Source organism: Kogia breviceps, chromosome 14, assembly GCF_026419965.1.
Source record: "Kogia breviceps isolate mKogBre1 chromosome 14, mKogBre1 haplotype 1, whole genome shotgun sequence".
Taxonomy (NCBI): domain Eukaryota; kingdom Metazoa; phylum Chordata; class Mammalia; order Artiodactyla; family Physeteridae; genus Kogia; species Kogia breviceps.
This window is the reverse complement of record NC_081323.1, coordinates 51735990-51796937: the sequence shown is the minus strand read 5'-3', so window position 1 is coordinate 51796937 and position 60948 is coordinate 51735990. Positions and strand designations below refer to the sequence as shown.

Sequence of the window (60948 nt, the reverse complement as noted above, 5' to 3'; positions counted from 1 at the left end):
CAGGAGCTTTGGGGGGCAGATAGGCCTTACCACTTACCAGCTGTGTGACCTGGGCTTCAGGGTTTGGCACTGTACAATGGGACCGTTGTGAGGCACTGAAATACTTCCAATGGTTGCTGTCATTCCACAACTTCTTCAAAGCAACCCATTAGAAAGTACAAAACGCCACTGTCCTCATTCTGGTCAAGGTGAGAATAATCTAGTTTCTCCAGACCAGCATTTAGTTTCATATTTACCTCCAACTGTTGGCAGATGCTGCAGTCCCAGCAGCCTCCTGTCACTTTGGGATCAGAAGCATCAAGCCAAGCCCCTTTCTCAGGTTGGATCCCCAAGGCCTCCCCCACTCTGGGTAGAAGTAGTGTTGGCTCTTGGCTCATTGCAGGGGGTGAAACAGAAGAGAAGGTGATTGGTGATGACTGCCTGGAAAGAGTACTGAGGCACGTTATGATTCAAACCCAGAAAATTCTGAGTCAGCGTTGATTCTAAGTCTGTGGCTCATTTAATAGGGGGTGGAAAGGCTTCCATCCAAGACCCCAGTGATCCTCCTCTCTCAAACTTGCACACTTAAAAAAAGGGAAGGGTCTTGTCCTGGCTGGGGCTACTGCCCAAGTTGGTGCAAGTCAGAACTCAGCAGGCAGAGAACAGCGGAGTGAAGCCTGCACACCAAAGCCATCTTTGTTACTCACCCTAACTTCAGTCAGCAGAAGCCTCCTGCAAACGCTAACACAGTACAAGGAGCTCATTGCACAGGGAACCCACCACTTCTTCAGCATGTGATTTGCCATGCGTCATCAGTGCTCAGTGGTATTTTGATTGTTTCTCTTTCAGACCAAGATACCCTGACTCTGAATTCATCTGGGTTGTCACAAGCTGTGTCCCAGTAAAAAGATACCCTATCTACCTCCTAGGTACAGATTTCTGCATGTGGAGTAAATAAAGCAATGACAGAGCAGCCTGGATGATGAGGGAGGAAAGCGCTGAAGCAGGAGGTGTAGTTAGAATCTCAGCTGGCCAAGGCCTAGGAAGTGTAAACTTCCCAGGGTTTGAGTGAAAGGAGCACAGGGGTTGTGTGTCTCTGGATCTGACCTCATGCTTCAGGGGACTCTTGTTGCTGCCCAGTTTTATCCAGGCAAGAGACCTGTTCTTGTGGAAGTGAGTGGCTGCAAAAGCCTTTTTCTGTAAGCTCCCCCCACTCCCTTCCCTACACAGGGGAAAGCCTCCACTAGTCATCCTGGGGGCAGTGGGGGGACACACTAGTGGGTGGGTGTTGTGTGCCACATGCAATTTTTACGCAGAGGGGATGGAAAACTCGTCCCCACACACCTTAGACATAAATATGATTTTACGATAATCAAATCTTGCCTCAGCGGGAGAGGTTCTGTATAACATGCTGGTGATATTCCTTCCATTTTTTTGGTTGTTTTTATTTTTTTCTTTAAAGTCCATTGATCGTCACAAAAACCCAGGAAATGCAACTAAGGAGAAAACAAATGTCCAACTGAGATCTAAGAACGCAGAGCTATGGAGATGTGGCACTGGACTGCTGGGTGTGTGGGAGGGGGTGGAGGGGTGGTCTCCACGGGGCAGCTGGAGGTGGGGGACACAGGAAGATGAGGCTGCTGGCTGGGCCAGGCAGTTATGTTAACCGCTGCACGATGACGGCATTGAGCAGGTTGGCTTCCTTTAGGGTCTGGCTCTCGTCAGCCAGCTCCTTGTTTGGGAAGGTGGTCATGAGGACAAAGCTGGTGGCAGCCATGGCCGGCCGGGCGTCCACGATGAAGAGTCGGATGTCGCTGATCCTGGTGGAGTGGGGGGAGTGGGGAGGTGGGTGAGCAGTGTTCTTCTCTGCCGTCCCCACCCCCTGCTTCGGGAGGCTGTATCACATCCCCAGGTCCCCTCCCCTGCCCAATCCTTCTTCAGAGTGTCCAAAGCTCTCATTTGGAACATGAGCTCATGTCACTCCTCTAAAACCCTTCAGTTGCTCCCACTTTCCTTGGTATAAACACCAATCTCCTGACTGTGGTCCTGAGGCCTGCCTAATTTTACACCTCCCTCCTTCCCCCTGTTCTCCTAACTCCCCATTTCAGTTCTTCATCATGCTGTGCTCCCTGCCCACATTTGGGTCCCTCTTCCTAGAGGCTTCTCTGCCTGATCCCTTTTCTGCAATCCTAATCTAACTTGTTTTACAACTAACCTCATGTGAAGCCTGTCAACACTCAAGGATTGGCAAGCCATTCCCTGGGCCCCACATGTGGGTTCTGGTTTATACGGCCTATGATTGATGAAATTTAGACACTGCTATTCTAGAAAAAGGAGTTGCCAAATATCTTTACTGGCAACAGTCCTCCCCTACTAATCCCTTCATCACTTTGTGCCTCAGTTTCCCCATCTTTATTTTTTTTTAAATTTTTATTTATTTTTTTTGTGGTACGTGGGCCTCTCACTGTCGTGGCCTCTCCCATTGCGGAGCACAGGCTCCAGACGCGCAGGCTCAGCGGCCATGGCTCATGGGCCCAGCTGCTCCGCGGCATGTGGGATCTTCCCGGACCGGGGCACAAACCCGTGTCCCCTGCATCGGCAGGCCGACTCTCAACCACTGCGCCACCATGGAGGCCCATTCCCCATCTTTAAATTGGGGAGGCACAGCTGCTTTGATCCCAGATGATCTGAGATGGAACAGGTATTCCAGAATTCTCAAAGTCCAGATCTAGAAGAGCCCTTAGTAGCCTAGTGGTTTTCAGAGGCTGCTTGCGGGCAGGAAGGTAGAGGAAGCCAGGTGGGTGGGAGGGTGCACTGCATCCCCTCTCCCCTCCATCAACCACAGCAGTTCAAATTTTATCTGTTCTACACTTGGGCTTTAGCATGAAACTTCCTTTGAACAAATTGTTTGGTGGCTAAAAAAACCCCTCTGAGGAATCCGACCCCCTAATTTTAGACATGAGGAATGAGACCCACACAGGGGAGGGAGCAAGTCACTGGCCACACTTAATGGAAGAGTGGGGACCAAACCAAAGGCTTCAGACTTGCATACCTTCCTATCCCACTGCCTCCTCTGGGGAAAGCACGGAGTGCCTGCTGGCGTTTAGGAGGAAGAACTGCTCCCTGCTTCTCACCTGTCTGTGGGAGTTTCCGGGACCCTCTTAAATAAGCCAGGCCACATAATGCAAGGTACCTGTGGCTGTGGTTAAATTTCTGCACCAGCCTGCCGCCATCAGCAAGCCGTATTTGGATGTTTGTGGTAGGCTGCGACTCATCGACTGAGATGGAAGAGCTGGCTTTGGCCTCATTTTCTGCCTGTTGGGCTGGAGAGCTGGTATTCAACACCGGGGGGGCAGTGCTGAGGAGAGAGGATCGCGTCAGGACACAAAGAGAAACAAGGCCCCACACAAGAGGGGAATCCTGTCTCAGATTTTTACTGAGCATTTGCTATGTCTGGTGCTGTTTGTTGCTACTGATATAAGGAGTGTCCGAGACAGAATCCCTGTCCTGATGGAACTTAGAGGTCCAGTGGAATTCACCTCAACCCCCAAATTACTGCTAGCTCCCTCAGTCCTGGAGTTGGGCAAGTTACCAACCCCCTTCTTCCTTGGTGTCCACAAGTGAACAAGGGCTTGAAGTTCAGGAGGAAAGCAGTATGTACGACAGCCTGGTCCAGGAGAAACTGGGACCTGATGCTGGAAGACCCAACAGACCAGGATGAGTTTTCGCCTCAGTGAGAGGCTGAGGGCAGAATGGGAAGGGGGCACTCCAAGTCTGCAGCTGAGGCAGGCATGACACAGCTTGGCAGGTGACTGCTGGATGTAAGGGACAAGTCCAGACTCTTTTCCTCTGATGGAGTTTTCAGGCCTGCCTGCCCCAGTGCAACCTCACTCATGTGAGTATCTCATACTCAGGTGTCAACTATCAGGAGTGTGTTCCCTGGGACCCTAGTCCCTTGAGTTATCTCCAAGAAGGTTTTGGAAATGGCACATATTATACCGACAGCATCACAGGCCACTAACCTATTAAAGAAGGTCATGAGAGATCGTGAGGTTAAGGCAAACTTATGTGACCACCATGTCCTTTCTTTCATGTTACACTTGTTAACCTCCTGCAGATTGTTTCATCTAACACAGTGAAATGTTGCCCAGGGCACATAATTAGCAAGGAAGAACTGAAAACTGAACTTACTCTTTTCTGTGAACATGAAAAATAGTGGCTCAGAGAATTACAAAGTGGAGCTCAAAAGAGAAACCTGGCCACACTTATTTGCTATGAGAGGAGCTTCTATGGATCAGGCTCACAGCACGTGGGACTCAAATGTGGGCTGAGACACAGATCAATTACACCATCACGGGCCTGAAGAGATGCTTGGAAATAGTGGAAAGTTAAATGTTGAACCTGTAAATGCCTAAGATCTACCCTGTTCTGTTCATTAGTTTTAAGGGCATTAGGTCAACTCTCTAATTAGACTCTAGGCAGCCTGTCCCTCAACTGTTTGTAACAATTCCAAGTACACAATAGGTACTCAATGATGCTACTGCCTGCCAGAAAGGCCTGAATGAGAGAGAAGCTGAATCACCTGACTGCTCATTTCCTTTGTAGTGGGAATAAATTGGGCACTAAGGTGCCACAATGCTAGCTCAGGAGACCCTGCCACCTGCTTCACAAAGATGACCACTACAGAAAACATGATGAGGGGGCAAAGCTCATCCTGGCAGCAGTGTCACCCTTCACCCCCATCCCAAGTGCACTCTTGGTGTTTGGTATTCAAAATCAAGTAAATGCAGGCTTCCCAAATCTTCAGATGTTCCCATCCAAACAAACAAATGCAAAGCCTAAAATAAAAAAAGTTTCATGCAACCGAACGAACTTTTTCAAATTTCTGAACTGAGAAAAATCTATTCATTCACTTTAGTTTTCTAGGTAATTGGAGAAAAAACAAGCATTGGCTGATTTTTGAGGCAAACCTAAGAAAAATTTCTTAAACTTTTGGCTTCCTGATTTTAGTTAACAAGAAGACAATGGAAAGCATAGTAAAATTTATTGGAAAAACTAAAAGAGCTGTCCATCTAGTTTAGACTGAAAAGCTAACGTTCCATCTCTCTTAGCTGTATAAAACATTTTTTTAGTTCATTTTTCATTAAAAGCTAGAACTGAAATAAAATCAAAGTGGAACTGGCAATGAACATTTATTTAGCCGACAAGCAACACATCTGATTATCAAGCTCTGTCTCGACTTGTTGATTCATCACCTGCACTAAGTATTCCCATCCAGCTAAAACAGACTCCTTAAAAACATCTTAATTTTTTGAGATGTGGAGTCTTCACACATAAGAGTTAGACTTTCCAATAGCAGAAGTATTTTCTGTTAGTATCATGAAACCAGACAAACCCAAACTGCACGGTGCTCTGGACCCTTCCTTAAAACTACTGGTGGGTGAAAAACAGATACAACCTTTTTGGAGGGCAATTTGACAAAATCTTAAAAATATGAACATCTTCTGAGCTAGCAATTTTATTTGTAGTACAACATTAAGGGGTATATAAAGATTTAATTAGAGATATTCATTGTAATGTTGTTCATAATACTGGCAGCCACCTAAATGTTTAACATCAGGGACTGGTTAAATTATGGCACATACATAAGATAGAAAATTATGTTAGCATTAAAATTAATATTGTAGAAATACACTTACTGATCTGGAATGACAGCCATACTATATTGATTAGGCAAAATAACAGGAGATAGAACATTTTTACACACACACACACACACACACACACACACACACACACATACAGACTGGAAGGATACTTCCCAGATACTAACTGGACATATCTGGGTGTTAGGTTTAGGGATAGTTTTTATTCTTTATCTGTATTTTTTATGTTTTTTTTTTTTTTTTTTTTTTTTTTTTGCAGTATGCAGGCCTCTCACTGTTGTGGCCTCTCCTGTTGCAGAGCACAGGCTCCGGACTCGCAGGCTCAGCGGCCATAGCTCACGGGCCCAGCCGCTCCGCGGCATGTGGGATCTTCCCGGACCGGGGCACGAACCCGTGTCCCCTGCATTGGCAGGTGGACTCTCAACCACTGCACCACCAGGGAAGCCCAACACATTTTATTTTAATAATATAAGGAAAAAAATTATCTGGTGCTCCACAAAGCTTACCATAGTTGACAGGTAAGTCACAGATGGATCAGAGAACAGCTGTCCTGGACTAACCCACAGGCCTCAATGTGGTAGATGAAATGATGAGCAGGGTGGACTTAACTATTTTGGTCCTGGTAAACCACAATCTATTGGTCTCTAATGTCGTGAGCTATGACCCTTGCTTCTGATGAGGCATGAATGGCCAGCAGGGAGGCAGGGGATTCTAGGAGAGGGCCAGCCAGAAGCTCAAAGAGCACAGCTGTTGGCAGACCACACTCTGATTCCTGCAGATGGTGGTGAGGTGAGCAAGGGCAGTGCCTAGTTCAAGAGCTGCCAGAGCTAGGTCAGAAACGGTATCTTGCTGTGTAGGAGTGTCGGGAGAAATGCCAATCAGAAGGCCTGACTCCAGTCCCGGCTCTACCATAGGGAGCACCTAAGGGTATCCCTTAAAGTCCAAGAGCCTCAGCGTTCCCTTTGTAAAATAAGGATGGTACTGGCGGGGAGTGTCACCATGCTGAGTGCCTCTCGTGTGCAAAGCTCCCAATGAAGGATACTGATGAAGTGACCCCATGCATGGCCAAAGATGAGTGGGTCCCTGAGAGAAAGCTGCCTGTCTGTGGGATGGTCAAGGATCTGGTGTGAGAACCCTGCCTATCAGAGGTAATAGGGACTATCAACCAGTCAGATCCTATCCTATTAGGGGTTTGAATGCAAGATGGAGATAGTGGCTGAGGACACGTGGCAAAAATGTCACAGGAAATGACAAACTGAGTCTCAGACAGGACCAAAGAAGTAGAGATAAGAGCTGCCATTAACAATGGAGCAGCAGGCTACAAAGGGGCAACAATGTCTCTGAGCTTCCCTGGATCCTAAACGATGCCGCTGCAGGCTGGCTGGCAAGAGTCCAGAATTCCTTTTTCCTCTGAATCCCCATTTCAAGTGACCCAAATACATGTGTCTGTTTCAGCCTTAAAGCCATGCAGAAGGTTATCCCTGCCCTGGACACCCTAGATTACCGAGTCAAAGGAGCAATGTGTTACCTTTACTGATTACACTGACTGCTCACTGTGGGGCAGTGCTCTACGTGTTCCTCCCAACAGTAATCGAGGAGGTAAGGATGCTTATTAGTCCCGCTTTATAGTTGAGCAAACTGAGCCTGTATAGTCCAAGGCCATATGGCTAGAAAGTGAAGAATAGATTTAAACTCAGGTTTGTTAATGCCAAAGCCTATGTTCTCCATACTCTTCCTCCCATAAAAATAAAATCTGAAGTACTCTGTAATCAACAATAAAGAGCTATACAAAGTAAGCCTTACACAGGGCCTGCTGGGCGCGACAGGAGTAACCCACACAGTCCCACTCCCACCTGTGCTGCTCCTTACCTGCCCAGTTTCTGACCCTCACCAGTGAAGGCTTTGAAGGCTCCCTTGGGCTTCACGAAGTCCTCGTCCCGATGGTCCTCCATGTCCAAGTTCACTTGCCCACCATGAGCTAACCTCCGCAGTTCTGCTGGCACCTCTCTGTGGGAGAAAAGGCAGTGCTGGGGCCCACAAAGAGCAGGATGGGAATGACAGTGATGGGTACAAAGGGAGGAGAAACTTCTCAGTTGCAACTGTGAAGCTGGGCTTCACAGGGAGTCGACTGCTCCAGTGGCTACCTGTCCGCCTCCCCCTTCTCTCATGCCTGCTCAGAGTCAAGAGTGGAGATCTGTATCTTATTTGGTGACTTGGCTTTGTCCTAGGCCCAAAGGGGAAATGTAGATACACAGGATTTTGGGAGCAGATCTGTGAATCTGTATCTCAACTGTGCCAAATCTGCTTAAAAATAAGCAGATTTAAACTTCTTAAATAATAAATATTTGAATCAGCTTCTTCTTTCCCATCTGCCATCTCACTCACTGATATGGAATCAGAAGGAGGGCTTTTCTGCTCACCCTCTGCGGATTGACTCCAGAAACTGGGCATTGGATGGGTCTTGGTAGCTTCTGAGTTCACCATTGTCCAAGCTGAATCCACTCTTCCAGAGCTTCAACACTACATGAACCTGTGACAACAGGAGGTAAGCAGTCCATACATTGTCAGGAACCTGGCAAGCACACCAGCATGAACTTGCAAATTAACGAGTTTTTACTATTTTACTGTGTCATTATTAAAACACACAGACAGATAAACATATACGCATGCACAAGGAGATCAATCAACAACCAATGAAATAAGTATTAACCTAAAATAAGAAGGTGATATGGCACTAGTTAAGAGAATGGGCTTTGATTTAAGCAGACCTGGGTCTGCATCTTGATTTTGCCACTCACTAGCTAAGTGGCACTGAGCAGATGACTCAGCTGAAGCTGTGGCTTCCTTATCTATAGGGTTGCCACTGTGCTTGGCACAAAGCTTGTGCTCAACTAAAGTAGCATGGCAAATCTTACGTGGACTATTTTGAGCTATTAAAAATGATACCTACAATTTCTGTTAATGACTCCCTATATATATATATATATATATATATATATATATATATATATATATATATATATACACAGAAAAGGGTCTAGAGAACTAAAGATCAGCATATTAGCAGCTGCTACCTCAGGTGGATAGGATTTTTATTTCCTCCTTGCTTGACTACTTTACTTTGTAAAAAAAACCCAAAATAATTGAAAACAAGTACATTATGGAGACTAATGGTCACAAGGTCACATGAAAATGTTTATGGCACTGAAAAAAAATATATATGTATAGCTGAGTCACTTTGCTGTACAAAAGAAATTAATACAACATTGTATATCAACTATACTTCAATAAAATTTAAAAAAAACTGACTCTAAACTGACTCAAAACTGACTCTACAGTATTACACTTATTAGAGAGGGGGGATCCCTACGCACAGGGAAAAAAGGACTGGAATATAATATGGAAAAAGTTCAAAAAGTACGTTTCAGGCCTCTTTGTGAGGGGGGAGTCTAAAGACCAAGTTCTTTAGGCACATTCACACCACCAGAGAACCCTGGAATCACTATCCCTCTGCCTGAGATCCATGGAATGCTCAGAAAACTCCTTTATTTGTCCATCTGCTCTGCCTGTCCCCACTCATGAGCCACCCCCCTCCCCCCGCACCCAGCCAGATAAAAGCTGTCTTTGATTCTCAGGTAATCCTTTCCATTCATGGATGACAGCAAACCTGCTGCCTCTTCCCTTTCAGAGGCTGCTGATTCACGTGTAACATGGGACTAATTTCTCCCCCAAAATGATAAAACAGTCCACAAGCTTCCCTAGAGAAGGTAGGTGCACACTCACATCTTGGCCGGAATGCCGCCTCCTTTCTCCTGCCACGTAGGCAGACTCTTCCTCTGGTGCTGCTCCAAGGCGGTAGCCACCTCCTGCAAATGGCTATAAAAGACAAGTTCATAAACACCGGAGGAGTGGGTCAACAGTTATCAGGTTATTCAGATATAATGATGTTATCTCAAGCTTGTTAACTACTAGGTATACTTTCTCTGAGTAGGAAACTCAGAGACAGGGGTAAAAACTGGAATGGTGGGGGGTACTGCTTGGTTAAAGGGAATGGCTGCTACTAAGCTCTAGTTAATCATGACCATTTCAGAATCCAGGTGTAGGATAACACTAAAGACTTTTTGATTTTCACAAAGAAAACAGAAATCCTGACTGTATGTAAAACAGGTGGCCACCGATTCAATTAAAACAAAAATAAAGCAAGACACTGAGTAAGTCAGGTTGGTTAGGCCAAACAAAACATGTTTGCAGAACCTGATCCAGACCACAGGCCACAGGTTTGAAAACTTTGCCCCATATCTTGATTTCATGTTAAAAGGTAAGAGAAACTGCACTGCTCTTCTGCATATGAGAGGAAGTGAGCAAATGAAAAACAAATTCAGTCACTACTGGGGTGAGGAAGGCCTCCTTTCCTCTGCTCTGGAACCTCAGTCCTGTGGACACAGACAATGACCCCAACCCCTTATGCTCACTCTTGGTTTACTGGTCTCTCCAGGGCTCTTGGTCACTCGCTCCACAGCTACGGCTCCATGTTCTTTGGCACCTTTAAAGAGATCATCCACCAGCTCGTTGGGACTTTTCTTCCTGGGAGGGCCAACAATCTGCTGTCCACTTCTCTCTGAGCCCCCGGCATAAAACCTGTGCAGAAAATACACATCTAACACCAAATATACTTAGAAAACATGAATAGAGCATGTGCCAGGCTCTGGGCTAGGAGTTGGGCACAATGAGGCAAAGGGTACAAATGCCCATCTTTAAGGAACATACTGTCTAGGTGGAGACAGATTTAAGAGGCAGGCAGCCATATTGCAGTGTGAGCCACAGTACAAGTCAGTAAGGGGTGCTCTGGGAACACAGAGCTGGGGAGTACAGTCAAGGGTTCCTAGAAGGGTGTCTTCTTGAGGATGAGTTTATCAGGTAAAGAACAAGGGAAGGGTATTCTAGGCATGCATGACAGCACGTTAGCTCTGGGAATTCACCATCCGGTGGTCAGCACCTTTCCAGCAGATGATCACTATGGTCAGCTAGAAGCAGCTACCACTAGCAGCCCTGGATTAATGGTGGCAGTGGCGTGGTTAGTACAAGCAGCTAGGTTCCACTGTTGGCTCTGCCACTGAGTGACCTGGGCAAGCCAATGCACTGAGCTAACCTCACTTTCCTTCTTTGAAATGGAAGGGAAGGACCACATGCCCTACCTACCTGTTCCTTAAGTCAGGGCCATCAGGTTCAAATCAGCGGAAGTATGCAAAAGAACAAGCACAGAGTAATGCACACATGTAAGGTGTGATACAGCACCGAGAGCTCCCAAGCCTCACCTAGCCTTGCAAATTCTTGTGACATACACCAGGTGGATGTGGAAGAGTGGGTACTGGAGGAGGTCAGGGAACCTCAAATACAAGCCCCAAGATACCTATACCTGCTTTGCAATGGGCCAAGCATGGCTTGAGATGAAGTTAGCACTTTTTTTTTTACCTGCATCCGAAAACCTTCAGTCATGTAGCCTTGGCTAGCTGCCTCCTTATCACTCCTATTCACAGCTAAGTCAACAGCACATCTCAGTGAGGAGAACTGAGAACCTATAAAACTGAGTCTCAGCCTTCCATTTCCTGACATTCCCCAGAGAATGCAAGGCAAAACCCTAGACCTTGGCATGGACAACAGCACCAGCGTCATTAGGTCTGAAATGCTGAGGGACCAGAGATGTAACCGGGATGTGAAGTAAAAGAAGGTCACCACCTGGAGGATGTGACAGGACAGGAGAAGTAGGAGGAGGTCATTTAGGAGTTCGGCATTCATTTACTTGATGACACTGCCTTTCATTCAAGGAGTATTAAAATACTGAAATTAACATTTATTCCTGAACTTTGAGTTCTAAATAGAAGGCTCTGAGGTAGTGTAAAGGTCACTACATGGATGAAGACAGAGAACAGAACACACATAATTTCTCAGCCCACTTCCCAAAGAGTGACCACGATGAGATAACTGCATTTCCATAATGGTTATACAATGTTCCTTAGGAATGTTTGACAGACCAAGACAGATTCCATGGAGAACCAAAACCCATGAAGTGAGGCTGCTGCCAGTTCATCCTTGTTCATTCCAGGTAGACAAAAGTTCTGTTCAGTGGACTGTAAGATCCTTATTAAGGGATCTCAAAGCCCTCGCTTACAAACTAGGAATCTGTGATCAAATGTCTTAAAAATATTCATGCCCTTAACCCGGTATTTTCATTTCTATAAACTATCCAAAATAATCTGAAATGTAGTCAAAGATTAATACACAGAGATGTTCACAGCATTGATATTTAAGGTGGCAAAAAACTGGAAATGATTTAAATGTCAAGCATTCCATATGATGGACCATTATAGTCACTGAAAACACTTATGAAGAATCTTAATGACCTGGAGAAGTATTCAAGACGTAGCATTAATCCTACAAAAGCAAGAAACAAACATCTGACTTTCACCATGTAAAATACAATATAAACAAACTATATTTACACACAGAACCAACACTTAGTGGAAATATGCCAAAATATTAACCGTAGTTACCAAAGGGTGGATGAGTGTTATATTTTTTTCATTATGATATTCTACATTTTTCACAATGGACACTAATTTTATTATAACATTCCTAAAGGTTAAAAACAAACCAACAAAAAACAGTACTGTGTCTGTATATTGGAGAAATATATATTTGTAAGCCCCCTTTTTTCTCTTTATTATGTAATATATTGCTTTTTCAATTAAGGAAAAGCTGGAAGGAAATACACCAAAAATACTACTGATACATGGTTACCTCTGGGTTGTGGTATTACGAATGGCTTTTTTCCCTATAGATTTTTTTCCCTTCCCCTAATATTCTTCAATAAATACATATTATCTTAATAATTAAAAATGAAACAGAACAAAAACAAATCCAGAATACCCCAAAAGAAAAAAAAAAATAGTAAGAGGACAGGGATCACTTCTAAGCACAGGGAGTAGAAAACTGTTTCTAGTATGCGTATGACTAGCCCACAGTAGTAACGGCTAATGATAACCGAGCATGTTTATCCTTCTAGGCTGTTCTAGGTGATTTATACATTACCATGGACTTTCCTGTGGACTGTGCCCCCGATAGAGACTCACCTCTGACCCTCCTCATCCTCCTCGTCCTCGTCTTGGTCATGAATGAGGTCTCTGAAGGATGTCACCCTATTATCGCTGGAGACACAGAAAGGAGCAAAATGATCTCAAAGGGAGTTTAAGAAAGGTGATCCGCATCATCAGCTGCTAACAGTTGAGGTTAGGTATTTTGGTGGGGCAGGAAGAGGATCTATGGGAAGAGGGTTAACCTCTCAAGTTTATATGCAAACTATTTATTTATTCAAGGTCACACATGACTAAGAATAAATTAGAAAGTGTATCAAGAAGTAAAATGAAATCCAATTTCAGCTCTCCTAGAGGGGGAGGAGGGAACCAGATAGGGTCTGTACTACTTTAAAAACATACTACTGGATAGCTATTTTCATCATATAATTTTTAAATATTGGGGGAATGCCTGTGTGCCAGACACTGAACTGGATGCTAGGTCTATAAGATGATCAGGCACAGTTCTTACCCTTTAGTTGCTTATAGGCTAGTGGCTCTTTGGCCAGGAAACCATCCATTAAATACTGTGCAACAGGGGCTGTGACAGAGGGAAGCACATGGGATGTGAGAGCAGTCTCCTGTTCTAGGTGGGGGTGGGGGAACATCAAGAAAAGCGTCCCAGAAAAATGCAACATTTGGACTGAGTGCTGACAAACTAGGGGACCATCAGTCAATTGGATAAAGGATGGTGGGGCTGGTGGGGAAAGGGGACCAACAGGGCATTACAGGAAAGCAGCACAGGCACATACACAGAGACTAGTGAAAGTAGCACATTAGAGGAAGGATAAATCATCAAGAAGTAAAAATGAAATGAATATATGGCTGAAAAGGCCTCTGTCTGCTTCTGCTTTAGGTTAGTCAAGTATTTATTAGTGTTTAGGAAAAAAGCAGAGTTGTGTGGGATGCGGTAGAGAGGGCACACAAAACATGGTATGAGAAGGGTTAACTCCCTCCTCTGACACTGTCTTACACTGCCATTTTTTTCCTAGTTTAGATCTGTCCTTAAGGAACAACCTTAGTTTTTCAAGGATCATGAGACACACAATTTATAAAAACATTTTCTGTATTCCTTACGGGGAAAAAAGTTGTTTCCCTTTAATATGGGGGGAGAGGGTAATGGAGATTTAGTGAGGCTAGAGAAGGAGTTGTTTACTCCAGTTCGCCTTGAAGAAAGATTTATTTCAGGGAGACAATGAGAGGACAGAATAGGCTCTGAGGCTCCACCAACTAGAAAAAAGAGGACAAGGATCAACCGATGTAGCAAATACATTCCTGCCTAAGTGAGCTGAGAGCAACCTCCGGGGCATTCCTTCATGCTCTACACAACATGGTTTAAAAGGATGCAAGTGATAAGATCCATGGTAGTGCCCTAAAAGGCTAATTCCACTCATTACTCTTCCCAGGGGAGTTTTCCACAGATGCTTAGCTTAGCATCTATGGAAAAAAAAAATCCTCTGTCTCTCCATCGTTAAACACCTTCAAATACACATGTGTATACCTGCTTGAGCAAACCACTTGCTCTGGCTATAGGTCTAACTCTTTCCCCAAAAATTCTTACACCTAGACTCTGACAGTATCTAACACAGATTCTGGTGTCCATTTACTTGGTTCTAATCCCAACTTAGCCTCCAACCCTGGGATCTTGGCATGCTAATGAAATTCCCTAAGCCTTCATTTTCTCACATAAAAATGGAGACAGGCAGCACCAACCTTGTGGGCGTGCTGTGAACAGTCGGGGTGCTGATGCACGGTGTAGCATGTTTCAAGTACTACTCTTGAGCAGCAATTCTCAAAGTGTTGGTCCTTGGACCAGGAGCATCAGTATTACCCTCAAAGCTGTGAAAGATGCAAATCCTCAGCCCCTACCCTAGACCTCCTCAATCAGAAATCATGAAAGGAGTGTCTACCAATCTGGTTTTAAGGAGTCCTCCAAGTAATTATTATGCATGCTCAAGTCTGAGAACAAGTGCTCTGGAGTAATGCTCTGAGAGTTACCTTACAGTATGGATGTCCTGGGGGCATTACCAATTTCAGAATACTCTGTCTTGTATCTTCCACAAATTGGCAAAATGTCTCAGAAATTTCAATTTTTCAGCATCAGAACTCTATCTCCCAGGCACCCTGAAGTGGCACAAAAGTGCTTTGTCAGATCACATTTTCTACAGTGACAGAAATGCTGTACCTGCACCGTCCAATAATGAAGCCACTAGTCACATGTGGCTATTGAGCATTTAAAATTTGGTAAGTGCAAATGAATAACTGAATGTTTTATTTTAATTAGTTTAAATAGCCACATGAGGCTAGTGGCTACCATACTGGACAGTATAGTTTTAGAGAATCAGACAACGGTGGTCCCTAGAATTCTAAGAAAGTACAGTTTGGTTGAATGAAAGAAGAAAAAAAAGGAATAACAGCCTACCTCTTGCTCGACCCTGTGCTTGGTGCAGGGGTGGGAGGTACTTGCACAGAGAGGTAGCTAGCACATGACAGAAGCAGCAGCTTTGGATTTAGACAAATTTGGGTTTGAATCCACTATAACAGCAAATGTGTTACTCAACCTTTCCTAAGACTGAGCATCCTGACCTGTGAAATGGTGAGCACCTGACCTACTTCCATGGTTATAGAGGTGTAAGAAGAGAACGTATGTGAGAATATCTGACAGAGCCAGACAGAGGGTGGGTGCTCCTGGAATACTAGCCCTCCCACCTCCAGGAACTTACAACTTACTTAGGGAGAAAAGTATTAAGGTAATTATCAGGAGAAGAATGCAAGACAACACAGGAAAGATGTCATACAGTAGTACGTGGATATGGGTTGTGACTGGAGTTCGTGCTGCCTGTGGGTTGGGGGATAACATGCTCAGAAGAGAAGGTGGGGAGGGAGCTAAACCTGGAAGGACACAGAGGATTTGCACAGGTAGAAAGGAAGCAAGAGAGTGGGCATGTCCAGTCAGATGAGAGGCTCAAACAAAAGCAGAAGAACCCCAAACAAGGCAGAACTGAGACACCAAACAAATCAGTTTGGTTGAAATAAAGATTTAAGAAAGGAGGAAAAGGGGGATAAGATGAGGATGGCAGGTTCACAGCAAATTCTGGAGGACAGTGAATGTCCACAGGGAGAGGCAGTACATCATTCTGGCTGAGAGTTGAATGCTGGAAGCAGAAACAGATCTGTATTTAAATCCTTGTTTTACTAGCTGTGTGATCTTGGGAAGATGCCCAGCTTCAGTGTCTTCATCTGTAAAATGGGAAGAATAACAGTACCCACCTCACAGGGTTGTAGTAGGATTAAAAAGATGTATATATATCAATAAAAGCTTAACCCAGTGCCTGGCAGCTGGTTAAGTGCTCAATAAATGACAGCTGTTATAATTGAGGAGTTTAGACTTTCTCCTATACCTATGACTAACCTTTCTATGTCCCACAGCCCTTTGAGAATCTAATAAAAGTAATGAATTTTCTTGCCAGAAAAGGTACTACACATATATGAATTTTTACCTACAATTTCAGGTAATTTATGGACCTTCTGACATCCATTCCACAGATTCCTCCTAGGGGGTTCAGGGCCTCCATGTGAAGAACCGCTGTTCTAGAGTCAGAGGAGGAACTCACTAATTGAGTGCTGTGCCAGAGAGGCAGTGATGACATGAAAGGGTATGTGAGAAGATGACAGTGGGGTCGGGGAGAGCTCAGCAGCAGGCTCAGTGTCCTGCAACAGTCAGGTCAAACGGGGGAAAGGCAGGCCCCACAAAGGATTCCTCTGAGGTGCTAGCATAAGCCTGCCTTTTCCCAAGAATGCAGTCAGCATTTACCACCTGGACAAAGACAACGATGTAACAAACAGTGCCTTCCCTCTCCCTTTTCCTTGGCTTCACCTATGCCCAGTACCAAATCTGAGGCTTAATCAAAGCAAAAAAGTAAGACCTTTAGGCCTGCATGTGTGCTCAGTGTTTTACTCCCTGCAGTCTTAATGTTAAACTCTATTCCCTTGACTCTTTTACCTTTAAGTCTACTTTCTAACATATAGACTTGCTGTGGAATGAGACAGGGAACAAATAAGAAAAGAATGGGGAAGATGAGAATGGATGCTAATAATGGTAATAATAAAATGACAATAATAGCAGTTAACATGTTCTGTGTTCTAGGTGCTATGTAAGTATTAACCCATTTAATCTCCCATGTGGTAGGCACTATCATCACTCCCATTTGACAGGTGATGAAAACTGAGGGACTGGAGATGTTAAGTAACCTGCCCAAGGTCACAAAGCTCTAAAGTAGCAGTGCTGGGATTTGAACGTGAGCAGTCAGGCTCCTAGCCCAGGTTCTACTAAACCATTGTCTTTTTTTTTTTTTTTTTTTTTTTTTTTTAAAGATTTTCTTGATGTGGACCATTTTTTAAGTCTCTATTGAATTTGTTACAGTATTGCTTCTGTTCTATGTTTTGGTTTTTTGGCTGTGAGGCATGTGGGATTTTAGCTCCCCAACCAGGGATAGCATCTGCATCCCCTGCATTGGACGGTGAAGTCTTAACTACTGGACCACCACAGAAGTCCCATAAACCACTGTCTTGACAGGACTTTGGGTCTACCAGAGAAGACAGATGTGAACATGTGACTGACATCAGAGGCTAAGTTTCAATTTCTCCTCCTCTGTATTTTTGTGCCAACACCCCAACAGTAATGTGGGGTGCCTGTGAAAGACACACCCCAGGAAATCAGCTGCCTCTATCAGCAGCTACAAGAAAAGCCCTTACCTTATCAATCAGGTTCCAGGCAGTAACATCTTGATGTGCCATCACTGACATCTCACAGGTGGGCATCTATGAATAACTAAAAGATGTCCTGCCTATTACCTCTTTCCTCTGGAAATGTAGGTAGGGGAAGAAGTTAAGGAAGCAATGAGAACTGGGGTTAGTGTTCCTTCTAGAAAGGGAGGAAATGTAATTTAAATCTCAGATGCCCTTAGAGAGAAACACAATTTATCACTTCACCGGCAAAGAAACACTATATCTGTATTCTGGGGTTGAATTCAAACTCAAATAGAGAACATACACCAGAGAGTAGAAACAAATCAGGCTACAGCAGAGAGGGGAGATGTAATTCAGACACCTTTAAAGGAAGAGGCCCTGCCTGTCTCCCAGAAGACCTGCATTATCCCACTCTGTAGATCACAGCAGTGACTGGCTGTGAGAAACTTGGAGCCAGGGTGGCCAGGACAGGGGATGCAAATGGGATAGCAAAGGTTAACACTGCTTCACAAAATAAGACAAGGTCTCCCTAATCAATTTGGGAAAGGGTGGGTTAAACAGGTTTGTTTTCTCTAAGTCTTCTTAATAGGGTAATGGGCATCCTAAAATATTGAAAGAGCCTTTTTAATCTTTTACATCTACAGCATCCCTGAAAGGAAGTACTTCGGTTTCTACTTAAAAACTTCCAGAAATGGAGAGGCCACTCCTCATATTTTATAAATAAGAGACCCACCCCCCCAAACATCTTAAAAGTTGGTTCTGTGGTTTCCTCCAGGATTGGATCATATACCACACTCAGTTAAGAATCCCAAATCTCTATAGGAAAAGAATAAGTCTTGCAAGAAACTACTACCCACCAGTCAGTCTATCTTCCTCCCTCAAACCCACTGGTCCACATCCCCCGGCCTGAACCCTCTGTCGAGTCAGAAAATAGCTCACCATTGCTGGAAGCACACCAATGTAGCAATAACTGAAGCTGGCCCTTACCTGGGGGCTGTGCCTCTGGATACTGAACTGGGGGTTGCCTGCGAAATGGTCACAATGTCTTCGTCCCCTCCATCCTCATAAAAGCTTGCTAGGGCGATCTGAAATAGAGAGGTAGTAACTTGGGATCCTTAAACAAGCCTTCATCTAACACATCTCCCTTCATCTCCTTTGAACACAAAGGAGCAAAGACATAAAAATATGGCCCACACTTACAAGTCAGTCTGCATTTGGGGGGGGGGCGCATAGAAAATAAGACCAAAAGGTAATGACCCAACTATTTGTTTTGATATTACCTGAAAAAAATTCCATCTACTAAGGGGAAAAGAAGGCAAGAAGGAAAGTTGGGATGGAGACACTCCTTATTCTCATTTTTATTAGGAAATGTGATCTAGTAAAAGCAGTGTACATTTATTGAGCACTTATTTATGAGCCACGTTGTTCTGAGTACAACTCTACCTGTGTTAACTCATTTAATCCTTAAAGAACCCTACGTAGTTAGTGCTATTATCATCTCATTTTATAGCTGATAGAGAAGCACCGAGAAGTTAAGAAAGCTGTCTGAGGTTACACAGTTGGTAAGGAGTAGAGCCAGGCTCGATCCCAGGCAGTCTGCTTGGGCCCTTACTCTCAGCATTTAGGTGATAGCCAGGAGTTGGGAACTGTGAGGTCAGTCCAGATTGCTACTTTTACTTTCTCTGAGGCTGTTTCCTAATCTGTGCAATGGGGACACCCATCCCACCAACCCTGCAAAACGGATGAGAGGATCTATTAACATTTATGCAGTCATGTCTTAGCTCTATATATACGGAAGGAATATGGGCCTCTTTTGGCCATTTGTAATTGGATGTTTCTCGCATGGACTCAATGCACAGGTATTTACTTAACGCTTACTTTGCATAAAGTAAGAGAGCAATGAGATCTACAGAGGTGAAAAAGACATGGCTCTTGTCCTCAAGGTCACAACCTTTTACAAGGCAGTATGCTGCCGTGGGACATGCACTGAACTGGCATTGAGGGGTGTCTACATTCAAGTCCTGGGCAAGTCATGTCACATGCATGAGCCCGTTTCCCCACTAATAGCATGAGGAGACTAGGACTGATGACCTGCCACCTGTAACACTGTGAGCTTTTAGGTCTTTCAGGCAGAAGCTGCATTTTGTATTTCTGTCCAGCACAGGGGGCTTTACACTGTGTGTCTGTACAGGTGTGATGCTTTATCTAACTCTTTCACTTTGGGGAAGCATATAAATGGTGAAGTCAGCAGACACAGTTCAAATCCTAATCCCTGGGTGTGTGACCTTGGGCCTATCACTTGACCTCTGAGCTTCCAATTCATCTATACAACTGAGAAAGTTTTCTTTACCTCATAGTGTGGCTAGGATTAACTGAATCATCATATGTAAAGTGCCAGGGCACATGGTGGTTAAGAGCTTGGGCTCTGGTATCAGACAGAACTGAGTTCAAATGCCATCTGTTCCACTTGGTAGCTAGTGAGGCCTTGAGCAAGTTACTTAACTTCCCTAAACCTCAGCTTCAAAATGCACAGGTTAAATGACTTAAGACACCTAAAGCAGTTAGAGCAGCACTTGGCTCATGGCAGGCACTCAAAAAATATTAATCATCATCATCTACCTAAGACGTAGGCTGGCCAACAACATGTATGCAATTCTTCCTAAAATTAATTACTGAGTGCCTATTACGTGTCAGGCGTTTTTCCAGGCACAGGGGATTCAACAGTTTACAAAAATCCCTGCCTCGTGTAGCCTATCTTACTGTCTTCTTAACTAATAAATATTTAACGTATACTTAATACATGCTGGTGAACTAGACGATAAACTCCACGAAGACTCCCATTTTACAAAAGAGTTACTTATTAAAGATGAATATGTTCCACTACCCAGTTTCTCCCAGCAATGAGGCAGGAGGGGGCGTGGGCCAAGTCCTGGGCTGGGCTTCTGCCCTGTCCTGAGGCCGGGGCTGCGGAAATGGAAATGAACGAGCACCTAGTCCCCAGGGCCGCTCCACCGGGGAGTTGGTCAGTCGGGCCGGGCCTGCAGCCGAGACTCGGCGCGGCAGCCACGCCCCCAGGCTCCCCCTCTTCACGCGGGCCGCGGCCGTGCCCCAAATCTCGCCGACCCGCGAGCCAGGCAGAAGGGGAAACTGAAGCCGTGTAGAGCAGGTCCGGGCCGGAGCTAGCCCGCGTTTCCCCACGCCCAGGCCAAGCTGGCGACGCGTGGCAAGCGGCCCCAGGACCCTGAGGCCTGGGTCGGGCCGCGGCCCGGCGGGATGACTGTGCGCTTCGGCCACCGCGGGCTTGTCGCGCCAGGCGCCCGCGCCCCGCAGTCCCCAGCCCGCTCGACGCGGCCCGCCTCGCGGAGCTACCTGCAAGTCCCAGCCGGCCGACTCCAGGAAGAAGCGGGCCCGGTCTTCCTCGGCGCCCGTCACCGCCACGAACTCCCTCAGCGAGTCCTGTCGCTCCGCCGCCATCTTAGCTCCGTGCGCCGCCCAAACCGCTCCGGGCGCCGCCGCACAGCCTCAGCCCCGCCGGCGCGTTCCACCCACTGGTCAGCGCTGTCCAGCTGAGCGGCGCCCGCCCGCAGGCCCCGCCCCATGCGGTGCCTCACTCAAAGCCTTCCGTGCGAGAACTCCGCCGCTCCGCGCCCTCTGGCGGCCGTAGCGTGGACCCTCAACCTAACGGCGGGCGTGGGAGCGCGGGGAGGATGAGAAGAGGGGCGGGTCTTCCGCTGTGTACCTGTGGGATGAAAGATCCCGAAAGGAGTCAGTTTCACAATTATTCATTGAGTCGTTTCCTCATTTCATTAATGTATTCATTCGTTCATTCAACTTGTTCAAATATTTACTGAGTGGAATCAAGGGCCTGTTGTTCTTCCACGGCTGGGGATCAGCAGCGAGCAAAGCAAAGTCCCTGCCTTCTTGTTGTTCACATTAGAGTCCCTCTTGTCTCCCAAACCTTCCGTGGCTCCCCATCTCAATCTGCTTAAAAAATGCCTTAGGGCCTGCAAGACCCCTGCGAGATGTGCCAGCTCTCTATCTCATCTCCTAGGCTTCTCAGTACTTCCTCTGCTCCAGGCACACTTCCTTTCTTGCTGTTCCTTGAAGGTGCCAGATGTATTTGCATCAGAGCCTTTGTGCTCCCTTTGCCTGGAAGACCTTTCACCCTCTGGTGGGCAAGGTGCTCCCTCCCTTTCTTCAGCTCTCTCAGACACAATCCCGTCTTAGAGGATCTCAGCTTCTTTGCCCTCTTGTCTCTCACCACCCTGCCTGAAACGCTCTTCTCTTCCTCTTCCCCTGGTCTGCTCTTGCTCATCCTTCTGGTCTCAGTTTAGGTGTTCCCTCCTCAAGGAGGCCTTTCTACATACCCAGGCTCTCTCAGACAGTCCCCAGTGTATGCCCTCTGGTGCCATGTTAAATGCCTGCCCTCCCCAAGGGCCACGATCCCTGTGAACAGCAGGGTGTCTGGCTGTTTCCAGCACAATATGGCTTAAGAGCACGTGCTCTGGACTCAGCCTGGGGTTGAAGCCCAGCTGTTACTGCTTGTGTGATCTTGGGCAGATTATCTCTCTAAGCTTCAATTTCCTGATGTGTAAAGTGGAGCTCCTCCCAGTTCCTGCTTCAGAGGGATGTGTGAGGATTCAATGTGAACTGCTGAGAGCAATGTTTGATACTTAGTGAGGCCCCAGCCAACGTTAGCTGTCATTTTATCTCCAGTGACCTGCAGTCACTGACATTAAACAATCACTTACTGACTCTTTGCTGAATTAATAAAGGAGTGAATAAATGAAACCTTGTGTGTTTGCATAGCCAGGTGAGAAATGCAGGGATCAAAATCTGAGGACAAGGATTCTGGGCAGGTTCCTGGACCCCCAAGGAGTATTGAGCTGACTGTGGGATATGACCTAATTTCAATAAATAAAAATTTTCATTTTCCATAAAACAGATGCCTTTGTGACTAGGAAAAATGAGAGACTCACAAACATACAGTCTCGAAGTGAGTGGCTACAGAGTCGCTGCCTTTAGTGTTCACTATTGTTGTGAGCTGGGCTCTTGCTGGACAAGCTGGGTGACAAGAGCAGGCCTCTTGCCCTCTCTGGGCCTCTGGACCTCAGGGCCTACATTATAAAAAGTGGGAGGTTGGAGGTGGGCCAGCCCAGTGTTCACAGCCTTCTCATGTAGGGCCTTAACTATACTTACACCCCTACTTCCCTATAGATACTTTTGAGCTTTTTCGGCTGGCAATAAGATACTGGAATGTCCCCCCTGGGCAGAAACCGTTCCGAGCAAACAAGTATGGCGGGGGATGAGACCTCGAGCAAACCAGTATGGCGGGTGATAAGAATGATTAAGCCAGAGTTTAAAGGTCGCCCTAGCCAACCATAACTCATGTGACTCAACCCCCCACCACAAAAACACGAAAATGTAAAGTAGACATCCGACAGCTAACCAATCAAGGAACTAGAGCCAAGACCCCACTCCGGTAAATGTAAAGTAGGCATCCGACAGCCAACCAATCAAGGAACTAGAGCCAAGTCCCCACTCCGGTCCGGAACAAACAAACCAATGAGAAAAAAAAACCCTCGATATATCCACACTTTGCATAATGAAAAATGAAAGCTATAAAATGTATGTGATTCCGCTTGGGCGGGGTTCCTCTTCGGCCTCCTGCGTGAGGACCAAGGAACCCCGGTGCACCGGCTCCTAATAAACCTCTTGCGTGTTACAGCGACTCTCGACTCTTGGCGGTTCTTGGGCGAGCTGGGATCCCTCGGAGACCGTTCAGGTCTAACACTCCGACCCATCTTCATAACAAACATTTTGTATCACCCCTTTACTGCCTTAAATGGAATCCAGAGATAATAAAACTGACCTACATGCACTGAGAAAACCAATATCATGCCCTAACTGGAGAAAAGAAAGGATAGTAATTGGAATAAAATGATCTGTATTTCAATCCTCAGGTATAAGAACAGCACAAAGCAAAATGGAACAGTTAGATGCTGGCCTCTATGCACAGGGCTGTATTATGGTTGATTAAAATGTTACTGTGCTGCTGTGGGTGATGTAATTTTTCAAAATGGTTTAAAAAAAAAGCCTCAGTAAGATTATGAACAACACAAAGTTCAGTCTTCCCTTGATGGACACAGCAGTTGCATTCCTGGGAAATTTGGTATATATCAAAACCATGCAAAAAATACTTTTAAGTTTATATGTTAAATGAATCAGGGTCTAGGTTCACTCTATTAAAAGCAGGTTTTCAGCTGCACTAGGTCCTGGTGGGATGTGTGGGAGGAAGGACCGTTTTCTGTGGTGTGACTCTCTCCTTTCCATTGCCGGGCATCCAACACCAGCCCTGGTTCCCAGTTCCTTCCCCTTTCATAGCTGTGTCCACCCCAGATACCCTCCAACTTCCCAGAAAGCCCAAGAGCCTGGGGGCTCACTCTACACTACGCTCCTGCTCAGCTACAAGCAAGGTCTTTCCACCCTGGAAACTGATTGATGACTTACCCCAGCTTCAAGGTCTGGAGGTGATTGGCTCCCCACGGTCCAGCTCCTCAACTGGTATTTGAGTCCCTGATTCCAACTGTCACCCCTCTTCACTTTTGTGCCCCTGGGAAAACCCTTTCTTATGCCAGGACATCCCTGGCCCCTCCTCCAGAGGCCTCTGGGTATCCTTCCCCTGTAAAACTACCTGATAGCTAATGTTTACTGAACACTTACTATGTCCCAGACACTCTTCAAAGAACCTTAAATACACTAACATACTCATCCTCATGACAACTCCATGAAGTGAGTTCTATTATCATTTCCGTTTTATAAATGGGGAACCCTAGATTCCTAAATGAGTCTGAATCCAGGCATCTCAGATATGAGCCTTGTGTTCCCAACCACTAAACCACCACTGTCTCTCTTTGGCCTATAGGACTGTGCTTCCATGGTTGGTTTCTGGACGCAGCTCCAGATGATCTGACTGGAGGTATTTAGGGCCACAATTTGATTAGAAGGGAATGTGAGGGTGTGAAGTTGAAACTACATTTTCCTAACATTTATCTAAATGTCCTTAACAAAACTGGGTAGCGGGTGGTGCTGAAGGCCCCGCCACCTTCCTACCTCCAGCCCCTGCCCCTGCCCACCTGCCCCCCCTCCGCCTCCACCCCCAAGTCCCACAACCACTACCAGCTCCAGGCTCCCCCCGACCTTGAAGATCCACCATCACCCACTCCTGACCCACCAAGCCCCACCCCTTTCTCCCATAACCCCACTCCCAGTACTACATGCTCCCCCACCCTTCAAAGCTCACTTCGTCCCCAAGTTTCATCCCAGACCCCTCCAATTTCATCCACACCTTTGTTCCCATCCTGGCCTTACCCCGGTCCCACTCTCTAGTTCCACCTTCCATCACCCGCCTGGCATGTTGTCAGCCTTCAGCTACTTTTTATGATGGAATGTAAGGGGCTACACTAGTGAAAAGTTAGGTTCCTGCCCTCAGTGAGCTCAAATTCTAGTGGGGACAGCTAATAATCATCAAGGAAATAAATACACATGCACTCACATTTACACGTAGCAGTAAGTGCTGAGAAGAAAACTTAGGCTGCAAATGGGAAATGAGAAGGAGGAAGATGTCGTGGTGGAGGGGGTGATCTCGGGAGGCTTCTTGAAAGAAACAGTTATGTGGAAAATTGGCTGAATTAGGGAATGTGTGTGGCCAAGGCCCACATGGGTGCCAGAGTAGAGTCAGTTTAAAAGGTGGTGGTGGGAGATAAGATCTTGGGGGGGGGTGTTGCAGGGACCAGACTATGCAGGACCCTGTCAGGGTGAGGAGATTTTCAGGGGCAGAGAAGGCAACCACCTCCAGTTATTTCAGAGGCCCAGTTCCATGCTATTAGTTTCCCATGGCTGCTGTAACACATTACCACAAATCTGATGGCATAAAACAACAGAAATTTATTCTCTCCTGTTTCTGGAGGCCAGAGGATGAAATCAGTATCACTGGGCTGAAATCAAGGTGTAAGGGGGCCATGCTCCCTCCAGAGACACCGGGGAGAATCTGCTCCTTGCTTCTTCCAGCTTCTTGTGGCTGCCAGCATTGTTTAGCTTATGGCCTCATCACTCCCATCTCTGCCTTTGTGGTCACATTGCTTTCTCCTCCTCTTCTGGGTGGAATCTCCCTCTGTCTCTCTCTCATCAGGACACTTTTGATTGCATTTAGGGCCCACCTGAATAATTCAGGACCACTGCTCCATTTACAGATCTTTAATCACATCTGCAAAGTTCTTTTTGCCATGTAAGGTAACATTAACAGGTTCCAAGGATTAGGACTTAGATATCTTTTGTGGCAGACATTATTCAATTTACTATATCTACCCTTTCTTCTGATATCTGGTAATTCAATGATTTATTCAATTCTCAGTGCAGTGTAAACCTTGACACTAGTTTCTTTTTCCTTTTTTGTAACCGATTATCTGATTTAAGGTTTGATTGTTGAGGCATCCATTTCAAAGAGGCATCCCCTTCAATGTGTTTATCTTGAATAAACACATTGCCAGCTAGATAAAGAGTCAGGCCATCTTCCCCCATAGAGGTTCCTTTGTTTTAAGATTTGTTTGTGTTCAGTAACTGATCATTTGAGCTACCAGTTGTTGTTGTTTTTTTTTTCCTCTTCCTGGGCTTTAAATTCCCACTCTTAAGTTTTAAATTTAGCAATAAAGAGTGAGCCCACAAAATCATCAACCCCAATAAAACAGAACCCCAGGTGCTGTCTCTTTCTCTTTCTCTCTCTTTCTCTTTCCCTGTGACCTCGCTGTGTGGCCCCAGGAATGCTGTGTAATTTCCAGGTCTTGTAATGTAATAAGCCTCTGTTTCTTCAGAGTACCCTGATGAGTATCACTGAAGGGCATCTTGCACTCATAATACCAACCACAAGGGCCAGTCCAACCACAGCACTGGTTATCGATATGCTGAAACTGGCACAAAACATTCAGACTAAATTAATGGCCCCTTAGACTTACTGTTATTCCAGCTGCTTTTCTGTTTGTTATGATGAAAAACATCCAGACTAATCCACTTCCCCACCTAATAGGTGCTAATAAATGTTTGTGTGGAAAGAGGAAAGGGAGTTTGCATGCACTGAGTGTACACAGAGCGCATAGCACATAGTAAGCCCTCAGTCGATGTTGAATTGAATTGCTTCTTATACAGGGCAGAGAGTCCAGGTGATTGTCCTCGATGTTCCAAGAGGTGCAATTTGTTACTAATGGTGGACAGGGAGGGAGTGGGGGCTTCAGGATTAGAAATCGGGCGTGTCTGACTCCAAGGAATACATGCTTTCCCCTACACCAGGGCTTCTCAACTTCGGTACTACTGACACTTTGGGCCACATAACTCTCAGTTGTGGGGTCTGCCCTGTGCATTATAGGATAATTAGCAGCATCCCTGACCTCTACCCACTAGATGACAATAGTACCCCCCAAGTTGTGACAATCAAAAATGTCTCTAGACATTGCCACATACCCCCTGGGGGGCAAAGTATTCTCTTCTTGGAACTACTGCCCTCCATTATGCTGCCCTAGTGGAGGTGGAGGTCTAAAGAGATGCCATTTCATCTGGGAATTGAATTCAGGTGTCCCACGGAACAAGTTAAGAAACTGTCTCTATGCCACAGAGGTGGAGATCACTGGTTATCTACTGATGTTTACTCTCTGATTCTCTAGGGACATACTTTAGCTGGGCACACCTTGCTAGAATAAAGACTACATTTCCTAGCCTTCCTTGCAGCTAGGTGTGGCCATGTGACCACATTCCAGCCAATTAGAGGTGATGTGGACAAATTCCCAGCTGTGACCTTGAAGGGAAGTGTCATTCTCCCCTTCACTACTTCTTTCCCTGGTCTTTCTGCCTGGGATATGGACCTGGTAACAACAAGATCAAGGAATCCTGGGTCTCAATACCAGGGAGACCCTGAATTGCCTGGCCGGCTTATACTGGAATATTACTAAAGAAACCAACTTTCTTCTGATTTGAGCCACTGTTATTTAAGAGTTTTGTTAAAGTTGCCAAACTTGCATTCTAACTGTCGCAGCCACCCAAGCCAGCCACAGTAGAGAAGGAAAGAAGGCAGGAAAGGAGGAAGGAAGGATGTAGATGGAGGGGCACAGGTGGTCTGGTTGGGCTCAGAGACACTCAGGGAAACCTTCTGGGAAGGACTCTGAGTTGCATCTTGAAGGAAGAGAAAATGTGGAGTGGGGAGCAAGGGGGCAAGCCCTCCAGAAGGGGCTGCAGCAGGAGCAAGGGCCTCGAGGAGAGACCCGGGCAAGGCCTTGAAGGACAAGGAGGGCTTGAACAGGCTGAGAAGAGAGAGGAAGGTAAATCAGAGGGGGAGCCCAGTGCCAAATGGGGAATTTCGCCAGGTGAAAGGAAATTGGATGTAGGAAATCTGGAGTTCGTCATGAGGCCTGAGGGCAACTGGAGGCTGGAATTGGAGCCAGAAGAATGAATGGGAAGTCCCTGGCCCTCTCTTAGAGGACCCACTCTAGGGCTGACCAGTCATCCATACCCCATGTCCCATGCCAAGATGCGCACAGCTCTGCTGGGCCTGAATTTTTGACATCTTCTTGTCAAAGGTTCCTCCGGTGGGCAGCCAGGGCTATTAGGAGTGCAGCCAAGGTCACTGCTTTCAGCCCCAGGACCGCAAGAGTGAGCACAGACAGGAGGCCTGGTGGACACAGAGGAAAGCTCAGGAAGGACCCCAGCTGAGCCCCCAACAGCCCACACCTCAGTGCCTCTATGGTGAAGTTGGGTCAAACTTCTATATAACCTCTGGGGCCTCATCCTTTTTACCCTGGAAGAGATCAAAGACCTCCCATCCCCCTGTCCCAGGCTCGAAGAGCCTTTGCCCAATATCCTACCTTTACCTTTAATCATCTTGACAGCGTCTCTGACCTCTGATAACAATAGAAAATTGCTTTCATTATAGACTGCTCAGCTCCTCTGTCCTAGGCTCTGAGCTAAGCACTTCCTAATTGCCTTATATAATCCTCAAACTAATCTTGCAAGGTAGGATAGCAATCCAGCTTGTATAGATAAGGAGACAGATCCAGAGTGGGGAAGTGATTTTCTCAGGTCTACATGTGTCAAAGTAGTGATGGGACCAAGTAGTTTGGCTCCCAAGAATGGCAGGAACAGGGCTGAGCATCAGGGAAGTTAACCTGGTCACCTCTATTCCAAGTTCACCCCAGTTATCAAGTGCCCTTGAGTGTACCTTGAGGTGATGTGACAGGCACAGTTCTGGGCACTTGACACATGTGGCCCCATTGTATCTGTACATAACCCCACGAGGTAGATTCTCTGTTTTGTTATCTCCCTTCTTCCCCCTAGATCACAGAGCAGGGCACCAGAGATTCAAGGAGTAAGGCAACCTGTCCATAATCCCACAGTTAGAAAGGGGCTCAGTCCAGGAAGCCTGGCTACAAAGCCACATTCTTCAGCACAGTTGTGCATAGCTTCATAGTGTAGCCTTGCTCTGAATCACGGGGAGCTCACCACCTCGTAAGCAAGACTGCCCACTGAACAGTTAGCACTGACTGTTAGAAAGTCCTTCCTTTGATTGAGCTTTAATGTGGTTCTCTGGGTTCTGGTTCTGCAGCTGAGATGGAGTCCTGGGAGCTGTCTTAGTGGCAGAAGGGCCATAGAAGTCTGGGACTGCACCCTTCCCATGGCCAAGCCATCTCTGGCCCCACTTACCTGTGGGAGCCTGGTTAACGCCCCTGGACATAGGTATACTCACCTGATGGAAATACCTTGGCTGCACGTTCATTGGTGAATTCTGACTCTTGGAGAGAAGTGTGCTTTGCTGCAAGGGAGAGAAGTGGTCTCACACTCCTCTTTCTTTCTATCACTCCACTTCTTGAGTCCCTGTGTTAGGAGCTGGGGTCCCTGAGATGAGTCTGCCAGTTTCTGCCTGGGATGGGGGCTAGAAGTCAAGCCCTGTAACTATGAAGGACTATTTAGACCTGCACGAGCCTCTCTGGGGTAGGGACAATGCTTGCTTCACTGCAGTGTCTGCAGCACCTAGTACAGTGTAGAGTAGTCAACAGGCATGCAATAGATGTTTGTTGAATCATTAACAGTCTGTAAAAAGTTCTGTAGAGTGCAGAATGGGGGTAAATTAACTCTGCCTGGGAGAAGGAGAAGATTTCACAGAGGAGGGGCTATTTGTGCTGGGCCTTGAAGGATGAGTAGTTCTCCGTAGAAAAGGAGAAAGCATTCCAGGCAGAGGGAATAGCTTATGTAAAGGCCTTGAGGCTAAGAAGAGCTAGATTGTTTGGGACATGATGAAATTTTCCTTGTGGACCACCTCTCCCTCTCCCCCAACATCTCCTAAACCACCAGTCTCACCTTTGACTCTCAGCCTGGTGCCCTGTCCAGATAGGTATTGCCTGTTGGGTTTCCTCTGAAACTTCACACAGTAATAAGTGCCTGCATGCTCAGTGGAGATGCCATGCAGAAGAATGCTGAAGTCATTGTTGGAAGCCCGGACCGCTGTCACATTGGGGTAAGAGGTGCCTCTAAAGTTGTAAATGGCCTCCCGGCTCAGACCAGCTCCCCGAAACCACCTGATGGGTCCAGGGGGACCATCTCCAAGCACCGTGCAGTTCAGGAAGACAGTGTCTCCAGTGGTTGCCAACACCAACTCCTGGGGTTGGGTGATCCAGAGGTCTGGCTCTGGGTCCCCAGCTCCTGCAGTCAAAGAGAAGACTTTGTTGTTCTCTCTCTCCCTCCACAGTCCAATCATTTCCTCCCTCATATCTACCGTCCCTTTCCTTCCCCTGTTTTCTTCACTCAGTCACTCCCTCCCACATTCCCTTATTATTCACTAATTGATTCACTCAGTAAAGGAATCCTCAGTACCTACTATGTGCAGATGCTAAGATTGGGGAAAAGGAAGCTTGCAAAGACCCACAAATGTCCTGCCCCGGAGAAGTTCTCAGTTTGGGAGTGGAGATGGTCCAGAAAATCCCCCTGAGGTTGGAAACCCAGAGGACTGAAGGACTAAGAGAAGCTTGGAAGGAGTCAGAGAAGACTTCCTGAAATTCTTGTATTAAGTTAAAATGAACCCCTCCGAGCCCAACACACGTAGATGGACACCTTCCATGTCAACGGTTTACGGGGGTTTCACAAACATCAATTCTTCTATTTCATCACCTGACTATCCCTTGAAGTAGGAATTTTCTTGCCTATTTTGCAAGTTAAGCAGTTGAAGGAGATAGAGCTGAAGTGACTAATTTAAGAACGCACTTCTACTGAATGACAGACCCAGGATTTGGGTGCCCAGGTCACCAATGGTAGACTTATAGATGGTATGACTGATTACTTGGGGATTAAATGATCAGCCCCAGTTCTTGACTCTCCTCTGATAGTGTGGCACATCCATACTCTTGCTGTGGATTCATGGTGGCCAGGTACACTTCCTTATCTCTTAAGTTTGACCTCAGCCATGTGACTTGCTTTAGCCAATGGGCTGTTAGCAGACATTATATGAGTAGAAGCTTGAAATGTGCTTAGGGTGTTGGGACTTGCCCTCTTGTGCTTCTTCCATCTCCATGAGAAATATGTCTGGGCCCTGGAATGAGACATGTAGAACAGAACCACCCCAGCTGCCTGTAAATGTGTGAGTGAGACATACTAATTGTTATATGCCACTGAGATTTTGTGTGTGCAGCATGATTGTGGATAAAGGTGACTGATGCAGGGAGACAGATCAGAGCATAATGCTATGACCTGCAGGGCCTGATACTCACTCTTCACAAGCACGGAGGTGCCCTCATCCAGCTTCTTTCCTGAGTGCTCACTCAAGCCATCAAGTCTCACACAGTGGTAGGTTCCAGCATGTTTCGTGGTGACATTGTGGATATAGATGGAATAGTCGCAATTAAGTGGTTCCAGTGTCTTCAGGATCATGGGCATCACCCCGCGGAAGAAGCCATGTTTGAAGTTATAAATTTCCTCCTGGTTCTGGTTGCTCACCTTGACCCATTTTATTATGTAATCAGTGCAGGAGCCGACTACTGTACACCTCAGCAGGAGTGTCTCACCTTCTGCCACCAGCATGGGGCCCTCAGGCTGCAGGACCTGCCACTTACCCCCCTTGCTCTGCTCAGAAGCTCCTGTAACAGAGGAAGAAAGGCCTTGTGCTGGGCTAGAGGGACTTGGAGCCCTAAGAGCAAACTTAACATAAACCAGCCATCAGCTGGTCAATAACAATTACTTAGAACACTTGAGGGGTGTTGTTGGAGAGGGAAGTAAAAGAGGAGATGAAGCAGCTGGCTGGAGAGAGAGAGAGAGCAGGGCTATTAAATGGATTACTTATGAGTAATAGATGGCACTTGAGTGCTCACCATGTGCCAGGCAATGCATGTATTATCTCATTTATTCCTCCAACACTCCTTAGAAGTTGGCAGCATCATCTCCATCTTACAATAGAAGACATTGAGAACCCAGAAAGAGTTAGGTAGCTTTCCCACGATCACTTCTAATTGGGCTGAATTTTGCCTCCTCCACAAATTCATATACTGAAGTCCTAACTCCCAGTACCTCAGAATGAGATCCCATTTGGAGATAGGGTCTTTAAATGGGTGCTTAAGTTAAAATTAGGTGGGTCCTAACCCAATATAGCTGGTGACCTTATAAGAAGAAGATAGGTTGAACTATTGAGTTTGGCTTGAGGCTGGGCACAGAGAAGGAAGGCCAAGCTCTCCCATGGAAGTTCTTCTACACCTGGGTTATGAACAGCAACTCAGGTACTCCCTCCAAGAGCTCTGTGAGGTTCTCCATTTCTGAGAGAAAGCTAATGCTCAGGGAGGTGCAGGACCTGAGGGGAACCATGCATTCAGTAGGTGTCATGGCCAGGATTTGGACTCAGATCAACAGCCTCAAAATTCTGCTCACTACCAGGTCATCAGCTTTGTGCCCCGAGTTTCACTTCATCTGTGCTTCCATCAGGCCTTGGGAATAACTTGGTCTCATTCCAGGACTTAATTTTGTATCATGGTGTTTCTCAGTTGGGAGTGAGGTAGGGGAGTAGAATGAAGCAAACATTCCCTTCTAACAGGATCTGGGGAAGGGTTGTGGAATTCTAAATTCATTTCCCCCCATCGTCAGCTAGGCATGTACCATTAGCCACTAAGAACTGCCTCACAGCTGTGACCAAGTGACACCCCCCATTCAATCCTAGGAATTTCATTTGTCCTTAGTTCGAGGAAGTTTGGCAAACACCCACCCCCAAACACCACTATTTGAGTCAGTCAGACCTTGTTCTCTCTAATTCTTTCTGGTGGTTCTTCCCCTGGCCTCAGGTAGTTTCCTCACATGGATGTGCCAAACTGTGCCCATCACTCAGCACAGGGCTGAGAATAATGCCTGCTCCCACCTGTAAAACCTGAAAACCTCATGATCGACAGGGCAATGGGTAGACAACACAGAAGGGAGTACTCTACCTAGAGAGAAGTGCTCTGGTCTCACCTAGGAAATCTAGAAAGCAAGGTCCCAAAATAATAAAATATAGTAACATTCTATTGTGAGGCTTATAGTGCATGTGTAAGTAAAGTTAAGGCAATAATAGAATAAAGGCTGGTGTGGGGAGAATGTTAGTATACCATCATAAGGTTCTTATACTATATGTGAAATGGTATGATATCACTTAAGGTAGATGTTGATAAATTAAAGAGGTATATTATAAACCCTAAAACAACCACTAAGCTTCAAAATAAAGTTATAGCTAATAAGCCAATAAAGGAGAGAAACTAGCATTATAAAAATATTAAATTACCAAATGAAAACAGAAAAAGAGGAAGTAGGGAACAAAGAACAAGTAGAACAGATAGGAAAGTAATAGATTTAGACCTAATCATATCAAAAATTACTTTAAATGTAAATAGTCTAAATATTCCCAGTAAAAGTTAGAGATTGTCAGATTGGACAAAAAAGTAATATCCAACTACATGTTGCCTACAAGAACTCCACTTTAAATATAAAGGTGCAGATATGTTAAAAGAAGAATGATGGAAAAAAGATATATCATACTAACACTAATCAAAAGCTGGAGTGGCTATATTAATATCAGATAAAGTAGATCTTGGACAAAAGATATCTCCAGGAATAAAGAATGCCATTTGATAATGATAAAGGGGTAAAATAATCAAGAAGACACAAAACTCCCAAACATTTATGCACCTAATAACAGAACTTGAAAGTATATGAAGCAAAAACCAACTGAACTGCAGGGAGAAACAGACAAATTCACAGTTACAGTCTGAGATTTCAATATCCTTATTTCAATAGTTGATAGAACAAGTAGGCAGAAAATCGGAAAGAATACAGAAGATTTAAAAAATACTATCAACAACTTAGTCTAATTGATATTTACAAAAAATTATATTCCCAAATAGCAGGATATACAGTTACTTTCAATCGTACAAGGAACATTTACAAAGATAGAGCATGTTCTGAGTCATAAAAAAGTCTCAATAAATTTAAAAGAATTCAAGTCATGAAAAGCATGAACTTTGACCACAATGGATTTAAATTAGTAGAATCAGTAACAGACAGATGCCTGGAAAACTTCAGATGTTTGAAAACTAAATAACACACGAGTCAAAAACAAAATAATAGGGAAATTAGGAAGTATTTTGACCTGAATGAAAACGAAAACACAGCATTAAAGTCTGTGGCATGCTGCTTAAGCTGGTGGATATTTTAGCATTAAATGCTTATTTAGGAAAGAAGAAAAGACTTAAATGAATGACCGTAGTTTCATCTTAAAATAGAAAAAAAGAGCAAATTAAATCAAAAGTAAATAAAAGAAAGGAAACTACAAAGATCTGAGTGAAAATCAAGAAAGTAGAAAACCAAAAACAATAGAGAAAATCAACAATAATAAAATCTTTGAGAAGATCATTAAAAATAATACATCTCTAACCCTTCTGAATAGGAGAGAAGGAGAGTGAGAGAAAGAGAAAGAGAGTGTGAGAGCTAGAGATAGGTATCAGGAATGAGAGAGGTGACACCAGTACAGATTTTACAGATATTAAAAGGATAATTAAACATTGTTATTAACAAGTTTCATGGCTATATATACTTGACAACACAAACAAATTTCTTGAAAATCACAAACTACCAAAGCTACCTCAAGAAGAGATAAATAGATGTTTCTATCTATTTAAAACATTTAATTTGTTTTAAAAACCTTTCCACAAAGAAAAGTCCAAGTCCAGATAGCTTCACTGGTGAATTCTACCATATATTTAGATACAACACCAAAATCTTGATTGATAAAAGAACAAATTGATAAAAAAATTAAGAACTCTTAAAAGGAGTTCAAAAGACACTTGGAAAGAAGAAAAGACAAGCCACAGAGTAGGAGCAAATCTTTGCAAAGCATACATCTGATAAAAGGTTTGTAACCAGAATATATAAAGAATTCTCAAAACTCAATAATAAGAAACACAATTTAAAAATGGGAGTTGAACAGACCCTCATCAAAAAAAATGCACGTGAAAGATATTCAACATCATTACACATTAGGGAAATGCAAATTAAAACTACAATCAGATATCACTACACACCTTTTAGAACGACTAAAATTGGAAAGGCTGACTATACCAAGTGTTGGCAAGGATGTGGGGGAAATGTTATCCTCCTACATTGATGATGAAAATGTAAAGTGGTACAACCACTTTGGAAAACACTTTGGCAGTGTAAAAAGTTAAACAATCACCTACCATATGATCCAGTCATTTTATTCTTAGGCATTTTCCCAAGAGAAATGAAAGCATATGTCCACACAGACTTTTATATGAATGTTCATAGATGCTTTATTTGTAATAGCCCCAAACTGTGAACTAAACAAATATCTGTCAATAGGTTAGTGGAAAAACAAACTGTGGTTTATCCATACAGTAGCTAGAAATGAAAGGAAATGACTATTGATATGTGCAACAATATGAATGAATCTCAGAATAATTACAATGAGTAAAAGAAGCCAGGCAAACAGGAGTATATACTGTATGATGTTTGTTGTATAAAATTCTAGAAAAAGCAAACTACTCTATAGTGATGGGAAGCAGATAAGCTGTTGCCTGGGGAGGAGGAGGAGTGGAAAGGATGAATCACAAGGAAACTTTTATGGGTGTTTGATGTATTCCTCATCTTGATTATCTTGGTGATAAGTTCACAAGTGTGAAATGTCCAATGCCCACAAAACTTGTCAAATTGTACACCTTAAATATGTACAGTTTATTGTATGCCAATTATACCTCAATAAACCTGTTAAAAATTTATGAAGATGAAGCTTCTATGTGTGATGAGAAAGGGAGAACTAATGGAGAAGAGGCAGTGGGGGGAGATGAGGGCTCAGAAAGTCTCATGATTCTTATTCCAGTTGGAGTGAGCCTGGGAAAATGAAATAGCAGGGAGGAAACTGGAGCCTGGAATATGGCCCTGTGCCCCACACCCCCCTCTCTCTCTCTTTCTTGATTCTCCTTCTATGTTGTCACATGGACTTTGGGAAATGTCCTCGGTGCTTTGTCTCTACCTTGGTTGTGGAGCTGGACCAGTTCCTTTCCCACAGCTCTGGGATTCCTTTCCACCCATTTCCCATCTGCATGTTCTGGTTTTTCATGATTCCTGTTGAGGGGTTCCCTTTTGGAAGCATGACAGAAATCAATATTTTTCAAAAATATTTTGAATATACTTTATCCCAGTTAGTTTAGATATATGATTTCCTATCCTAGTGCCTAACATGTAACGGACACTCAAAAGTCTTTGTGAAACGAGTTAATAAGAATTATGATTCACATTTTCCTCGAGAAAACCAGCTGGAAGAAGAGAAGTTGTGCCCCAAGTCACAGCCAGTGAATGAGGGAGCATCCAGGTCTGACTCCACACCAGGGTCCACTGGGGCCTCTCTTGGGGGTGACAATTCTGGAGGACCCTAGGTGTGATGAACAGAATCTAGATTTCAGTAGGGCTTGAGGCAGAGACCCACATGGGCAGGTGGTGGAATGAGCCCACTGATAGCCATGCATCTTGTCGGGTGGATCAGAGCTTTCTGGGATCAGAAGATGAGTTGTACCCAGAAGGCTCAAAACTCAGGAGCTGTATCAATTTACATTCCCACCAGCAGTGCAAGAGTGTTCCCTTTTCTCTACACCCTCTCCAGCATTTATTGTTTCTAGATTTTTTGATGATGGCCAATCTGACCGGTGTGAGATGATATCTCATTGTAGTTTTGATTTGCATTTCTCTAATGATTAATGATGTTGAGCATTCTTTCATGTGTTTGTTGGCAATCTTTATATCTTCTTTGGAGAAATGTCTATTTAGTTCTTCTGCCCATTTTTGGATTGGGTTGTTTGTTTTTTTGTTATTGAGCTGCATGAGTTGCTTATAAATTTTGGAGATTAATCCTTTGTCAGTTGCTTCATTTGCAACTATTTTCTCCCATTCTGAGGGTTGTCTTTTGGTCTTGTTTATGGTATCCTTTGCTGTGCAAAAGCTTTTAAGTTTCATTAGATCCCATTTGTTTATTTTTGTTTTTATTTCCTTTTCTCTAGGAGATGGGTCAAAAAAGGATTTTGCTGTGATTTATGTCATAGAGTGTTCTGCCTGTTTTCCTCTAAGAGTTTGATAGTGTCTGGCCTTACATTTAGGTCTTTAACCCGTAAATTGATACAGCCACTATGGAGAACAGTATGGAGGTTCCTTAAAAAACTACAAATAGAACTACCATATGACACTGCAATCCCACTACTAGGCATATACCCTGAGAAAACCATAATTCAAAAAGAGTCATGTACCAAAATGTTTATTGCAGCTCTATTTACGATAGCCAGGACATGGAAGCAACCTAAGTGTCCATCAACAGATGAATGGATAAAGAAGATGTGGCACATATATACAATGGAATATTACTGAGCCATAAAAAGAAATGAAACTGAGTTATTTGTAATGAGTTGGATAGACCTGGAGTCTGTCATACAGAGTGAAGTAAGTCAGAAGGAGAAAAACAAATACCATATGCTAACACATATATATGGAATCTAAGAAAAAAATGTCATGAAGAGATTAGTGGTAGGACGGGAATAAAACACAGACCTACTAGAGCATGGACTTGAGGATATGGGGAGGGGGAAGGGTAAGCGGTGACGATGTGAGAGAGTGGCAGGGACATATACACACTACCAAATGTAAATTAGATAGCTAGTGGGAAGCTGCCGCATAGCACAGGGAGTTCACCTCTGTGCTTTGTGACCACCTAGAGGGGTGGGATAGGGAGGGTGGGAGGGAGGGTGACGCAAGAGGGAAGAGATATGGGAACATATGTATATGTATAACTGATTCACTTTGTTGTAAAGGAGAAACTAACACACTATTGTAAAACAGTTATACTCCAATAAAGATGTTTAAAAAAAAAAAAAAAACTCAGGAGCTAGATCAACCTGATCCTGACTTAGAGGAGACATGGGTATGATAATAATAGTCAAAGGTTATTAAATCTTTACATCGTGCCAGGTATTTATAGGCATTATCTCATTGAAACCTCCAAACAAAGAGGTGGGTCCTAGGATTAGTCTCATTTTGGCCCATGGATGTTTGATTTGTATTGTTGCACATGGCCCAAAGCTTAGACAGGCCTCATGCTTGCCTTAATGCTCTACTGCTGCTGTCTTAAAATTCTTAATGCTTTTTAAAAACATCTTTATTGGAGTATAATTGCTTTACAATGGTGTGTTAGTTTCTGCTTTATAACAAAGTGAATCAGTTATACATATACATATGTTCCCATATCTCTTCCCTCTTGCGTCTCTCTCCCTCCCACCCTCCTTGTCCCACCCCTCTAGGTGGTCACAAACCACCGAGCTGATCTCCCTGTGCTATGCGGCTGCTTCCCACTAGCTATCTATTTTATGTTCGGTAGTGTATATATGTCCATGCCACTCTCTCAATTTGTTACAAATTACCCTTCCCCCTCCCCATGTCCTCAAGTGCATTCTCTAGTAGGTCTGTGTCTTTATTCCCGTCTTACCCCTACGTTCTTCATGACCTTTTATTTATTTATTTATTTATTTATTTAATTTTTTTTCTTAGATTCCATATATGTGTGTTAGCATACGGTATTTGTTTTTCTCTTTCTGACCTACTTCACTCTGTATGACAGACTCTAGGTCCATCCACCTCAGTACAAATATCTCAATATCATTTCTTTTTATTGCTGAGTCATATACCCTGAGAAAACCATAATTCAAAAAGAGTCACGTACCAAAATGTTCATTGCAGCTCTTAATACTTTTTGAACAAAGGACCTGCACTTTCATTTTTAACAAGGCTGGGCAAATTATGTAGCTGGTCCTGGGCTGAGCCTCACCATTTTTATATTTAATACAGTACCCCTAGAGAAAGGCCCCAAAGAGCAGTTCTTTGTAGATAGGCATACAAGTGTCTGAGCCAGAACCTGGCAGTATGAGCCCAGAGCCTGGGAGCTTAACATCCCTGTGCTGCCCAAGAAGTTCTGCTTCTCTCAACACTTGGTCTGCACTCTGCTGGGATCAGGAAAGTTCTCAGCTCCCCCCTCCCCCTCCATCCTGGTGGGGTCAAGCACCTCCTGGCACCTCTCTGTGGGATCAGCCAGGGGTGGATCCTGTTCTGTCCCAGATCCTACTCACCCCAGAGGATAAGGAGCAGTGCCAGCAGCCAGGAGCAGGAAGGTGAATGAGCCAGGCGGGTAGGGGTGGGCATCACTTGGGGCAAAGTGTGCCTCCCGTGGTCTCCTAGACTGGCCACCATTCCATTCTCTGATCGGTGTTGGAGTCTGAAGTGAGATCTGTGGGCAAGGCTTTTTCTGCTTCTCATGGCCAAGGATACTTGGGGAAGTATTTTCACTACAGCATGACAGGGCTGCTGGTGTAAGAGGAAGAAGCTGGGTGGAGAGGTTTCCGGCTTTCGTGTCTGAGCAGTAGTTCCTGTTAGCACTCTGTCAAAGACTTAATGACCTTTTCCAGGCCCTGTCCTTGGCATCCTGGAAGGGAGATGAGCATGGCTATCATAGTGTGCCCTCAAGTCAGCCTGACTTTGGGTCAAGAATTGGGTCTGCCTCTTCCTGGCTGTGTGATTTTTCAAAGTCACTGGTCATCTTTGAGCCTTTGTTGCCTCATTTGCAAAATGGGGACAGTAACAATCCCTTCCTAAGAAAGGTGTTGCAGGAATGCTATATGTGTGTGAGGGCTTAGCATAATGTAAAGGCTAAACATATTAGCCATCATTATTCATAATATGTAGGAAATAGAGGAGGTGATATTTGCTTAAGAAGGAGTTATTATAAAGCAAGCTTCCCAGAGGCCTCGTTTTAGCATTGCAGGGAGGCACACACTCTCTTCCTAACTGTGTAATCGTTGGCAACTTTCTAAACCTCCATTTCCTGGGGTCCAAATGTAACACACTCGGATTGTGCAAAAATCTGTTTGTGGCACCTTAATTTTCTGTAATTGATCTAAACTTCCTTGAGACCCCCCCACCCCCATTATGCTGCCTATCAGGAAGGAAAAGAATAGTGTGCTAATTAATTCCAGGCTCTTCCAGGTATGGCAGCCTCTTTAGCTGCACTGTCTGGATTCAAATCTTGGCTTTACCCAGATCTGGCTGTGTGACCCTAGGACAATCATTGATCTGTAAAATTAAAATAAAAATATGCTTGCAAGTATGCGGTGGAGTAAGCTGTATATGCTGCCATCATTCTCTCTTAGGTTAACTCAGTCTTTTCTAGAAAAAAAAGAAGCTCAAGCTTTCAGTGCTTCCCTTCTTCTTTCCTAATGCAGATGGTCCTGGGTGCAGAGGAAGCTGAAGTTTCTTTCTGGGTTGGAGTAATGGGCCTTGGGTCTGAACACTGTCTTGAGGTCTGGGTCTGTCTTGGAGGTTGGTCTAATTTCATCCCTGAGCACTTTTCACTGGGTCTGTTGAGGTGTGGCTGGTCCTATATGGCCTTTCATTGGCACCTCTGCTAAATTGCATTGCTTCCTCTACTTGTTCTCCTGTTGAGGAGGCCCATCTATTGGAACCTCTTTGAACAGACCACAGGCCTAGAAAATCCACCAGACCCTCAGGACCTCCATGTCATCCTCAAAGGAGAACTTTTGAATCAGCCACTTATCTGTGTGAATTCCATTCTCAGCTATTTCTTTCATTCCCAAGTTTTTAAAAAATTAGTTTAATTAATTTTAATAGGTAAGGCATTGTATTGTTTAACAATTGCTGAGTAACAAATCACACCAAAAATGTTGTGACTTAAAACAATAACCATTTATTTAACTTGTGATTCTGTGGCTTGATAATTTCTTCTGGGCTCAGCTCCATGGTTCTTCATATCTCTGCTGATTTTTGACTGGTATTGCCATGCATTTGAGATCTGCAGCAGGTTGGCTAAGTTGCTTTGCTACTGGGGTTGCCTGACTGTTGCCTGGGCCACCTCAGTTTTCCTCCATATGATTGCTCATTCTCCAGGAGGCTAGTCTGGGCTTGCACAATTGAGAGGGGAAGTTTTGAGAAAGAGCAGAAGTTCTAAGGTACAATGTCACTTCTGCCACATTCTTTTGGCCAAAGGAAGTCACAAGACCAGACCAGATTCAAGGGAAGGAAAATAGACTTCACCTCTTAATAAGAGGAGCTGCAAAATCAGATCGCAAAGGGCGTGGATACAGGGAGGGGGTAAAGAACTATGTATATTTTTGTAATTTACCAAAAGTATCCATGGAGTTCAAAATTCACATGATTTAAAATCTCCTTCATAGGGCTCCCTAATATTACGTTCTGTAGGGCTAACCATGGTTGCAAGTTTCTGGAGACATTCAGTTCCCTCACTATTTCTGATCTGTTGCTCAGATGTCAGGTTGAACATGACCCCTTGTGTGGTCTGTGGCACCCTAGGAAGGTTCCTGGACACCCTAAGAAGCCAGGTCAAATCCCTTCTGCCCTAGGATTTCTAAATATACTTGGGGTCTGTATACGTCATTCTCACCACACCCCAGAGTTTTGACCCCAGGGTATGGTTGCCAGGACCCTAGTATCTCAACTCCTGCTCTTCCTCCCCCTTACTTGCCACCCTCATCAAATCATAGGGAAGACAACCCCTTCTTTCTTTCTGTAAGGACTTTCCTAACCTCAACAGTCTTCTGAGCAGATGGTCTTCTTTGTTTTGGCTGGAATCCCTCTGGCCCCCTCATTGAGGCAATGAGTCTTAGGCTCCATTTTTTTTTTTTTTTTAAAGAAGATGTTGATGGTAGGAGTTTTATTTAATTATCTTTGCTGTGTTGGGTCTTCGTTCCTGTGCGAGGGCTTTCTCCAGTTGTGGCAAGCAGGGGCCACTCTTCATCGAGGTGCGCGGGCCTCTCACTATCGCGGCCTCTCCCGTTGCGAAGCGCAGGCTCCAGATGTGCAGGCTCAGTAGTTGCAGCTCACGGGCCCAGTTGCTCCGCGGCATGTGGGATCCTCCGAGCCCAGGGCTCGAACCCATGTCCCCTGCATTAGCAGGCAGACTCTCAACCACTGCGCCACCAGGAAAGCCCTAGGCTCCATCTTTGATAAGGGACAGAGATGCACAGTAAGGGACTGGACTACTGTGAGGAGGAAAAATGCTCAAGGAAGTACATAAAAATTATTAAAATTGTCCCTTCACCATAAAAAGGATGCCATATGATTAGCATGTGGGGCACTGGCTCCCAGTAATTTCTCAGTATCTAGGAGCAGTGATTCTCCTCCTGGTTAGTGGACTTGGTACTTGGTTGTTGCAGGAATGGTGGTGTCTATTACAAGCTTGAGGAGTTAGTCTAAATTGTTTTCAACAGGGGCAACTGAGGTATATATAAAACACAAGTCCACACTTAACATTGACTTTCTTCTCTCTGCAAAAATGGAACTTTGTAAAACAACAGCTTCTTCATTGTTTACCACAAAATGGAAAACACAGTAAGCAAATCTAGGGAAAATATTCAACCTCATCAGCAAAAAATAACCAAAAACAATTTAAAAAACAGCACTGGTGTTTTTGTAATCAACATTTATCTCCATTCCTTTCTCTGTTCTCTTTATCAGAAGGGCTAAACCCTGGGGACCACATTTTTCAGAACTCCTTGCCAGGTTTGCTTGGGATTCAGTTCTACTGAGGAGAGATGCTTGCATTAGATTTGGAAGATGAAAGAGAAGGAGAGGCATGATTGCCCCTCTAGAAATTGAGAGGGGAAGATGTGTGGGCATCAGAAGGTGACAAACATGAGGTTTTGCAGTGGCCCCCACCATAAATCTTCCACAAATCACTTGTAAATCACAGGCAGCTGTGACCACTGATGGTGGGTTCCTATGAATATTGCAGATTCTTGGTTCTTCAGAAGCTAGGAATGAACTAGGGAACTAAAGCACTGAGGATGTCCAGTGTTCTGTATGCAACAAATCTCCCAGTTTCCATGAGAATAAAGTAGGATTGCATAGCTTTTTTATTTTTTGACCTGAACTTGAATCATCTAGCATCATTTCAGCCATTTTCTTTCTTTCTTCCTTCCTCCCTCCCTCCCTCCTTCTCTCTTTTTCTTTCTTTCTTTATTCTTTCTTTCTCTCTCTCTGTCTCTCTCTCTCTCTCTCTTTCTTTCATTTTTTGGCGGGGCCACATTGCATGTGGGATCTTAGTTCCCTGATCAGGGATTGAACCCATGCCCCCTGCATTGGAACAGCAGAGTCTTAACCACTGGACCACCAGGGAAGTCCCATTCTTGTTATTTAGAAGAGTATTTGGTGTCTCATTAATACTGAAGCCTCTAGGTCCTTGAACCTGACTCTCTGCTGTTTGCAACTTGTCCTGTCCTGCGGCTTGGTTCCCCTTTCTTGTCTATTTTTTCTTATTTTATGTCAAATCCCATGACATGTTTGTTGGTATTGTTTTAATTTTTGTTAAGGTATGACTTACAGAGTAGTGTATGTAAGGGAACAAAAATGTAGCTCACTGAAATTTTAGAGTTTTTAAATTTCTGTATACGCGCATGTAATCACCACCTCAAGATACTGAGCTTTTAAAAAATAATTAATTAATTAATTTATGCCTGTGTTGGGTCTTCATTGTTGCATGCAGGCTTTCTCTAGTTGTGGCGAGCGGGGGCTACTCTTTGTTGCAGTGTGTGGGCGTCTCATTGTGGTGGCTTCTCTTGTTGCGGAGCACGGGCTCTAGGTGAGCGGGCTTCAGCAGTGTGGCACGCAGGCTCAGTAGTTGTGGTTTGTGGGCCCTAGAGCACAGGCTCAGTATCTGTGGTGCACAGGCTTAGTTGCTCTGCAGCATGTGGGATCTTCCCGGACCAGGGCTCGAACTCGTGTCCTCTACATTGACAGGCGGATTCTCAACCACTGTGCCACCAGGGAGGTCCCCTGCTCCTTTCTATTCAATCTCTGACCCCATAGGCAACCAACAATCTATTTTCTGTCACCATAGATTGGTTTTGCTGGTTCTTGGATTTCACATGAATAGAATTATACAGTGACTGGTGTCTGGCTTCTTTCACCCATCTTAAAGGGTTCTTTTGTGGATTATTTTTCTTTATTGTGGTTAAAAATATCTCCTACCACTAAATCTACCATCTTAACCCTTTTAAAATGTACAATTCAGTAGTGTCAAATATATTTACATTGCTGGGCAACAGATACCAGAAAATTTTCATCTAGCAAAACTGAAACTATACCCACTATCCAGCCTTGTCCTTGGCAACTGCCTTTCTACTTATTGTTTCTATGATTTTGACTACTTTAGATATTAATATGAGTGGAGTCATGCAGTATTTTTCCTTTTGTGGCTGGGTAATTTTGCTTAGCATAATGTTCTCTAGCTTCAACCAAGTTGTAGCATGTGATGGGATTTCCTTCTTTTTATGGCTGAATAATATTCCATTGTATGGACATACCACACTTTATTTGTCCATTTATCTGTTGATGGACATTTGGGTTGCTTGTCTCTTGATTGTTGTGAATAATTCTGTGATGAACATGAGCATGCAAATATCTCTTCAAGATCCTGCTTTGAATTCTTTTGGATATATATTGGAGGTGAGATTGCTGGATCATATAATAGTTCTCTTTTTAACATCTTTATTGGAGTATAATTGCTTTACAATGGTGTGTTAGTTTCTGATTTATAGCAAAGTGAATCAGCTATACATATACATATATCCCCATATCTCCTCCCTCTTGCATCTCCCTCCCACACTCCCTATCCCGCCCTTCTAGGTGGTCACAAAGCATGGAGCTGATCTCCCTGTGCTATGCAGCTGCTTCCCACTAGCTATCTATTTTATGTTTGGTAGTGTATATATGTCAATGCTACTCTCTCACTTCATCCCAGCTTACCCTTCCCCCTTCCCGTGTCCTCAAGTCCATTCTCTACATCTGCATCTTTATTCCTGTCCTACCCCTATGTTCTTCAGAGCCATTTTTTTAAAGATTCCCTATATATGTGTTAGCATACCTTATTTGTTTTTCTCTTTCTGACTTACATCACTCTGTATGACAGACTCTCTTTTTAATTTTTTGAGAAACCTCCACACTATTTTCCATTCCCACCCACAGTGACCAAGGGTTCCCATCTCTCCACATCCTCGTCAGCACTTGTTATTTTTTGTTCTTTTAATAGTCACCATCCTAATGGATGTGAGATGATATCTCATTGCAGTTTAAAAAATTAATTGAGCTTTTAATTGAGATATAGTTGACATCTAACATTATATTAGTTTAAAGTGTACAACACAATTATTTGACATTTGTATATTGAGAACTTTTAAGATTTACTCTAGGCAACTTTCAAATATTCAGTAGAGTATTTTTAACTATAGTCACCATGCTGTACATTACATCCCCATGACTTACTTATTTATAACTGGAAGTTTGGGCATTTTGACCTCCTTCACCTATTTTGTCTCCTGCCCCTGCAGGTTCTGGCAACCACCAATCTGTTCTCTGTATCAGTGAGCTTGTTTTTCTTTGTTTGTTTGTTTTAGATTACACATTGTGAGATTGTACAATATTTGTCCTTCTCTGTCCAACTTATCTCACTGAGCATAATGTCCTTAAGATCCACCCATATTGTCACACATGGCAAGGTTTCATTCTTTTTTATGGATGAAAAGTTTTCCAATGTACATATACACTGCATTTTCTTTATGCATTCATCTGTCAATGGACACTTAAGTCGTTTCCATATTTTGCCTATTGTAAATAATGCTGCAGCGAACATGGGGTGCATATATCTTTTTGAGTTAGTGTTGTCATTTTCTTAAGATAAATACCCAGAAGTGGAATTGATGGATCATATGGCATATCTATTTTTAATTTTTTGAAGAAGATCAATACTGATTTTCATAGAGGTTGCACCAATTTACATTCCCACCAACAGAACACAAAGGTTCCCTTTTCTCCACATCCTCTCCAACATTTGTTACTTCTTGTCTTTTTTATAATAGCCATTCTAACAGGAGTGAGATGATATTTCATTGTGGATTTGACTTGAATTTCCCTGATGGCTAGTGATGTTGAGCACATTTTCATGTGCCTATTGGCCATCTGTATGTCTTCTTTAGAAAAATGTCTATTCAGATCTTCTGCCCATTTTTAATATATATATCTGGTCAATCTATGTCTTTTAATTAGGGTGTTTAATCCATTTACATTTAGAGTTGTTACTGATATGTAGTTACTACTACTGCCATTAAAAATTTTTTCCTGTATGACTTGTAGCTTTATTGACCATCCTTTCTTGCCTTGCTGCTTTATTTGTGTTTCGTTGATTTGTTTCATTACCTATTTTGATTTTCTTCTCATTTACTTTTGTGTATATTATATATTTCTTTATGGTTACCATTGTAACTATATAACATGTTTTGAAGTTGACCTATGTTTTAAACCAATAACAACTTACCTTTAATTACATATAAAAATGTTACTTCTTGGGCTTCCCTGGTGGTGCAGTGGTTCAGAGTCTGCCTGCCAATGCAGGGGACACAGGTTCAAGCCCTGGTCTGGGAAGATCCCACATGCCGCATAGCAACTAGGCCCATGAGCCACAACTACTGAGCCTGTGCTTCTGGAGCTTGTGCTCCACAACAAGAGAGGCCACACAGTGAGAGGCCTGCGCACTGTGATGAAGAGTGGCCTCCACTTGCCGCAACTAGAGAAAGCCCTCACACAGAAGTGAAGACCCAACACAGCCAAAAATAAATAAATGAATATTTTTTAAAATGTTACTTCTTTACCTCTCTGTCCGTTTTATGTTATTGATAGCATAAATTACCTCTTTTTGTATTGTGCATTTATTAATACTGATTTATGATTATTTTAATCCTCTTGTTTAAAAATTGCATGCCAATTTTATACACCTACGTGGCAATACTACAAGATTCTGTATTTCTCTATACATTTACCTTTATCAGGGAGTTATATTGCTCTTCATTGTATTTTTGCTTCAACTTGAAGTATTTCCTTCAGCATTTCTTGTAGAACAAGTCTACTGTTGATGAACAACCTCAGCTTTTGTTTATCTTTGAAAGTCTTAATGTATCCTTCTTTTTGAAGTATAATTTGGCTCAGTATAGTATTCTTTTTAAAAATTTTAATAACAAATTTTATTTAATTCAATATATCCAAAATATTATCACCTCAACTTGTAATAAATATGATTATTAATAAGACATGTTCTTTTTTTTTTTTTTTTTTTTGCTGTACACGGGCCTCTCACTGTCATGGCCTCTCCCATTGTGGAACACAGGCTCCAGACGTGCAGGCTCAGCGGCCAGGGCTCAAGGGCCCAGCCGCTCCGCGGCATGTGGTATCTTCCAGGACTGGGGCATGAACCCATATCCCCTAGCATCGACAGGTGGACTCTCAACCACTGTGCCACCAGGGAAGCCCAAGACAGGTTACATTTTTTACTCCTATGATATCTTTGAAATCTGGTGTGTATTTTACACTTAAATCTCAATTTATTTTATTTTATTTTAAAATTAATTTTTATTGGAGTATAGTTGATTTAAAATGTTGTGTTATTTGCTGCTGTACAGCAAAGTGAATCCACTATATGTATACATATATACCCTCTTTTTTTGGATTTCCTTCCCATTTAGGTCACCACAGAGCACTGAGTAGAGTTCCCTGTGTTATACAGCAGGTTCTCATTAGTTATCTATTTCACACATAGTAGTGTATATATGTCAATCCCATTCTCCCACTTTATCCCATCCCCCCTCCCCTCCTCCCTGGTATCCATACATCTGTTCTCTATGTCTGTGTCTCTATTTCTGCTTTGCAAATAAGTTTATCCATATCATTTTTCTACATTCCATGCAATAGTATACAATATTTGCTTTTCTCTTTCTGACTTACTTCACTCTGTATGACAGTCTCTAGGTCTATCCATGTCTCTACGAATTGCACAATTTCATTCCATTTTATAGCTGAGTGATATTCCACTGCACATATGTACCACATCTTCTTTATCCATTCTTCTGTTGATGGACATTTAGGTTGCTTCCATATCCTGGCTATTGTAAATAGTGCTGCAATGAACATTGCGGTGCATGTATCTTTTTGAATTATGGTTTTCTCTGGGTATATGCCCAGGAGTGGGATTGCGGGGTCATATGTTATAGTATATAGGATACATATAAAATAGTATTCTTTTTTTTTCTTTTTTTTTTGCTGTACACAGGTCTCTCACTGTTGTGGCCTCTCCCGTTGCGGAGCACAGGCTCCGGACGCGCAGGCTCAGCAGCCATGGCTCACGGGCCCAGCCGCTCGGCGGCACGTAGGATCTTCCCGGACCGGGGCACGAACCCGTGTCTCCTGCATCGGCAGGCGGACTCTCAACCACTGCGCCACCAGGGAAGCCCAATATAGTATTCTTGATTGGAATTTTTTTTCAGCTCTTTGAACATATCATTCTCCTCACTTCTAGCCTACAAAGTTCCTGCTGAGAAATTTGCTGATAGTCTAACAGGAACACATTGCTTTTTCTCTTGCTGCTTTCAAGATTCTATATTCTTCTGTGATATTTGACAGTTTGATTATGGTGTGTCTCAGTGTGTGTCTCTTTGGATGTATCCTGATTGGAGTTCTCTGCGATTCTTGAATTTGTATGTCCATTTACTTCCTCAGATTTGGGAAGTTTGTGGCCATTATTTCTTGAAATAGGCTGTCTGCCCCATTCTCACATTCTTCTCCTTCTCAGACTCCCATATGTGTATGTTGTTCCACTTGATGTTGTCACATAAGTTTATTAGGATCTCTTCATTTTTCTTAATTCTTTTTGCTCCTCTGACTTGGTAATGTAGAAACTATTGTATTCAAGTTCACTGATTCTTTCTTCTGCCTGGCAAGTCAGCTGTTGAGTGTCTAAGTGAAATTTTCAATTCAGTTATTGTATTCTTCAGTTCCAGAATTTATATATTTTTTTCTTTTTCTTTTTCCTTTTTTTTATTGGAGTATAATTTCTTTACAATTTTGTGTTAGTTTCTGCTGTACAATGAAGTGAATCAGCTATATGTATACCTATATCACCTCCCTCTTGGACCTCCCTCCAACCCCCCACCCCATCCCTCCATCTAGGTTGTCACAGAGCACTGAGCTGTGCTCCCTGTGCTATGCAGCAGGTTCCCACTAGTTATCTATTTTACACATGGTAGTGTATTTATGTCAAATCTAATCTCCCAATTCATCCCATCTTCCCCTTCCCCACCATGTCCACATGTCCTTTCTCTACATCTATGTTTCTATTCCTGCCCTGCAAATAGGTTCATCTGTACCATTATTCTAGATTCCACATATATGCATAAAAAAGATATTTGTTTTTCTCTTTCTGTCTTACTTCACTCTGTACGAGAGACTCTAAGTCCATCCACATCTCTACAAATGACCCAATTTCGTTCCTTTTTTAAAAAATTAATTAATTAATTTTTGGTTGCATTGGGTTTTTGTTGCAGCACACGGGCTTTATCTAGTTGTGGTGAGCAGGAGCTACTCTTTGTTGCAGTGCACAGGCTTCTCATTGCGGTGGCTTCTTTTGTTGCAGAGCACGGCCTCTAGGCACCTGGGCTTCAGTAGTTGTGGCACATGGGCCCAGTATTTGTGGCTCACGGGCTCTAGAGTGCAGGCTCAGTAGTTGTGGTGCATGTGCTCAGTTGCTCCACAGCATGTGGGATCTTCCTGGACCAGGGCTTGAACCAGTGTCCCCTGCAATGTCAGGCAGATTCTTAACCACTGCACCACCAGGGAAGCCCTCATTCCTTTTTATGGCTGAATAATATTCCATTGTATATATGTATCACATCTTCTTTATCCATTTATCTGTCGTTGGACGTTTAGGTTGTTTCCATGTCCCAGCTATTGTAAACAGTGTTGCAATTAACATTGGGGTACATGTGTCCTTTTGAATTATGGTTTTCTCAGGGTATATATCCAGTAGTGGGATTGCTGCATCATATGGTAGTTCTATTTTTAGCTTTCTAAGGAACCTCCATGTTCTCCATAGTTGCTGTATCAATTTACATTGCCATCAACAGTGCAAAAGTGTTCCCTTTTCTCCACACCCTCTCCAGCATTTATTGTTTGTAGAATTTTTGATGATGGCCATTCTGACTGGTGTGAGGTGATACCTCATTGTGGTTTTGATTTGCATTTCTCTAATAATTAGCGATGTTGAGCATCTTTTAACGTGCCTCTTGGCCATCTGCATGTCTTCTTTGGTGAAATGTCTATTTAGGTTCCACCCATTCTGTAATTGGGCTTTTTCTCTTTTTTTTTGATATAGAGCTCCACGAGCTGTTTGTATATTTTGGAGATCAATCCTTTGACTGTTGCCCCATTTGCAAATATTTTCTCCTTCTGAGGCTTGTCTTCTTGTCTTACTTATCATTTCCTTTGCTGTGCAAAACCTTTTAAGTTTCATTAGGTCCCATTTATTTATTTTTGTTTTTATTTTCATTACTCCTGGAGGTGGGTCAAAAAAGATTTTGCTGCGATTTATGTCAAAGAGTGTTCTGCCTATGTTTTTCTCTAAGAGTTTTATAGTGTCTAGCCTTACATTTAGGTATTTAATCCATTTGAAGTTCATTTTTGTGTGCGGTATTAGGTCGTATTCTAATTTCATACCTATTTATTATTTATTTTTGGCTGCATTGGGTCTTTGTTGCTGTGCATGGGTTTCCTCTAGTTGCAGCAAGTGGGGGCTGCTCTTTGTTGCAGTGCACAGGCTTCTCATTGTGGTGGCTTTTCTTGTTGTGGAGCATGGGATCTAGGTGTGCAGGCTTCAGTAGTTGTGGCACACAGGCTCAGTAGTTGTGGCACACGGGCTTAGTTGCTCCGCAGCATGTGGGATCTTCCTGGACCAGGGCCCGATCCCATGTCCCCTGCATTGCCAAGTGGGTTCTTAACCTCTGTGCCACCAGGGAAGCCCCTAATTTCATTCTTTTACATGTAGCTGTTCAGTTTTCCCAGCACTACTTATTGAAGAGGCTGTCTTTTCTCCATTGTATGTTCTAGCCTCCTTTGTCATAAATTAGGTGACCATGTGTGCGTGGGTTTATCTCTGGGCTTTCTATCCTGTTCCATTGATCTATATTTCTGTTTTTGTGCCAGTACCATACTGTCTTGATTACTGTAGCTTTGTAGTATAGTCTGAAGTCAGGGAGTCTGATTCCTCCAGCTTTGTTTTTCTTTCTCAAGATTGCTTTTGCTAGTCAATGTCTTTTGTGTTTCCATACAAATAGTAAAATTTTTTGTTCTAATTCTGTGAAGAATGCCATTCGTAGTTTGATAGGGAATGCACTGAATCTGTAGATTGCTTTGGGTAGTATAGTCATTTTCACAGTATTGATTCTTCCAATCCAAGAACATGGTATATTTTTCCATCTGTTTATGTCATCTTTGATTTCTTTCATCAGTGTTTTATAGTTTTCTGAATACAAGCCTTTTGCCTCCTTAGGTAGGTTTATTCCTAGGTAATTTATTTTGTGTGTGTGATGGTAAATGGGATTGTTTCCTTAATTTCTCTTTTTAATTTTTCATTGTTTGTATTTAGGAATGCAAGAGATTTCTGTGCATTATTTTTGTATCCTGCAACCTTACCAAATTCATTGATTAGTTCTAGTAGTTTTCTGGTGGCATCTTTAGGATTTTCTATGTATAGTGTCATGTCATCTGCAAACAGTGATAGTTTTCCTTTTCTTTTCCAGTTTGGATTCCTTTTATTTTTTTCCTTCTCTGATTGCCATGGTTAGGACTTTCTAAACTGTTGAATAAGAGTGGCGATAGGGGACATCCTTGTCTTGTTCTTGATTTTAATCCAAATGCTTTCAGTTTTTCACCATTGAGAGTGATGTTTGCTGTGGGTTTGTCATATACAGTCTTTATTATGTTGAGGTAAGTTCCCTCTATGCCCATTTTCTGGAGAGTTTTTATCATAAATGGGTGTTTGGGGTTTGTTTTTGTGGACCTTTTTCTTCTCTTATGTTTCGCGCCTGGAGTAGTTCCTTTAGCACTTGTTGTAAAGTTGGTTTGGTGGTGCTGAATTCTCTTAGCTTTTGCTTGTCTGTAAAATTTTTGATTTCTTTGTCGAATCTGAATGATATCCTTGCTGGGTAGAGTAATCTTGATTGTAGGTTTTTCTCTTTCATCACTTTAAGTATATCCTGCCACTCCCTTCTGGCCTGAAGAGTTTCTCTAAATAATCAGCTGATAGCCTTATGGGGATTCCTTTGTATGTTATTTTTTGTTTTTCCCTTGCTGCTTTTAATATTTTTCTTTGAATTTAATTTTTGTTAGTTTGATTAATATGTGTCTTGGTGTGTTTCTCCTAGGGTTTATCCTGTATGGGACTCTCTGTGCTTCCTGGACTTGGGTGACTATTTCCTTCCCCATGTTAGGGAAGTTTGCCACTATAATCTCTTTGAATATTTTCTCAGACCTTTTCTTTTTCTCTTCTTCTGGGACCCCTATAATTTGAATGTTGGTGTGTTTAGTGTTGTCTCAGAAGTATCTGAGAATGTCTTCAATTCTTTTCATCTTTTTTCTTTATTCTGCTCCTCAGCCATTATTTCCCCCCATCCTGTCTTCCAGCTCACTTATTCATTCTTCTACTTTAGTTATTCTGCTATTGATTCCTTCTAGCGTATTTTTCATTTCAGTTATTGTGTTGTTCATGTCTGTTTGTTTGTTCTTTAGTTCTAGATCTTTGTTAAATCTTTCTTGTATTTTCTTGATACGTGCTTCCATTCTATTTCCGGGATTCTGTATCATCTTTACAATCATTAGTCTGAATTCTTTTTTAGGGAGGTTGTCTATTTCGTCTTCATTTATTTGGTCTTGTAGGTTTTTACCTGGCTCCTTCATCTATGACATATTTTTTTGTTATCTCATTTTTTTTGATAGGTGGGATTGTGTTCCTGTCTTACTGGTTGTTTGGCCTGGAGCTTCCAGCACTGGAGTTCATAGGCTGTTGGGTAGAGCTGGGTCTTGGTACCAGGATGAGGACCTCTGGGAGACCTCATTCCAATGAATGTTCCCTGGAGTCTGAGGTTCTCTGTTAGTCCAGTGGTTCAGACTTGGAGCTCCCACTGCAGGAGCTCAGGCCTGACCCCCAGATCGTGAACCAAGTTCCTGCAAGCTGTGTGGGGTGGCAAAAAAAACCCAAAGGAGCAGAACAATAACAAAGAGTAAAAAATAAAATAAGGTTAGAAAGCTAACAGATATGTTAGAAAAAATTTAAAAAGTAAAAATATAGATGAAACAACAACTGGAAGGTAAAACAGAACAGCAATAGCAAAAAAGAGTAGGAATAAAAAGAAAGCTGAAAAAAGCCTTGACTGTGGGGGGACAGGGCTTAAGCAGGGGCAGAGTTTAGGTAGTGGGCGGGACCTATGTTTAGAACACACAGGGACAGAAAAGGCTCTGAGGTGATGGGTGGTGGGGCTTAGGCTTAATGCAGCAGGAGGGGCCCAGGAGTGCCTGTGGCCTTGGAGGGCAGAGGACCAGGTTCAGGATCCCAGCAGTCTCCCTGGGCCCAAGTGCATAGGGAAACACTAGGCACGTTCCACCTGATCCTCTGATCTTGGAGGGTCCGTCCCTGTTGGCCTGTCCTCTTCTTCCACTCCTCCCTCCTATGCTCCTAGGACCCTGGTGGCTGGAGGAGGCCTCAGAAGGTGGAGGACCTGGCCGGGCACCCCAGCAGGCTTCCTGGGGCACGATTGGGCAGGGGAAATTCTAGGCAACTTCCCCCTGATCTTCCGAGCCTCCAAGGGTCCCTACAGGTGTAGGATCCCCTTCCATCTCCCAGCTGCCCCTCAGGGGTGCTGGTCCTGTCCAGCCTCCACTTCTCTTCCCCCCTCACTCCCCCACCACTTCCTTCCTTGTCGCTTGGGGTTTCCTCCCGTCTCCTTGGGCGTCGAGTTCCCCCACCAGTGTCTGGCAAACTCTGCATCCTCCCATGCTGCCATCTTGACTCCACCTCTCTAGAATTTATTATTTTCTTCTACATAGTTTCTATCTCGTTGTTTATAGTCTCACTTTTCTCATGCATAATTTTCCTGATTTCATTTAGTTGCCTATTTGTGCCCTCTTTTAATTCATTGAGCATCCTAATTATGATTATTTTGAATTCTTAGTTTGGTAATTCATAAATCTACGTTTCTCTAGGATTGGTGTCTGGAGATTTAATTTGTTTCCTTGAATAGGTTATGTTTCCCTCTTTCTTTTTATGTCTTGTTATCTTCTGGTGACACACTGGAATTTGAACTCAGCTACCTATCCCATCTTTGCAGTTTGCTGTCCTACAGGAAGGTCCTTTTCCAATCACCTCTCAGAGCCATTCTAGGTACATCATTAAATTATACTTCTTTTTCTACCTCATTACCTGTTCAACACAGATGAGCAATTACCAGTGTATAGCACAGTGACACAGGTCCTCTGTAGCCAGGTCCTATGTTACACCTAAAGTTGGAAATCTCTCACTCTGCTTTTATACCCCAGATCGAGGTTGGACTCGGTCTAGGTCTCCTATCAATGAAGGAGCAAGTTCTCTACAGTGTGGCTTTTATGTGATGCTGTTGATTTGTGGGGTGCTGCTTCCCAGGCATTGACTAGGCAGTGTTACACCATCCTGAGAAGCAACACTTCCCTCAGGCACCTTGAACTCCTGGAATGCAAATATGTCATTTTGTCCATTGTGGAGTTAGGCTTTCCAGACTAAATATTTTTAGGCCTGCTTTTGCCATGCCCGTGTATATAGTGGTTTTGTTTTTATTGAATGTTCAGGGGTCATCTTTTTAACAGCAGAATCTAGGAAACACCTAAACTCTATAAGTCTGTGTATCTGTATGTGTATTTGTGTGTGTGTGTGTGTGTGTGTGAGAGAGAGAGAGAGAGAGAGAGAGAGAGAGAGAGGCTATCTCTAAAATAGGATAGCAATTTTATGCTACTGTTGCCTTATGAGAATTAAATAAAATAAAAAAGTGTCTGGCAATCATCAATACTGCATACAAAGTTTTATCCAGGATGCTAAATGAGACTCTATCACTGTGGCTGGACCATCTACACAGGATGTGCAGAAGAGATGGTCCAAGACTAGTTCTGTCATCAGTAGCCAAACACCTACTGAGACAGTATATAAAAGGAGGCTGGCTGAAGAACCATATGAGGGATTAGAGTAGGGATTTCTTTAGAGCATGGATTGTGGAGGGAAGGGAAGGGAATCGGGATGGAAGAGGAGTTCACCCCACCTCAGGTTGACTGAGGAGTTTTAGGAAGACCCTTAAGCTGGACATGTGTCCCTGGAAGCTTCACTCTTTCACACCCAAACAAGTGTAGGTGAGGGGCTGACTGGCTGCTTGAACTTCAGCCTGTAGTTCCCTGGGGGGGATATCTCAGAGGGAATCACACAGTGCTATTTGAAAAAATTATATTTGGACTTCTCCACCCACTATTGGTTACCACTGTGTCACTGAAGGGGAAAAATGGAAAGGAAAATGGTTAGGAAGTTCTCTTCCCTCTTTCCTCTTTCTCAGTCTTGGGGGATCCAGAGACAGGAGTGAGAGGAAGATTGAATGGAAGAGAAGTTGGGAAATGGTGAAGAAGCCTACTCATCACTCAGCGCCACACAGGTTTCCTACTTGGGGCAGGTCCATCTGTGGGAGTGGAAACTACTGAATGAGAGATTGCAATTTTTATAACCTGAATAATATGTAATGACTATTATCCATTGGGGAGATGATTTGTTAGATCTTATTTGAAAGGTTATTGTGAGGGAGAATGAAGTGCCTTTCTCCTTGAACCCTACTGAGTCCAGTATGTCCAATAAATTTGTTATAGTAACAAGAACACAAAGGGAGTCTGTTTAAGAGGTTTGGGTAAAATTAACCTGGATAGAGGTGGGGAAAAGTCATTTGTGTAGACTCTGCCTGTCTACCTTTGTCTTGATCTGCAATGTCAGAGACCTCTGGGTTTAGCTCCCCAACACTCCTGTTCTGTCCCTCATCTTACTCACAGGGCCATCCTGGGAGTAGGGTCCACAGTAGTGGCAACCATGGACAGTGATGTGGGTTGCTTGGATGTGGCCAGCCATGGTGCCTGGAATCCCATGTTCTGATAACCAGAAGATTTACCTTAAGAAAGGAGCAAGGTCAGGACAGTGCCTGGGGCCAGAGACTAGACAGGAAAGGATTTCAGCCCTACCCCTCATAGGAGGTGAAGTAAAGGGCTGTTTCTTCCCAGTTTTCCCTCCCTGCAAACTAGGCGAAGGCACATGACAATATCCCATGTCAGAAAATTGCCTTTCTGCAACAAGGGAAATGACAGACGTTGATGAGCCCTTGATTTGAGCCTAGAACTATCTCACTGTCAAGCCTTCCTTACTGTCAAGTACTCATCGCTGTCTTCACAAAAGAATGATTTTCCTAAACATTGTGGTTTCCTAGAAACTTCTAGTCACAGATCATGGGATAAGCTGGAGTAGCTGGCAGAACCAGGGAACTTTCTCTGCAGTCCTAGACTGAGGATTCTCTCTTCTTTTCCTCCCATTCTGTCTCCTGCCTTCTTTTTACCCTTCCCTGCATTCCTTCTCTCACTTATTCATCATGAGAGACTATAGTGTAGTCATTCATTCATTCACTCCACAAGTATTGAGCACCCAATATACCAGGTTCTTGGTGCTTAGGAATTACCAGTGGACCAAACAGACAAAACCCGCTCCCTCTTGGCGTTTACATTTTAGGGAGTAGGGGGAAAGGCAAGCAATACATAATAAATAATAAATAAAGCAGATAAGTAAATGATGGAGTGTGTTAGAAAGTGATAAGTCCTATGAAAAAAGCATAGAGAAAGGAAAAGGAGATGAGGTGAGCCCATGGGAGTCCAGGTAAGGACTTTGGAGTTTTCTCTCAGTGACAGTTATTGCAATGTTTTGAGCAGAGGAGGGACAGGATCAGGCTTTTGTTTAAAAGTATCCCCTGCTGGCTCTATTGAGAATGGATGAGGCAAGGACAGAAAGAGGGAGAACAGTGAGGCGCTAATTGCAACAATCCAGGAAAGAGGGTGGTGGGTGAATCTAAGCAGTGGAGATGGAGAGATGTGGTTGGATTCTGGATATGTTTTAAGGTAGAATCAACAAAATTTCTGATAGGAAGTATGTGGGATGAGAGACGAGAGGAGTCACGGATGCCTCCTAGATTTTTGGTCAAACACCTGGACGAAGGGCGTTCCCAATTACTGAAATTGGGAAGTCTATGGATGTAGCAGGTTTTAGGCAGATGAGAAGAAGGTCAGTTTAGAAATTTTAAATTTGCTTTCTAAGTGGAGCTACTGAGTAGGTAGTTAGTTATATTATTTAAGACAGAGGTCCCAGATGGAAGAATAAATTTAGAAGTTCTTGGGTTATCAATGGTATTTAAGGTCACTGACCTAGACAAGAGGATCAAAGGAGAGTATGTGGTCATTAAGAGTGAGGGAGTTTGAACTAGACTGCCTGGGTTCAAATCCCAGTCAGTCATTTACCAGTTATGTGAACTAGGGCAAGTTACTGAAACTTTGTGTCCCTCAGCTGTGAAATGAAGATAGTTATTGGCCATACTGCATCTGCTCTTTGTGGAGACAAAGAATTCATACATGTAAAGCATTCAAAACAAAGTCTGGCACACAATAAGCTCCCAGTACATGTTAGCTGGTTATTGGTTTTGTAACAGATATGAGTTTTTCCATTATAAAAGAATGTCATGGGCTTCCCTGGTGGCGCAGTGGTTGAGAGTCCGCCTGCCGATGCAGGGAACACGGGTTCGTGCCCCGGTCCGGGAAGATCCCACATGCCGCGGAGCGGCTGGGCCCGTGAGCCATGGCTGCTGAGCCTGCGCGTCCGGAGCCTGTGCTCCGCAATGGGAGAGGCCACAACAGTGAGAGGCCCGCATATCACACACACACACACACACACACACACACACACACAAAAAAAAAGAATGTCACTATTTTTTTAAAATATTGGAAATAATTTCAATTTTAAAGACAGTCTGCAAGTATAGTACAAAGAACTATTTTTTTTCAGAAACATCTGTGAATAAATAGTTGACACTTTGCCTTATCATCCCCAAATATTTGTGTGTATTTCCTACAAATAAGGACATTCTCTTGCATTGTCACAATACCTTCCAAATCAGGAAGACTGAAACATTACTATCATTTTATCTTCAGATCCCCTCCTAGTTTTGCCAATTGTCCCAAGATGTCTTTTGTAAAAAAAGGATCCATTTTCAACCACACCTACTTCTGTGGCTGCCAGGGAGAGCATCTGGGGAGAACTTTGCTGACTGCTGAGAAGATGATGAACTCAAGTTATTGGAGTGAGATGAGCACAGCATCAGCAGCTGTGGGACTCAGCAGCCCACAGAGGTGCTGCAGTGCCAGCCCCAGCATTACCACTGCTACCATCAGTCAAGCCAAGCCCAGCAGCCTCCAGAAAAAATGTTGTGTATGAGCGAGTGAGGACTTCCAGTGGGCCCATGAACAAAGTGGTTCAGGAGTTGGACCCCATCAACTCATGGGAAGTGCTCTCCCCTCTCAAAACTGCCTCCCCCTACCAAAGCTTGGTTTGGAGAGACCATTCCCAGGAACTTCATTCTCTAACTCTGAAAATATCTACTTGTGCCACAAGCACTCTACATACAACCTCAAATACTGAACAGGAACTCCATTCTCCAACAGAGAGAGTCACTACGTATCCACAGACCATTTTTAGGTGATATATAGTGCAAAATCCTGAACAGGAACCACTGTCTCCATTCCTAAGAGGAGGCCATTTCTTTCCAGGAAATAATGTTATTTATGAAAAAACCATAAGAAAAGTGGAGAAGCTAAATATGGATCAGGAATGCTATCCTGAGGTTCAGCCATCATCACATTGTCCAACAGCCCCAGATCATCCACTCTCCACACTGTCAACAATCACATTCTAGCCAGCAAATCCAAACCATCACAGGAAGTGATTCAATTTCTACAAACACTAGAATTGAACTGTGTCATGGTGGCTAAAACCAGGCACATGAGCAGGTGATAATTCAGGATGATGGTCCTGAAAAATTGACCCCCAAGTATTTTGGAGAGTTGCTTGCTGATCTAAGTTGTAAAAATACAGACCTTATTAGAACATGTGCAGAGAACTGGAGGAAGCAAACAGGACTTTGAGTCTACAGATGAGTCAGAATACATTGAATCAGTGATTCCGAAAGGACTGTAAGAACTTACAAAACAGCAAATTCGCTGTATGATGCAGATGAGGGGTATGTCTGATAAATCACTACGGCTAGTGCTGTCCACATTCAGCAACATACAGGAGGAGTGAGGACATCTTCAAAATGACTTGACATCACTGGAAAATGACAAGATAAGACTTGAGAAAGACTTGGCATTCAAAGGAACTCAAATAAAAGAGTATGAAGAACTCTTGGCATCAGTGAGAGCAAATAATCGCCAGCAGCAGCAAGGACTTCAAGACTCAACCTCAGAATGCCAAGCATTGGAAGAAAACAATCTCTCTCTTCAGTGTATGTTATCAGATATAGAATATAGACTAAAAGAAATGGAATACTGTAAGTATAATTTAGAGAAGAGAAGAAAAATCTTAGAATGCAGGTTTCTGAGACTTGTACAGGCCCAATGCTGCAGGCTAAAATGGATGAGATTGGCAACCATTACATGGAGATGGTAAAAAACTTAAGAATGCAGAAAGACAGAGAGATCTTCAAACTAAGGACTCAATTAAATCTGTACCAAAAAGATATTTCAAGAAGAGAAGGAAGTTGCAGTGACTTCCAATTCAAGATTCATGATCTGACAAGTTTGCTGGAAGAGAAGGATTCCCTTATAAAGTGTCAGTCAGAGGAACTCTTGAAATTGAGACAAGAAATATATTCATCTCATAACCAACCTTTCAGTGGTGGAAGGAAAACTATTACCACTAGAAAGAACAGAACACAATATCCAATCCTAGGCCTCCTGTATAATGACTATGAATATATACCACCAGGGAATGACACACAGTCTATTGTGATTGAGAAAACAGAAGACAAATGGACTTGTCCATGAATGAAACTCCACCTCAAAGGAATTTTTTGTGTCTTCATTAGTACTTTAATTGTTATTTTTCCATAACTAAAGCCAATCAATACTTTGAATCATGCTACTACCTAGCAAGTCTAATGGAATTAATTAGCTATAAAAATGACTGTTTTTCCAGCCATTTACAAGGTCTGACTCCTTTCTATCACATTTTGGTATTCAGTATAGCAACGCACCAATTTTTAAAACTGAATTACAGACACTATTTTTCAATAGGGTGCTCCCTAGACACTGAATTAATTTGTTGGGGTAGAGATTTTACAAGTTATTCCATTAGAAGATTTTCTATGGTATTAGATGTGCAATTTAGCTACAAGAGTAAATACTGTTTTTTTTAATTTTAACAACAATAGTGAAAAAGCAATATTATAGAATTAAAAAAACCCAGTTTAGAGTGGGCTTCAAGATGGCTGAGGGGGCTTCCCTGGTGGTGCAGTGGTTGAGAATCCGCCTGCCGCTGCAGGGGACACGGGTTCGTGCCCCGGTCCGGGAAGATCCCACATGCCGCGGAGTGGCTGGGCCCGTGAGCCATGGCTGCTGAGCCTGTGCGTCCGGAGCCTGTGCTTCGCAACGGGAGAGGCCACAACAGTGAGAGGCCCGCATATCACAAAAAAAAAAAAAAAAAAAAAAAAAAGATGACTGAGGAGTAAGACGTGGAGATCACCTTCCTCTCCACAAATACATAAAAAATACATCTACATGTGGAACAA

At 43.6% G+C, this 60948-nt stretch overlaps 2 protein-coding genes and 1 pseudogene across 4 annotated transcripts; 1 reads left to right on the top strand and 2 right to left on the bottom strand.

Moving 5' to 3' along the window:
• Positions 1 to 1403: 1403 nt before the first annotated feature.
• Positions 1404 to 21116, bottom strand: NSFL1C (NSFL1 cofactor). 2 transcript variants are annotated; one of them, XM_059038366.2, is made up of 10 exons: positions 20894 to 21116; positions 18512 to 18609; positions 12777 to 12850; positions 10845 to 10878; positions 10118 to 10283; positions 9429 to 9521; positions 8066 to 8175; positions 7515 to 7652; positions 3173 to 3337; positions 1438 to 1799 (listed from the first exon to the last, which is right to left on the bottom strand). In XM_059038366.2, the coding sequence occupies exons 1-10, from the start codon at positions 20996 to 20998 to the stop codon at positions 1637 to 1639; spliced, it is 1146 nt and encodes a 381-aa protein (XP_058894349.1). In that variant the 5' UTR covers positions 20999 to 21116; the 3' UTR covers positions 1438 to 1636. The 2 variants fall into 2 exon arrangements, with proteins under 2 accessions (XP_058894348.1, XP_058894349.1); XM_059038365.2 differs by lacking the exon at positions 10845 to 10878 and having other exon boundaries at positions 1404 to 1799; positions 12776 to 12850.
• Positions 21117 to 25451: 4335 nt separating this feature from the next.
• Positions 25452 to 39446, bottom strand: SIRPB2 (signal regulatory protein beta 2). 2 transcript variants are annotated; one of them, XM_067013169.1, is made up of 6 exons: positions 39244 to 39438; positions 31324 to 31689; positions 29921 to 30262; positions 29310 to 29375; positions 28438 to 28467; positions 25908 to 28238 (listed from the first exon to the last, which is right to left on the bottom strand). In XM_067013169.1, the coding sequence occupies exons 1-6, from the start codon at positions 39428 to 39430 to the stop codon at positions 28141 to 28143; spliced, it is 1089 nt and encodes a 362-aa protein (XP_066869270.1). In that variant the 5' UTR covers positions 39431 to 39438; the 3' UTR covers positions 25908 to 28140. The 2 variants fall into 2 exon arrangements, with proteins under 2 accessions (XP_058894350.1, XP_066869270.1); XM_059038367.2 differs by lacking the exon at positions 28438 to 28467 and having other exon boundaries at positions 25452 to 28238; positions 39244 to 39446.
• Positions 39447 to 58442: 18996 nt separating this feature from the next.
• LOC131741423 (protein POF1B pseudogene) lies at positions 58443 to 60205 on the top strand (annotated as a pseudogene).
• Positions 60206 to 60948: the final 743 nt, after the last annotated feature.

Bases quoted from the DNA above. Each gene is read 5' to 3' on its own strand.
- NSFL1C (XM_059038366.2), bottom strand. From the start codon at position 20,998: ATGGCGGCGGAGCGACAGGACTCGCTGAGGGAGTTCGTGGCGGTGACG. The intron at 18,610-20,893 runs GTAGCTCCGCGA...TCTCTATTTCAG, and splicing joins CGGCCGGCTGGGACTTGCAG to ATCGCCCTAGCAAGCTTTTA. The intron at 1,800-3,172 runs GTACCTTGCATT...CCACTCCACCAG, and splicing joins AAATTTAACCACAGCCACAG to GATCAGCGACATCCGACTCT.
- SIRPB2 (XM_067013169.1), bottom strand. From the start codon at position 39,430: ATGAGAAGCAGAAAAAGCCTTGCCCACAGATCTCACTTCAGACTCCAA. The intron at 31,690-39,243 runs GTGAGTAGGATC...CCTCTGTTACAG, and splicing joins ACTGCTCCTTATCCTCTGGG to GAGCTTCTGAGCAGAGCAAG. The intron at 29,376-29,920 runs GTGAGACTGGTG...TCTCCCTTGCAG, and splicing joins CACCAGGCTGAGAGTCAAAG to CAAAGCACACTTCTCTCCAA.